The sequence below is a fragment of the Adiantum capillus-veneris genome, chromosome 22, assembly GCF_014529385.1.
Source record: "Adiantum capillus-veneris isolate H3 chromosome 22, ASM1452938v2, whole genome shotgun sequence".
Taxonomy (NCBI): domain Eukaryota; kingdom Viridiplantae; phylum Streptophyta; class Polypodiopsida; order Polypodiales; family Pteridaceae; genus Adiantum; species Adiantum capillus-veneris.
The window spans coordinates 98,064,128-98,136,216 of NC_140952.1; the positions used below are offsets into that span (position 1 = coordinate 98,064,128).

Below are 72,089 nucleotides of genomic sequence, written 5' to 3' on the forward strand. Positions count from 1 at the left end.
TGTGATTATAAGGGTGTGCTAGGGAGAATCCACATTGGCTCTTCTCTTCTTGAGAAAAGCAGAAGCCATAATAATTGTCTGCACCTTCATCTCCTCCATGCTGAGCATGAGGATATGGGGGGGGGGGGGAGAGAGAGAGAGAGAGAGAGAGAGAGAGAGAGAGAGAGAGAGAGAGAGGATGCTCCAAGCTCAGTATAGGACTTGTGAATCCAAAAACACTTGATAAGATATGGAAGTGATACTTCCCTCGAGACTGATGCCTTGCATTTACCTCCTACCATGGAAGACTATCCACTATGCAGGTGCGCCACCCCCTTCCACCATAGCAACATATGAAAGGCCCATGGTTCATGTCTCTCTCCCTTGGTCTCTCTCATGAGTCCCTCTTTTTTGGAAGCGTCTCACAACCAAGAATCTGCATGTGAGGCAAGGGGTTGCCCCACCACTCTCTCTCTCTCTCTCTCTCTCTCTCTCTCTCTCTCTCTCTCTCTCTCTCTCTCTCTCTCTCTGTGCATTGCCATTCTACCTAGTGAGAGAGGTCGTTCAACTTGTTTTCAAGGCAAGCTAGAATTATAATGGTGGGTGGAGTCTCATCGTGCACGAGGCCTTCGAAATCTCTCTAGCTGCTTGAAGAAGAAATCATTCAACATACAACGGTTGCAAGGGAGATCTTATAGTAATGTCCAATAATCAAAGCTCAAGAAAAACTCCCTCTATTGAATATATGTGTAACATTTAATGGCCTAGTAACTTGTGTGTAGCGGAAAATAGCATGAACATAGTGAGCATTTTCATTAGAATAGATTCCTAATGAGATTAACAAGAGTGCTTGGGTGGAGAGAGCAACAAAAAGCATAACACCTAGTTAGATAGCATGAACAATACTTCAAAAGAGAGAGAAATTAAGAAAATGACAACAATTGAGGACCGGATTTGCATGGAGCGGTCCCCCCTCCAAAAGGCTTTGTATTATGGTTTCTCCCATCAAGAGAGACATTTTACAATACAATTTCTTGTGTTCCTTCAATACTAGCTAGTGCAATGAAGATGGAAACTTCATGCACTACGCAAAACACTTATCAAACACAACATCAATTCCCTCACGGTATCAGACCCAAGACCTCACACACCTTCGAAGATGGTGAGAGCTAGCGGGGTATGAGAGTAGATTGAGAGGAAGAAGGAGTATTCTTACGAGAAAGATATACATCTCCTCACATAATCACTCATATTAGCATAGCTTAGCTTAGTAATTAGCATGGTAGAGGAGATGAGCATGCATTGAAGCTTGGCTCTTGGTTGGATTTGCATCACAAAGCCAAGAGTTTGTTGGAATTAGGGTTGCAGAGAGACACACACAGCTTGGAGAAGACAAAGGAAGCTCAAGGCACACAACTGAGAGTGTGTTACTTAGTGTGCAATGGAAAGATAGATAGATCTAGAGTGATGGGCGTATATACAATGCACGGGGGAAAAAACCTCCTAAAGAGGGGAAAAATACCCCAGCGGTCCTAGTGTGTTCACACACATCACTACCACATGTATATGGTAACAAATCCCCCCTAGAGTGATGCGGTGAACGAGAGCTAGCACATGAGTAAAGGGAAGTGTCATGCCTTGAGGACAGGATCAGTCCACATAGGGGAGTAAGCCCAAAGCTTTGCGGAAAGCTTCGAGCTTCTCACGAGACAATGCCTTTGTGAAAAGATCTGCAAGGTTGTCCTGTGTTGGCACATAAGCCAAGCTGATCTCTCCTGCTGAGAGCCTCTCCCTAACATAGTGGTAATGCACCTCAATGTGCTTTGTGCGAGCATGAAAAATTGGGTTCCTCGCAACTGCCAATGCGCTCTGACTCAGTGTAGATAGTGTTGGCAGTGTCCTGTCCAACACCCAAATCAGCCATAAGGTGTCTGAGCCATGCACACTAAACCGTAGCTGTGAAGACTGCCCTATACTCAGCCTCACAACTCGAAGTGGCCACAGTAGGTTGCTTCTTGCTCAACCATGATACACATGAACTGCCAAGCATGAAACAAAAACCACTTGTGGACACTCTCGTGTGAAAACAACAAGCCCAATCTGAGTCCGAAAAAGCATGTAAGTCTGGCGGCAATGATCCCCCCTTGGGATAAAACAAGCCAGGATGTAAAGTTCCACTAAGGTAGTGGAAAATCCTCTTGACAGCCTGCCAATGCTTAGACCCTGGGCTATGCATAAATCTACTGACCTGTGAGACTGCAAACTGAATATCTGGCCTCATGTTGCATACATAAATGAGGCAGCCAACAGCAGTTTGGTAAAGAGTGACATCAGTAGGATCGCCAACATCATGTAGACTCAACTTCAAACCTGTTTCCATGGGAGTGGCAATAGGTTTGCAATCCTCAAGTCCAAACTTACATACCAATGTCTCTATGTAACTTTTTTGACACAAGGCAATATCACCATCACACTGCTTAAACTGTATACCCGAGTAATGATGCAATAGCCCCAAATCTTTCATCTTGAAAGTAGTATTCAAGTCAGCCTTAAATTCAACAATATGGCTCTCATTTGGTCCACTGATCAGCAAATCATCAACATAAAGAACCACAATGAGAAGTACATCATCCTCACGCTTTACATACAATGTGCTTTCTGTTGGACTGTTACGAAAGCCTTGTTTGACCAAATGAGTGTCAGCTTTCTCATACCAAGCACGAGGAGATTGCTTTAACCCATACAAAGCCTTGTTACATTTGCACACTTTGTCCTCTTGTCCTTTTATGACAAAACCGCTAGGCTGCGTTACATAAACTTCCTCAAATATGTCACCATTCAAGAAAGCAGTAATAATCTCTGATTGATGTACATCCCAACCAAAATGAGCTGCCAATGCACATAGAAAACACACAGTAGTCATACGACAAGTGGGAGCAAAAGTCTCTTCATAATCTATGCCTTTTTGTTGTGCATAACCCTTTGCAACAAGTCGAGCCTTATGGCGATCAATCTCACCATCCAGCTTGTAAACCCACTTCGTACCAATGGCCTTTTTGCCAGGAGGCAAATCACATAAAGTCCATGTGTCGTTTTCTATAAGTGCATCATATTCTGATTGCATGGCAGCCATCCAATTTTTTGAATTCTATGCTTCATCAAAAGACAGAGGCTCCTCAACATCATGTAAACTAGACACAGCCAAAGCATAACAATCTGATGCATAAGATGCATGGCGAGAGCCTGAACGAGTACGACTAGACAAAGGTGCATCCAATTTACTGTCACGCAAAGTGTGCACCAACAATTTTGGCATACCTCTAGCCTGCTCATTTTGAGCCCTTTCCTCATCAAGTACATCATGTACATCTGCATCAGTAATAGGCTGATTTAAAACATTTTCAGAAACCCCCATAGGCTGTACATTTCCCTCATTGGAACTTACATTCGTATTTCCACCACTGAAAAGAGGCAACAAAGTGTCATAAATGTCCCGTGAGCTTACATCACTGTCTCTAGTACATGACAGCAAGGGCTGAACAGAATCTTCCACAAACACTACATCCCGAGAAACCAAAATACGTTTTGTTTGTAGATGATACAACCTGTAACCTTTGCTTTTCGCACTATAACCAACAAAAATACATTTGACGGCCTTATCATCCAATTTTTTGTGTTGCACTTGTGGCACCAAAGCATATGCCAAACAACCAAAAACACGCATGTGCTCAATAGAAGGCTTTCTATCATGCCATGCTTCATATGGAGTAATAGACTGCAAAGCTTTCATAGGACACCTGTTAAGTACATAAGTGGCACACATGATGGCCTCAAGCTAAAAAGAATGCGGCAAAGCTTGTTTTTTGACCATACATCGTGCCATTTCCGTCAGTGACCTATTTTTCCTCTCAGCAACACCATTTTACTGAGGTGTATAAGGCACTGTACATTGGTGTTTTATCCCACGACTAGCCAGAAATGCATTAAATTCATGAGACATATACTCCCCCCCTTGATCGGAACGGAGGGTGCCCATAGTACATTTCGAGACATTTTCAGCCATAGCCATAAATTGTTTGAAGCACATAAAAACTTCGGACTTCGCTTTAAGCGAAAATACCCATGCATGCTTGGAGTAATCATCAATGAAAGTCACGAAGTATAGGTAATTGCCCAAGGACGGAGTTTGCATGGGCCCACAAACATCACTATGCACAAGCTGCAACCTGCATGTGGCCCGAACTGAACTGTCCTTTGGAAATTTAGAATGCTGCATCTTACCCAAAATACAGCCTTCACAAACATGTTTGACAGGTGCTTCAAGGGCGGCAAAGAAGCAACCATATCAAATTTCTGCAAATGCAGCAAACTGGCAAAATTCAGATGACCAAAACGTGCATGCCAAAGTTTTGCATCTGAAATAGCCCTTGAATCTACAACAACATTTGCAAAATTTTGTCCACACTTGTCATACAAAGTGAGCTTATACAGCCCACGGCACAAAAGCCCAGATGCAACAATTTCATCACCAAAACTGAGATCATGAACTGTACATCTGTCATCCACAAATTTGACTACAAGTCCAAGTCTAGCAAGTGCGGATACAGACAAGAGATTCTTCTTGATCCCAGGTACATAAAGTGCATCAACAAGCGTGAAGGAACTGCCATTAGCAGCAGTGAGCACAATCTTTCCAACTCCTTGAACTGGATAAGAGGCATTGTTGGCACAAGTGACAGAATTCCCATGAGGGACAGACTCGAGAGAGGTAAACAATTCACGATGTGAGGTAATGTGCTTTGTAGCACCACTTTCGAAATACCACACATGTGAATCTACAGCAACTGACAAGCATGCATCATGGACAACAGGATTGTAAGTGCACTCTGCGCTAAAAGCCCATTTTGCATCAACATCAACAACACAGTCTCCTTTCACAGAAGACTCAACAATGGCTGCATTTGTAGTGGAACCACCCTCTTTCTTCTTAGCCTCTTTGGCCTTTAACTTAGGACACGACTTGATCAAGTGATCATTGGCTTTACAATAATGGCAACGCATCTTCTTTTTGCCCTTATCACCAGAATTTCCAAACGAATTGCTACCAGCAGAAGCATTAGGAACATAATTTTTGCCAATCGCAGCAGAACCATAAGAAGTGGCTGCATTGCTGCTACCACCCTTTCTTTGAGAAGCAATAAAAGCTTGTTCAACTACATGCTGTCTAGTCCTATTTTTTCTGGATAGTGACTCTTGCAACAACAATGTGCATAATGCATCAAACTTGACAACTTCTGGATTTCCTTGGGTCATAAGTCTCTAAGTACTAGCAAAAGTCTGGTAAGAATTTGGTAAGGCATCAAGAACAGTCTGCACAAGGGAATTGTCTGAAATGACTTCACCTGCAGAAATAAGTTGCTCATTGATATCCTTGACACTAGCAAGGAAAGTGTCCATATCATCTTCCTCCTGCATAATCTTCGACTCCAGCTCTTTACGCAGCAAAGCAATTTTAGCCTCATTGCGGCTTGCATAAAGACGTGCTAGAATATCCCAAGCCTGTTTTGCAGATTTTGCTGAACGGATGTGAGGAACAATGGTGCGCTTCACAGACAACGCAATCAATGCATGAGCCTGCGCATCCTTAACATCCCAACGAGCTTGTTATGCCATAGTCAAAACAACTCTAACAACTGCAATCCTTGCAGCAAGACATGCAACATCCTCAACATCGCCTACATCCTCGGAACCAGAACGTACATCAATGCCCTGCACAATGTTCCAGACACCCTTTGGCACAAGAACATGTTGCATCATATGAGCCCACATAGGGTAGTTGTCCCCATCCAACCTGTCCTCAGCAAACATCTTGAACACATCTGTGTTGTTGTTGTCAGCCATGGTAAATGCTGCACCTGATGTGAAAACTGCCCGCAAATAGTAGAAACGGAGCGGGAACAACATGTGCTATATAGCACAAACCGTAGAAGACTATAAGGCACCTGTTATGCAGAAAAGGGCATTGACAGAAATTCTGCACAAAATGACGAAACAACACGTGCAGTATTGTCTATAGTGTCGAAATGAGCCCAAATCAAAATTCTGAGCAGACCAAGCTCTTCGAGTTGACCCAAAATATTTGTCGACTTGCGAACGCTTGCCAAAGCTCACTGAAGTCGGAGAAAGTGAGCAGGCGTGTGCTGGAGCAGCTGGCGACTAAGCCCGGGAGGATGTGACCTGCTCTGATACCAATTGTTGGAATTAGGGTTGCAGAGAGACACACACAGCTTGGAGAAGACGAAGGAAGCTCAAGGCACACAACTGAGAGTGTGTTACTTAGTGTGCAATGGAAAGATAGATAGCCCTAGAGTGATGGGCGTATATACAATGCACGGGGGAAAAAACCTCCTAAAGAGGGAAAAAATGCCCCGGCGGTCCTAGTGTGTTCACACACATCACTACCACATGTATATGGTAACAGAGTTGTTGGTGTAGGCCTTCCTTCTCACAAGCTTGGAGTAGGTGATAAGGTGCTTTCCATGTGCCTTCGACAAGCAATTGTAGAACAACCAATTACTTTACGCATGCAAGGGGGTGCTTCGTAGCTAGCCAACTTCCCCGCTTAGCGTTCACCAAAACAATGGTTGCTCCCCCTCATGACTAACTATGGTGGGGTCTTAAGTAAAGAATGTCGCCATGGGATCTACATGCACAATCTCAAGATCCCTATTTGTCAGCGTCAAGATCCTGCAATGCACCTTCATCTCGATTCTCCACGATCCGCTTTCGCAAGGGGCATTAAGAATTCATGCCATAGGCCTAGTGTCCGAGGTGCTGGCCTTAATTGCATCTATCTTCTCCGTCTTTGTCGAGGAACTTCCCAAAGCCTTTCCCAAACAAGGAATTAAAGAAAGATGGATAATTAAGCTTTAGTTCTAAATTAACAAGAGCACATTTGGGGCCTGGGCTCGTGGCCATTTGAGTGGGTCACGTGTTCAATTGAGGGGGTCTCTTTCTCTCTCTTCCCTCCTCGCTATTCTGTGTGCGAGTGTGTGGTATGTACTATGCGGCCAGAAGAAGTTGCAAACAAATAATGCGTGTAGTAGGAGGTACACACGCGGAAGAAGCAATCTTGATTAGATAGGGCCTCTGCGCAGACACGCAGAAAGAGAGAGAGAGAGAGAGAGAGAGAGAGAGAATCTGCAAGAGTAATTGTGGGCATCTGCGCGGACGCAAAGAGAGAGAGAGAAAGAGAGAGAGAGAACCTCAGGGAAGTGAAGGAAGGAATCGCAATGATGGGATATCCTCGCTCATGATACAGACGAGGGGGAGGGGAAAGAGAGTTGTCTGTGTGTGTGTACGCGAGTTCAAGAGAGAGATTAGCGTAGTGGGTTCTCGCTGGTATTGAATGAGTATAGTATTTCACAATGCAGCTGACCAAGCCTTCTCTCATTATGTGATGAGCGAGAGAGAGAGAGAGAGAGGGCGATCATCAATCACAGAAGAGCGCTTTTAGAAAGAGAAACACAGACACAAAGAGAGAGCAGCCAGGTGGAAGGCGATCGTTCGCCTTCTGTGAGATCAACTCTGCAAATTGGAAGTTCGAACAATGCACAACCAGGCGAAGCTGGTGAAGGAGGAAAATGGAGTAGGTGCTCTTCTCTGATCTCAAAAAGAGAGAGAGAGAGAGACTGCGCTTTGTTACACCGTCCATCGCTCTTGTTCCTCACCATCATCGCCTTTGTGTGTCTATCACTCAGAGTCTTTCTTGCTTGTGCGACTTCATTCTTCTTTCTTCTTCTGTTTCGCTTCGCTCAAAGCTTTGCCATTCTAGTCTTCTTTTGTTTTGGCCCCCTCCTTTGATTCCCACCGCACCCACTGCATATTCGCTGTTTTACACTTCAGCTTTTGCGCGTTCACGCCCTTGCTCTGCCGTCCACTCTCTCTCTCTCTCTCACACACGCACACGCACACACACTCCCCTCCCCCTCTCCGACCTTTTCTTCCTTCTACTTTTCTACCTTTTAACCATCACCTTAACTGACCATCAGGCTTTTCCTCTTCCATCCTCACCCCTTGATTGCCTGCCCAAACAAGGATCTACATATCCAAAGCATACCTTTTTGATCATAAGCCAGTGTTTCCTCTCCCATTGCAGACAAATGTATAGCCCAAGGTGAAACAACCCGATCAGGTTGCAGAATAAGAGTGTGTGCAAGCGCAGGATCACTCCGGCGCTTGACCGCTCCAGCTGTAGCCCCATCCGTGCTTCTGGGGTTGCATATTTTTGTTTTGATTTGCAGATACAGAGAGGCTACACTCGAAGGGCTTCCTCATTCTTGCCACACAGCTATGGAACGATGGCGGGTGTATCTGGAGAAGTCGGGTTTTGACTTTTGGACAATTTGTGAGCGGGCCTTGACGCTTGCATACTTGGACCATCCAGAGGACTTTCCTTTGCGCAGAGATAAGCTTGCCCAGAAGCTTTTTGCACCGGAGAAGCTTGACCCAGATGTGTGTGAGGAGGAGGCACCCTTAATAACTGCAATTAAAGGAGGTGGGCCAGTTCATGGGCAAACTAAGATAAACTACAGCAGTGATGAAGAGGATCCTACCCTCCATTCACCCAGCAATGGCAACTATGATGAAGCAGAAGCTCTCACTGAAGAAATGGAGGAGGAAACCCTTTTGAAAAGGGATGTTTTTGAGATCAAAGACACTCTGTTGGATTCTTACAAGGTGCACTTATCATCTCTAGTAATGGTGAGTTTTCAGGAGTCTAGCAACTTGTTGATCAAGCTGCTTTTGCATTGTTGCAGTCTGAACGAGAGATTCTCGACTCGTTGCAAAGGCTGGTATTTATGCAGTTGTCATTTGATGTATTGAAGGTAAATGAACCATGCCCCGAGTTCAATTGTGGGATTGTGTTGATCAGATTTTGAGTCTCAAATTTCCGGTGTGTCTCTATTTGAGCTTAGGAAACCGAAATTGGGAAAACGGTAAACAGTTTGCGTAAGCATTCCTCTGAAAAAATCCGTGCTTTGGTCAAAAAGCTTGTGAGGTAAGCTGAGTTTTTGCAATGCTTGTAGACTTGTAGACACATTGCATGTGTAAATGTGCATATGAGTTTACTTATATGTATGTATGTGTCTGTGTAGTTTTTATCTCTTAGATATTCCCTCGTGATAGGGTGTTTAGTGCTTGCAACACTTTATATCTGCTTATGCACATGGTGCTGAACCTTGAGCTGTTGGAAATTGCAGCGAGTGGAAAGACACTGCGGACCACTGGTATAAGAGTGTAGAAGATGTAACTGCAGCTGCCAGGGCAGGTAGGGAAACTTTTAGGATCTAGCCATGTGCAGTTTGCAAGACTTTAGCCTTACAGTCATGGCTATTGAACTCCATATTCTTTCTACATAAAATTGTAAATGCATTCTGCAGTGCTTTTGGGCATGTCTTTATTTTGGCTTAGGCAAAATTTGATGTGTGCATGTCTAGAAGTCAAAAACCTCATCTATGTGACGTCATTTTTGAGCAGAGCAAGGACCTGACTCACCACTTGATGAAGAGGAAGATGGTTTGCCGTCACCTCCAATGGATGAAGGTGCTCTTCTGGCTGGAAGGACTGCCTCTATAGAGATGTCTCAGGTTTTACCAGTTTGAGCTTTCAAAGCGAGTTTAGTTGCTTAGTTTTTATTTCCAAGTCTAAATGGATGTTTGTATGTGGCTGATCTTACAGCTGTTTGACTTCATGGATGAAGATACATGTAAGTGGGTCCTTCCAATCCTGAAAATTTGGTTTGTAATTATTGCTGTTATCCTTCTTGTACATGCGTTTGCAATGAGGTGGGGATTCTGCTTGCATGCTCATCGCAACCTATTATTTTTTGTGTCTACCTTGGTCTATCTTGTTTACAGTTTGGGATCTCGCATTATACATAGAACATGCATCAAAATATTGGAGGTGAGGTGCATGATTATAAGTAAGCATCGTAGACTAAGAATTTTGGAGGCTAGCAAGACGAGTTGCATGTCAATGACTAAGTAGCTGTGTATGACATAAAGATTAAAGTTTGCTCAATTTTAGGAAAAGGAAATTGAAAGATCGAGGAGCTATATTGCTTTGTTATGTATGCTATGTAGTATGGATAGTATGGACTATATTTTTAATGTAGAAAGAAGAGTGATTAGGAGGAATCACCGAGTATGTTTGGACTTCGGCGTTGAGGGTCTTTGCTTGGAGTGTGCAACTGAAAATGCTCAACCAAGGTATGGAACAGTGCATGGTATTGAGGAGAAGGTTTACTTATCATTTATGGAATACCGTGTAATTTAGGAAGCTGAAGGCCGCTGGGTGTGAGGTAGTTTTCTCGTGTATAACAATGTCCATCCAGGGTTGCCCGCCTTAATTTTTGGTCTGCAGGGCCAGTATTTTTAGGGTTCAGATATTTGGGCCGGTTTATGATTTTTCTGTTCAAAACCTCCCTCAACCTCCAACCACACACACGTTCACAAGCTCTCACATTCACGTGCACGTATTGGAGGGTGGTACCCTTGTATGCTATCCGCCAGCAATTTGGTCTCTTCTTCTCATTTTCTTTCTACTTGCTTCCATCTCACAGATTTGCTGGCTGCTCATCCCCTATCCTCTCGTCTTTGACACGTGCATCTTGCCTCCTCTCTTCTTGTTGCTTGGTGAGGGCTTGGGCGTGGAAGTCGCTTGGCTTTGGATTCTAAACTAGAGAGAGATCACTTGTTAGTAGGGATTGCCTTTCCCAAAGTTTGCCACATATGTGCTTTTGTATGGACAATTGAGAGGGTATGGCTGATTGTGCCAAATTAGCTTGGAAACACTGTAGAGAGAGCAAGGACCCACGGACGTTGTAACTTTTGAAGCATAATAATAAACAAATACCGAGAAGGCAAGAAGTGAAGCACAACAAATGTAAGGCTAAGGAAAACAAGTCGAGTATCCCTCAGAACCAACAGAATGGTTCTAACGGTAATTCTGCATATTCTCAATCTTTCACTACATCTAGAGCACAGAACTCTTCATCTAACAGTGATAATAAAGGAAATGCTAAAAAGTCAAGAAATCTCTAAGTTGACTCCTGATGAAAATTTGCGAAAGGAATAGTAGGAGGTTGGTTAAGTCTTGAAGAACGAACCGGATAGCGAAAAGAAGGAAGATGTTTTCAGTGGCACATTGAAGGTCACATGAAAAGAGATTGTCCTAAGAAAGCACCCAAAGAATCCACAAAAGAACTCAGAGAACCCACATCTTTTGTAAATTTCATAAATGAGAAAACTAACAAGCCCCAAGGTTTTTAGTGATCATCTAGATGAGTCTCTCATGAAGTATTATGGTCACGAGAAATGGTTGGCACATTGTGATCTTATTTGATCTTGATAGTTGCATGATGTGATTAGTGATTCTCTTGTGAAGAGCGCACATTTAGAAGCTATTCCAATGGATCCCATTGTGGTCTCTAGATTTGCTCGTGGCATGCACTGCTCACGCACGAATGTCTTAAAAGTAACAGTCTCAGTTCAATTCAAAACGTAGGTTTTTGTCTTGAGTTTGTTGTTTCTCCTTGGTCTGGATGTGATGTGATATTTGGCATGAAGTGGTTTCGTGAGGTTAATCCACAAGTTAATTGGAAAGAAAACTCTCTCTCTCTCTCTCTCTCTCTCTCTCTCTCTCTCTCTCTCTCAAGTGTCTCTAGTGGTAATTCGTTGTGAGCAGAGCATTCCTTCCTTGGCGTTGATCTCTCATTCATCTTTTGAAAGAGGATAAAGTACGCAATCCAGTAGTATCTCTCACTACAAAATCACAGAGTTCAGAAAAGAATCAGTCATTGCATGAAAAAGAGTCTCTCCCTGTAGGTGATCGCCATGTGGATCTGCAAAAAACACAGGTGGAGAGGGGTCCTCCGCGACAGCATATTCCATCGCGTGCCTAGCTTTTGCAAAACGTTGGCAGATCTGCAGAAAAAATGATGGCTGATCTGATCTTCTTGGGAGGAGTACCTGATGCAGATGATGCGCCTTGGACTCAACTGACAATTGATACCATGTGAGTGCGCGTGTGCCGAAGAGAGAGAGAGAGAGAGAGAGAGAGAGAGAGAGAGCACAAACACAAAACACAAACACAAAACACTGATATGGGGAAGAGGGGGCGATCAACCTCTCACTGACTACAAGAGCAAAAGACCCGTACAACTGAGATATATGATAATGAAATGTGTATCCTCGTGGCCCCATATATATGAGTGCCCAAGGTGAGCGCCCAACTCAAGTGGGCGACCGGCCCCAAACTTGGGCGGCCGGACAAGGTACAACCTATGCTATGGGTGGCCAGCCCCGAGATACTAGCCGTACAACGAAGTGCCCTAAACCTGTGTGAAGCAACAGAGTGGTGTAAATTACTACTAAATCTATTAAGGGCTTCTTTGAGGCCGGCCTTGTGAGGTTTTTTTCCAGATTTCCACTCATTTAGAGCAGACCTTGCACATTGCGACGGGCCAATCAACGTGAGGTGGGAAAAAGCAACCTTGGTGTGAGCGCAAGGCCGCCAAGGGGTGCACCCGCAAAAAGGAGTTGAGCTTGGGTAGGAAAAGCCTTCTTAAACACAAATTACAAACAGTACCAAGCACAAAGAACGCAAGTATCCCAAGTACCCCCAAGAACCCTGAGTATCCAGGTACCCACGTACCACCAAGAACCCATGTACCCCAAGTACCCCAAGCATTGTTACCGGGGAACGCCCCCTAGTCCCCGTTCCGGGGGGCAGTTCCCTTCCCGAACGTTCCGAAACGTCTCGGAATGTCTGACGTTCCGGGTGGCCAATGCAAACCGGAACGGCCGTTCCGGAACGTTTCGAAACGCCCCCGGACTGTTCCGGAATGCCCCTGGAACGGCCAACGGCTACAAACAAATTTGGCAAAGATTGAAAAAATTGAAGTAAATGTTTGGGCTTCTTTTGAAAGTGTGCGAGGCCTCAAGGACTAATAAAATGCACCCCCCTCCCCCTTTCTCTTCACAAGCTAATCCTCAAGGCTCAAGCTCTCTCCCTCTCACTCTCAAGATCTCTCCCTCTCAAGACTCACTCTCTCAAGGCTCAAGGCTTCAAGCCTTCAAGCTCTCTTCCTCTCCCTCCCACTCTCTCAAATATCTTTCTCTCTCTCTCTCTCTCTCATCATCTAGTCATAGCAAGGTTGAATGGTCTTCAAAGCGAGTTTTTTGTGAGTATTAGAGTCAAAGCACTCTAATACTCCTTGTATTTAAACACAAGGAGCTAAAAATTGCACTATTTGGGTGTTTTTTATACCTCCCGTTCCGCGACGTTCCCGTTCCGAACCCCTAGCCGTTCCCCCGTTCCGCGGGGATCCCGTTGCCGTTCCCGTTCCCGTTCCGCGTTCCGGGTAACTATGACCCCAAGAACCCAAGTACCCCAAGAACCCAAGTACCGAAGTACTTAGTGCGTGGTCATCACCAAAAGCGAAATGGATACTTTGCATGAAGGTGATGAGAGTGGAATTGGAGAAGAAGAAGTCCCTACACCAGGAGGACCATTTCCATATTCTCCTCCGTCCCCATCTATGTTGCGGATCACACTAAATCCTATGGAGGCTTTGGTAAAGACTGTGATGGAGATGATGCTACAACAAGAAGCTCAACAGGCCGCCATGGAAAGGGAACGTGAAGAACGGAGGGCAACTATGGAGTTATAGTGTGAGCAGGCACGCGAAGCTCAACGCATAGCGGCTAAAAGAAAAGAGGGCAGCAAGGCCGCCAAGGGGTGCACCCGCAAAAAGGAGTCGAGCTTGGGTAGGAAAAGCCTTCTTAAACACAGATTACAAACATTACCAAGTACCAAGAACGCAAGTACCCCAAGTACCCCCAAGAACCCTGAGTATCCAGGTACCCACGTACCATCAAGAACCCATGTACCCCAAGTACCCCCAAGAACCCAAGTACCCAAGTACTTAGTGCATGGTCATCACCAAAAGCGAAATGGATACTTTGCATGAAGGTGATGAGAGTGGAATTGGAGAAGAAGAAGTCCCTACACTAGGAGGACCATTTCCATATTCTCCTCCGTCCCCATCTATGTTGCGGATCACACTAAATCCTATGGAGGCTTTGGTAAAGACTGTGATGGAGATGATGCTACAACAAGAAGCTCAACAGCCGCCATGGAAAGGGAACGTGAAGAACGGAGGGCAGCTATGGAGTTATAGTGTGAGCAAGCACGCGAAGCTCAACGCATAGCGGCTAAAAGAAAAGAGGACAGCTATGGCGCTAGAGCGTGAGGCACTACGAGACCAACGCATGCAAGACTTGATCATGCAAGTGCTCTCCTCAAAGAGGGATCCATTTAAGGAGGCCAACAAGTCATCACGTAGCCCAGGTAGACAACAACTTCAACAATCGAGTCACTGAAAAGTTGACTTTCGGTAAGTATGATGGTAAGATGGATGCTTCTGTGATTTATTCTAGGTTGCATCAATTTATTGCTTACTTTGCGACTATCAAGAAAACAGTAACAATAAAGTTTTGATTGCTGCCATATATCTGTCGGGTGATGCCATTAATTGGTATCAAGCCTAGCAAGAGGCACAATTGGTTGAGCATTTCCTGAGCATGCCACGGATGATGCACTTCTGTCTTATAGTTGGGCCGACTTTCAAGACAAGCTTAAGAATGAACTTATGTCACCGTAGTACCTTGATTGGTTGAAAGAGGATTGGAGAGGCCTCGAGCAAAATGGCACTCCCGTTATGTCTTTTCCTAACCATATTTTGTAGATAAGTGTTCAATTGCGTAAGTCAAATGAGGATCGCAAGGAGACTTTCCTTTTTGATTTGGACGAGTATATCAAATATGACGTGAAAGTCTTACGACCCACTGACTCAATGACCCGTCAAAATCGCTCTCGACCAATCTTTGGGACCATTACTTTTGGGCACGGAACTTCGCTATGCTGTGTCGTCTCTCTCTCTCTCTCTCTCACTTTTGTTCAATTCTTTTCGATTTTTCTTGCGTGTGTTGCATTCATAGTAACAGGAAATGGCCGTTTTCAGGTCTTTGTTCCCCGTTCCCATTCTAAGTTCTCGTTCTGAATCCCCGTTCCGTGTTTCAAACGTAAGTACCCGTAGACAGAGAATGGCATTTTGTGGCAGTTGCCGTTCCATGTTCCCCGTTTCGGTTTCCCGTTCCTGGTAACTATGGTTGCATTAGATCTTCGGCTTGGAGAGTCCAAGTCTATTATAGTGGTAACAGAGCTTAGACGATTCTTCTTCTACGGAGGATTTGATCCCTTCGTTTGTAGCACACATGGAGCCCGTCAATGAATCCAGTAAGAAGGAAACTATTGCACCTGACCACTTGGGTATGGGAGAAAACAACGAAGATTCGAACAGACATCGACCACCTTCCGACGACTCGGGACAAGAGTATGGTGCGTCTCCACCCATAGAATATGAAAGAATGGAGATACAGCGTCAACAGCAGATGCTTCAATACTCCAAGGATCCCCAGTATGGGAATTTTTTTGTGAAGCACCCACTTGACGAGATCCACTCTCGATGGCGTGCCGCCATCCGTTCGCCTCTTAAGTCGGCTTTGAAGAAGAAGTCTACACTGACGACACCAAGACAAAGGGTGTACTCTTGATGAAGCTGTAGAGCGACAAGTCTATAGACTCCTGCAGACTAAGAGGTAGTCGCAAGGTAACCGCAAAGCGTTCGAAGGCCGAAACGTTTCACCCTGAAACACAGCGTTTCACCACGAAAAGTTATAGTCCAAAAAAAGAGCACAATGAAACGGGAGACTGAAACGTGCGTTTAGCGACTTTGAAACTAAATCTATGGTAACTTGTTAGTGAAACGGCTTGTGTTTCACTTGGTGAGCGAAACATTTCAAGGCACGAAACGTTTCACATGTCCCGACCTGTCGAAACGCGTTTCATGATGACGCCGCCGTAGCCGTGGAAGAAGAGTCAGTCAGTAGACTATCCAGGTTACCTGGGTCGAAAATCTACCTTTGAGGTAGTACGCCAAAGAAATGAGGGTGTGATTTGAGGGTGTTTCCAATTCATCCTCATTCTCTTCTGATAGTTCGAAGAGTTCTTCCTCTAACTCCAATGATGAGGATAGAAAAGAACAAGAAGAAGAGTAAGACTTAAGAGACTTAACAAAGGCAAGTAGAAGGCAAAGGAGAGTAGATCCGGTAGAATATCAGAGGAGCGAGCAAATAAAGGAAAGAAAACCCCCCTCCATGGGCCCTCTCTCTATCACTAGAGAGGTATTTGCTTTAGATTGCACAAATGTTGATGTCATAGATGTTGAGATGCTGATGGGATCTTGCTGTAGGTGCTTGGATATGTGAGGCTAAAGGCTGAAAATGCAAAACGCTAGGGATTCTATTTGGGATCTGCAACTGCGATGAGGCTATGGGCTGATCTACTATCGACGGTGGCCACGATGGGCTGAAAACTGAAAAACGCTGGCTGATTTTGTGCAAAAACACGAGAGGTGTTGAGGTACTGCAGGTACTTGGTACTTCTAGTGCGGGTATTGACTTATATTGAGAAGTGACCCCTAGGGTCACTTCTATATGGATAAAATCTGGGTAGGCAATGCCACTTGAAAATCCCACGATTTCTAAAATGATGCAGAAATGTCACTTATCAATAAGTTGATGGACTATTAATAAGAGGTGATTCTCATGGAGATAAATACCTAGGCTGGCACTTATGCAAATCAGCGTCACCATGAAACTCGTTTTGACAGGTCGGGACAGGTGAAACGTTTCGGGCCATGAAACGTTTCGCTCACCAAGTGAAACACAAGCCGTCTCACTAACAACAAGTTACCATAGTTTTAGTTTCAAAGTCCCTAAACGCACGTTTCAATCTCATGTTTCACTGTACTCTAATTTTGAATTGAAACGTTTCGTGGTGAAACCTTGCGTTTCAAGGTGAAACGTTTTGGCCTTGAAATGTTTCGCGGTTACGTTGATGCAAATGTATTAGAGTAGCAGTCCCAAATGCCTACACGTAGCAGACACTAGCTATGCTCATGTGCAATCAGAGGATATGCAACTAATCTAAAGTGCTTGGACTAGAAATAGAAGTTAGCTTGTCCACATGCACATAGGGTTAGATGTGCATGTGACATCCACCCCTTTTCAAGCTAAGGTACTCATACCGAGTTGCATGGCTTCCTTGTAGTCCGCTCTCACAAACTACTGACCTGTCAAGACACTGAAGAACGAAGCAAACATGCAGATCCAAGTAGAGGAGCATAAACCCTAGAATCAGCAAAACAAGTTTCACCAACTTGTGGCACCCCGTCCGACGGGGCCCAAGTGACCTTAAGACATTAAAAGCAAGACCCACACACACAAGATTGCGTGGAGCATGATGATGTGGCAGTTGTACGGACACCCGCGTTTTGCGCAAGCAGTGCCACGCGGCAGACAATACCGATTTTCGCGTTTTGCACTGTTGACGTGGCAGTTGTATGGATTTGCATAATTTGAGTTGACAGCTTTTCATGCCAGTTTTTGGGACCCATATGCTTCGCAGTATGAAAGCTTTTCATATAACTGCTTTCCAGAGACCAAGGGCCTTTAAATATGTGCCATGGGCTCATTCTCTGGCACGCTGCGGCGTGGAGGTGCAGAGGATGGAGTACCGGCATTGCACCTTGATCAAGCAATATAAAGAAATACCGAAAGGGACGCCAAGGTTTGGGGTCAGTGCTCTCTCGGGGTGGAGCTCCATCACTCCTTGTCTTGTGTCGTGCATCTCTTTCCGTTCAATTGTTATTTGAAGTGCTTAAAGTTGTTCAGTCTGTTCTTTTCCGTTGGCACGTGGTGCCCGTCTCGTGATAGTCGTATCAAAGCTTTAAGCGTGTGCTTTTCTGAAAGCATACCGGTCCTACCAAAGAGCAAACGGAGCAAGATGGCGCTTCTATGTTTTACAGGGATTTTATTAAAATATCTTCATGGCTCGACCCCAGACTTATTAGGCACTCCACCCTTATTTCATCCCGCATTAGGCACACTTCCATCTTCATCGCTTCGTCTTACAGGACATAAGCCATAAAGATCACTTGCAACGGAAGTATCAAAGATTTTTCAAGCCGCTATTTTTCTCAGAGGTAGTGTCATGCAGTGGTGGATGTCTATAGCTACCAAGCCGTACACTCCAAGGACTTGGCAAGCTTTCAAGAAAAATTTTGTCATGTGACACATCCAACCCTATGTGTCCGTGGACAAGCTACAACATGAGCAGGGTTCAGTCAGTCCAGTCAATCTAGATTAGAAGTGATCTGGCACTTTTGTGAGTCTATTCGTAGACCGTGCATGCCCAGTCACTTAGTGTAGATGCATATCCTTTGGTTGCACACAACATGATCATAAGCATTCCCATCGAAATCCATCAGAATCCTTCAGGGAAATTTTCCAGTGCATTTAGCCTATTTTACCTATTTTTGACATTTTTCACTTATTATTTTTAAGTGACTTTTGTTGGAAAGTAGGTAGGGCAAATTGAGTAAGTTTGTATATAGGCAAACTAGAGCTAGCACTATTTGGCAAAAGAGGCAACAGGAGCCAAGCTCCGTAGGCAACTTCTCATCAAGACCTTGGTGGACTTCCCTCCAAGCAAGAAGCAAGATCCCCCCGCAAGATCCTCTCACGTCTAGCGTTTTTGGAAAGCCATTGCCTAGCGTTTTCTCCATCAGAAGGTCATCGCCAGCAAGTCCCCATCCTAGCGTTTTGCATCAGTTTGCCATCGCCAGAAGATCACAAGAGCTAGCGTTTTTGAAGAACCTCAGCCCAATGTTTTGATAGAAGCTTTCCCTAGCGTTTTTGGATCCCAGCACATGCAGCAATGCAGCATTTTTCATCAGTGAAGTACCTCCAAGATCAGCCCTGAAAGGTAGCAGATTCAGCCCGGTAAGAACCTCAGTTTTCAGCCTTAAGAAGTCTCTGTTTTTCAGCCCTAAACCTGCAGATTTTCAGCGACTAAGACCCACAAAAACAGCCCCCAAAATCAGCGTTTTATGACTAGCAGCAGATTTCAGCCCATAGTGTTTTTGGACAGCAGTAGAAAGATTGCAGATTTCAGCCCTAGTGTCTGCCTCGTCATCCCTGTCGTTCTCGTCAACATAGCCTAGTCTTGCATCAGTCTCATGCATACCATTTGTACCAAATTGTGCAATCATAAGTAGACCACTCTCGCCGACGAGAGTGGGGCCTTCGGAGGAGGGTTTTACGTCTCTGGTGTCATATCTCTCTTCTCTCTCTATCTGTCAGTTTCATACACTTGCACGCACAATGTCCATTCACTTTGTTTGTGATCATAGCATTCTCTCATTAAGGACCGAAGGCTCTCCCTACCATAAGAACAAAAGGAACCTTGAGCTCAGTTCGGAGCACTCATCTTGAGCAAAGCGCAAACATTTATTCCGCTGCACCTTACAAGTTTTGCCCGTAGTTACATGCCTTCAAACATCACTATTCGGATTGCAATTTCTGGCAGAGTGGGGTATCCTGAAAGGCTTGCCACAAAAACCCTAGCACATAAAAACTTGAAATTTCTAGACATCCCTCACCAAGTGTTCTTCTCGAGCTGATAACTTTGGAGGTTCAATGTGATTGCTATGTCTTAGGACTACCATCACCACCACACGAACACTATCTGTCGAGGCTTGTCAACTCTTCAAGAGCTTATGAACCATGTTGCGGTCGACTACAACCTTATATAAGAAATATAACCCTAATCGTGATGCAGGTTTCAATCGTCTTTTCGAGCTCGACTAATGTCGAGATTGTTTTTGAAGTTTGACTCTTAAGAGCTTGTTTGGCGATCTTGTTTGGAATTTATTTGAAATGGATGGTAATTGTTTTGAACCTATCTTGGTGCTGATTTGAATTGTTTGACTCTGGTTTAGATACTAGTTTCAATGATTGGTGATTTACTCCGGGATGGAGTAGTGAGAAATGATGTTTCAGAATGCTTGCACATACTCATGGCCCGGACCCTTGTGGTTATTTACGGGGGGAGTATTGAATGTTTGAAAAGTGTTGTTTTTACCCATGGCTCGGACCCTGTGGTTATTTACGGGGGGAGTATCAAGAAGTCTGAGCAGTGGTTACTCTCAGCACCTCAAAACGACACGTTGCGGTCTCGAGGCGCGTTTGGTTTTAAAAGTCCTCTATATCTTCCAGCCCATACCTTTTTAGGTTATGTGGGAGGAGTGATGAGGGAGTTGTTGAACAGCTCATGGCCGAGACCTGGATGGTTATTTGCAAGGGAAGTGTTCATCGACGGCTTTTTGTTTCTATATCTTGTAACATGCATATGTGAGCAGTTGTGTTGCATTGTGATGTGCCAACCATTGAATATTCCCTATTGGATGAGATACTTCTCGGAAACCAACGACCTACGATATGAAGAGCTCCAATCGGGAATGAGACTCCTTGTTGGATGAGATTTTTATGGGAAGCCAACAATGAGGATGTCAAGAGCTCCATTTTGGATTGAGAAAACTAATTGTCCTCGGATTGTCTCTCAGAATGTCTCTCGAAATGACCCTCAGAGATATTTGAGCTAACTTGAGTTGTTTTGCAGATAGACGATAATCGCGGACGATTACTTTCTTTCAAGAAGGGGGGATGTCACAAACTGCTAACGTGTCAAGCCACTGAAGAACCGAGCAAACTTGTAGATCCCGACTGAGGGGCCTAAACCCTAGAATCAGCAGAAGAAGTTTCACGAACTTGCGGCACCCCGTCCAAGTGATCTAAAGAGATTAATAGCGGGACCCACACACACAAGATTGCGTGGAGCATGATGATGTGACAGTTGTACGAACACCCACGTTTTGCGTTGGCAGTGCCACGTGGCAACAATACGGGTTTCTACGTTTTGCGTTGTTGACGCAACAATTGTACTAATTTGCGTTGGCAGTTTTTCATGCCAGTTTTTGGGACCATATGCCCTTCAATTTGAAAAATTTTGATGTAACTTTTTAGAGGCCAAGAGCCTTTAAATATGTGCCATGGACTCATTCTATAGAACTCGGCGTTGTACCTTGTTCAAGCAATATAAAGAAATACCGAAAGGGGCGCCAAGGTTTGGGGCCAGTGCTCTCTCGAGATGGAGCTCCGTCACTCCCCGTCTTTTGCCGTGCATCTCTTTTCCTCCAATTAATATTTGAAGTGCTTAAGGTTGTTCAATCTGTACTTTTCCGTTGGCACATGGTGCCCGTCTCGTGAAAGTCATATCAAAGCTTCAAGCGTATGCTTTTCTGAAAGCATACCGATCCTACCAAAAAGCAGACGGAGCAAGATGGCGCTTCCAAGTTTTACAAGGATTTTATTAAAATATCTTCATGGCTCGACCCTCGACTTATTAGGCACTCCCACCCTTACTTCATCGCGCATCGGGCACGCTCCTGTCTTAGTCGCTCTGTTTTACAAGGCATAAGCCATAAAGATCACTTATAAGAGAAGCATCAAAGATTTTTCAAGCCGCTATTTTTCTTAGAGACAGTGCCATACAGTGATGGATGTCTATAGCTCAAAAGCCGCACACTCCAAGGACTTGGCAAAGCTTTCAAGAAAATTTTTGCTCGAAGTTGCATGCCTTCAAACATCACTATTCGGATTGCAATTTATGGCATAGTGGGGTATCCTGAAAGGCTTGCCATAGAAACCCTAGCAAATTAAAACTTGAAATCTCTCGACATCCCTCACCAAGTCTCTTCTCGGGCTGATAATTTTGAAGGTCCAATGTGATTGCTATGTCTTGGGACTACCATCACCACCATACAAACACTGTCTGTCGAGGCTTGTTTCAATTGTTTAGGAGCTTATGAACCATGCTGCGGTCGACTACAACCTTAAATGAGAAATCTAACCCCAATTGCGATGCAGATTTCAAGATGAAAAGCCAATCATCTTTTTGAGCTCGACTAATGTCGAGACTGCTTTTTAAGTTTTTAGTTCTTAGAACTTATCTGGTGATCCTGTTTGGAATTTGTTTGAAATGGATGGTATCTCTTTTGAACCTATCTTGGTGCCAATATGAATTGTTTGACTCTGGTTTAAATATTGGTTTCAATAATTGGTGATTTACTCCCGGGTGGAGTAGTAAGAAATGATGTTTGAGAATGCTTGAACATAGTCATGGCCCATATCCTTTTGGTTATTTGCAGGAAAAGTATTGAATGTTTGAAAAGTGTTGTTTTTAATCATGGCCCGGATCCTTGTGGTTATTTACGGAGGGAGTATCAAGAAGTTTGAACAGTGGTTACTCATGGCCCGGACCTTTTTAGGTTATGTTGGAGGAGTGATGAGGGAGTATTTGAACAGCTCATGGGGCGGACCTAGATAGTTATTTGCAGGGGGAGTGTTCATCCGCGGCTTTATGTTTCTATGTCTTGTAACATGCATATATGAGCATTTGTGTTGCATTGTAATGTGCCAACCACTAAATATTCTTGATTGGATTAGATACTTCTGGGAAACCAACGACCTAGGATATCAAGAGCTCCAATTTGGAATGAGACTCCTTGTTGGATGAGATTTTTTTGGGAAGCCAACGACCCAGGATATCAAGAGCAAGAGCTCTATTCTGAATTGAGAAAATTGATTGTCCTTCAGATTGTCCCTCGGAATGACCCTCGGAGATATTCGAGCTAACTTGAGTTGTTTTGCAAATATATGATAATCGCGGACGATTACCTTCTTTCAAGAAGGGGGGATGCCACAAATTGCTGACGTGTCAAGCCACTGAAGAACGGAGCAAACTTGCAGATCCCGACCGAGGGGCCTAAACCCTAGAATCAGAGGAAGAAGTTTCACCAACTTGCAACGAGTTCCCACCAACTTGTGGGACGAGACCCAAGTGACCTAAAGAGATTAAAAGCACGACACACACACACACAAGATTGCGTGGAGCATGATGACATGACGACTCTACCGACGTCCGCAGACAATACAGATTTCTACGTTTTGTGTTGTTGACGTGGCAGTTGTATGGCTTTACGTGATTTATGTTGGCAGCTTTTCATACCAGTTTTTGGGACCATATGCTTTTCAGTTTGAAAGCTTTTCATGTTACTGCTTTTCAGAGGCCTAGGGCCTTTAAATATGTGTCATGGGCTCATTCTGTGGAACGCTCCCGCGCGGAGGTGCTGAGGATGGAGTACCGACGTTGTATCTTCTTCAAGCAATATAAAGAAATATCGAAAGGGGTGCCAAGGTTTGGGGCCAATGCTCTCTCGAGGTGGAACTTCGTCACTCTCCGTCTTTGTCATGCATCTCTTTCCGTTCAGTTGTTATTTGCGTTCAATTGTTATTTGAAGTGCTTAAAGTTGTTCAATCTATTCTTTTCTGTTGGCACGTTGGCTCATTCTCTGGCGTGCTCCCGCATGGAGGTGTAGGGGATGGAGTACCGACGTTCTACCTTGTTCAAGCAATATGAAAAATTATTGAAAGGGACGCCAAGGTTTTCGGCCAGTGCTCTCTCGGGGTGTAACTCCCTCACTCTCTGTCTTTTGTCGGGCATCTTTTTCTGTTCGGTTGTTATTTGAAGTGCTTAGAGTTGTTCAGTTTGTTCTTCTTCGTTTGTCACAAGACGGACACCACGTGTCGACAGAAAAGAGTAGACTGAACAGACTCTTAGCACTTCAATAACAACTGAACGCGACACAGAGTGGCAAAATTCCACCTCAGAGAGTATTGGCCCCAAACCTTGGCGTCCCTTTCGGTATTTCTTTATATTGCACAATCAAAGTACAAGCCGGAACTCCAGACTCTGCACCTTCTCTAGGAAGCATGCCAGAGAATGAGCCCTAACCTCATATTTAAAGGCCCTAGGCCCCAAAAGCAGTTTACAGTGAAAAGCCTTCAAACTCAAAAGCATCTGGTCCAAAAGCAAAGCCAAAAAGTTGTCAACGTAAATCACGGAAATCCGTACAACCTGCCACGTCATCAACCAACGCAAAACGCGAAAATCCGTACAGACTGCCACGTCATCATGCCAATGCAATTTTCAAAAATCTGCCACGTCATCAACTTTTTCGTGTGTGCGGGTCCTGCTTTATTTTAATCCTTTATGTCACTTGGGGCCCCATCGGACGGGGTCCCCATAAGTTGGTAGGACTTCTTCTTCTACTACTTGTTCTTCTTAGGGTTTAGGTCCCTCGGCCGGCATCTGTAAGTCCATTCTTTAGGCTTTGACACGTCAGCAGTTTGTTATATCTCCCCTTCTTGAAAGAGAGTAATTGTCCGCGATTACAGCATATCTGCAAAACAACTCAAGTTTGCTAAAAAATTTTCGAGGGTCATTCCAAGGGACATTTCGAGGGACAATCAATTTGCTCTTTTTATTAAGGAGTTAGCTTCTCCTTTCTGCTCTTTTGATCAAGGAGTTAGCTTCTCGTTTTGACTGTTTTGATCAAGGAGTTAGCTTCTCCTTTCGGCTGTTTTGATCAAGGAGTTAGCTTCTCCTTTCTGCTCTTTTGATCAAGGAGTTAGCTTCTCCTTTCGTCCAGATCGGAACTCTTGATATTCCGGCATAGTAAAATTAGCCATCACACCCAAGACCGTATTGATTTTCCACCGATGTCTTGATGCACTAAAATTACATACCCATGCAATCTCATCCAATTAGGAATATTCAATAATTGGCACAACATATATTACAAGAGACAAACAACGCCGTTGAGCACTCCCCGAGACAAACGGTCTGCGGTATGAAGCTACTTGACGACTACCTCGTCACTTCCCCCGCAAATAACCTAAAAAGATCTGGGCCATGAGCTCAGAGGACTGTACAACCAAACACTCCCCAGACCGCAGTCTGCGTCGCTTGGAGGTTCAAGCGTACAACCAAACGCTCCCCAGGCATCGGCCTGCATTGTTCCGAGGTTTTCAAACATACATCGAAACGCTCCCCAAGCATCGGCCTATGTCGTTCCGAGGCTCAAACAATACCCGGGAGTAAAATCACCAATCATTGAAACCGGTATCAAACCAGAGTCAGAACAATTTAAATCGGCACTAGAACAGGTTCAAAACAGATAACATCCATCTCAAACAAATTCCAAACAGGATCACCAAACAAGATCAAATAGAACTCAAACTAAAAAGCAATCTCGACATCAATCGAGCTTGAAAAGTCGATTGACTTTCCATCTTGAAACCTGCACAAAAATTAGGGTTAGGTTCCTTCCATGAGGTCGTAGCCGAGCACAGCATGGTCCATCAGCTCTTGGACAAACTGTTTCTTTGGTGGCGATGGTAGTCCCAAGAGATAGCAATCACACCGAACCTCCAAGGTCATCTGCTCGTGAAGAGACATCTACTGAGAGATGTCGAGAAATTTCAAGTTATAATCTGCTAGGGTTTCCATGGCAAGCATTTCACGATACCCCACTCTGCTAAAAGTTGCACTCTGAAGGAAGATGTCAGAAACAATATAGCTACGGACAAAAAATTTCTTGAAAGCTTGTCAAGTCCTTGGAAGTGTTCGGCTTGGTAGCTATAGACATTTGCATGGTACTGTCTTTGTGAAAAACAACAGCTCGAAACAAATCTTGGATCCTTCTCTTGCTGTGATCTTTAATGGCTTATGCCCTGTAAGACATGAGCGGTGAAGACAGGAGCGTGCGATGCGCGATGAAGTAAGGGTGGGAGTGGCTAATAAGTCCGGGTTGGAAGGCGAAGATACCTCAAATAAAAAGTTCCAATAGCTCTGTTTGCTCTTTTGTGGGACCGGTATGCTTTCAGAAAAGCACACGCCTGATGCTCTGATACCATTGTCACAAGACGGGCACCACGTGCCAATAGAAAAGAGTAGACTGAACAGACTTTTAGCACTTCAATTACAACTGAACTAAAAGAGAGACGACACTCACACGGAGTGGCAGAATTCCACCCCAGAGAGTATTGGCCCCAAACCTTGACGATTTCTTTATATTACATCATCAAAGTACAAGCTAGTACTCCAGACTTTGCACCTTCTCCAAGAAGCGTGCCAGAGAATGAGTCCTAATCTCATATTTAAAGGCCCTAGGTCCCAAAAGCAGTTTACAGTGAAAAGCCTTCAAACTCAAAAGCATTTGGTCCAAAAGCAAATCCAAAAAGCTGTCAACGTAAATCACGGAAATCCGTATAGCCTACCACGTCATCAACCAGTGCATAAAGCGGAAATCCATACAGTCTACCATGTCATCATACCAACGCAATGTTTGAAAATCTACCACGTCATCAGTTTTTGTGTGTGTGCGGGTCCTGCTTTATTTTAATCCTTTATGTCACTTGGGGCCCCATCAGACGGGGTCCCCACAAGTTGGTAGGACTTCTTTTCTATTACTTGTTCTTCTTAGGGTTTAGGCCCCTCGACCGGCATCTGTAAGTTGGTTCCATTCTCTAGGCTTTGACACGTCAGTAGTTTGTTACATTGTTGGCACGTGGTACCCGTCTCGAGACATCCGCTAACAACTCCGGAAAATCAGTGAAGAAATATTCGTCGACCCACTTTGTTGCGTGGATGTCGCGATATTTGAACTTCAAAAAGAATTGCAATGCTTGCTTCTTTGAGCTGCGCAAAAGCGATGCAGAATAATGTGCTTTGGGTCCATGTCTTCAACTGTGTCTACGATCTCGGGTTGATCCTCCTCAAGAATCTTCTCGAATCTCCTTGAAACATCTTCAACCACAATTTCATACACATCTTTTACTTTTTGGATGACTGTAAAAGGACTATGCTTTCTAAATGACTGTGGGTGGAACCCGGAATGCAAATGGAAAATGTGATGAAGTGCCAAACTTTTCAACGAGTACATGGCAAAAATGTGATTGAAACTTAACCTTTCTACCTAAAACTATCGCCACTGGCAAACCATAAAGGGATGACCAATGCTTGATAGACAATCCTGCTAATGCTTTTGGTGTGATTGTGTCGTGCCAAGGAATGAGCATGCAAAATCTATTGACATCATCTACAAGATGAAACATTGTGTATTCCTTGAATATGAACTTTTTATCTTTCCTAAAGTGATCTTCATGCTTCTCTGCTCAACCGTGAGTGAATCGTATGCATTGTGCAATATGGCTTTCCTATGAGAAGGTGACACACAAAGACGGTGACGAAAATACGAGACTATCACGAATGAGAGACTCGAAAAAGACATACTGCCTATTCATACAAACAAAAGTTACTTCCTAAATGGGTACTGTGAACCTCGACTCGAGAGTCTGTTGGAATTAGGGTTGCAGAGAAACACACACAGCTTGGAGAAGACGAAGGAAGCTCAAGGTACACAATAGAGAGTGTATTCCTTAGTGTGCAATGGAAAGATAGATAGCCCTAGAGTGATGGGCGTATATACAATGCACGGGGGAAAAAACCTCCTAAAGAGGGAAAAAATGCCCCGGCGGTCCTAGTGTGTTCACACACATCACTACCACATGTATATGGTAACAAATCCCCCCTGGAGTGATGCGGTGAACGAGAGCTGGCACATGAGTAAAGGGAAGTGCCATGCCCTGAGGACAGGATCAGTCCACAAAGGGGAGTAAGCCCAAAGCTTTGCGGAAAGCTTCAAGCTTCTCACGAGACAATGCCTTTGTGAAAAGATCTGCAAGGTTGTCCTGTGTTGGCACATAAGCCAAGCTGATCTCTCCTGCTGAGAGCCTCTCCCTGACATAGTGGTAATGCACCTCAATGTGCTTTGTGCGAGCATGAAAAACTGGGTTCCTCGCAACTGCCAATGCGCTCTGACTGTCAGTGTAGATAGTGTTGGCAGTGTCCTGTCCAACACCCAAGTCAGCCATAAGGCGTCTGAGCCATACACACTCAACCGTAGCTGTGAAGACTGCCCTGTACTCAGCCTCACAACTCGAAGTGGCCACAGTAGGTTGCTTCTTGCTCAACCATGATATACATGAACTGCCAAGCATGAAACAAAAACCACTTGTGGACACTCGCGTGTCAAAACAACCAGCCCAATCTGAGTCCGAAAAAGCATGTAAGTCTGGCGGCAATGATCCCCCCTTGGGATAAAACAAGCCAAGATGTAAAGTGCCACTAAGGTAGCGGAAAATCCTCTTGACAGCCTGCCAATGCTTAGACCCTGGGCTATGCATAAATCTGCTGACCTGCGAGACTGCAAACTGAATATCTGGCCTCGTGTTGCATACATAAATGAGGCAGCCAACAGCAGTTTGGTAAAGAGTGACATCAACAGGATCGCCAGCATCATGTAGACTCAACTTCAAACCTGTTTCCATGGGAGTGGCAATAGGTTTGCAATCCTCAAGTCCAAACTTACATAGCAATGTCTCTATGTAACTTTTCTGACACAAGGCAATACCACCATCACACTGCTTAAACTGTATACCCAAGTAATGATGCAACAGCCCCAAATCTTTCATCTTGAAAGTAGCATTCAAATCAGCCTTAAATTCAGCAATATGTCTCTCCTTTGGTCCAGTGATCAGCAAATCATCAACATAAAGAACCACAATGAGAAATACATCATCCTCACGCTTTACATACAATGTGCTTTCTGTTGGACTGTTACGAAAGCCTCGTTTAACCAAATGAGTGTCAGCTTTCTCATACCAAGCACGAGGAGATTGCTTCAACCCATACAAAGCCTTCTTACATTTGCACACTTTGTCCTCTTGTCCTTTTATGACAAAACCGCGAGGCTGCGTTACATAAACTTCCTCAAATATGTCACCATTCAAGAAAGCAGTAACAATGTCTGATTGATGTACATCCCAACCAAAATGAGCTGCCAATGCACATAGAAAACGCACAGTAGTCATACGACAAGTGGGAGCAAAAGTCTCTTCATAATCTATGCCTTTTTGTTGTGCATAACCCTTTGCAACAAGTCGAGCCTTATGGCGATCGATCTCACCATCCGGCTTGCGTTTCAACTTGTAAACCCACTTGGTACCAATGGCCTTTTTGCCAGGAGGCAAATCACATAAAGTCCATGTGTCATTCTCTATAAGTGCATCATATTCTGATTTCATGGCAGCAATCCAATTTTCTGAATTCTGTGCTTCATCAAAAGACAGAGGCTCCTCAAGATCATGTAAACTAGACACAGCCAAAGCATAACAATCTGATGCATAAGATGCATGGCGAGAGCCTGAACGAGTACGACTAGATAAAGGTGCATCCAATTTACTGTCACGCAAAGTGTGCACCAGCCATTTTGGCATACCTCTAGCCTGCTCATTTTCAGCCCTTTCCTCATCAAGTACATCATGTACATCTGCATCAGTAATAGGCTGTTCTAAAACATTTTCAGAAACCCCCATAGGCTGTACATTTGCCTCATTGGAACTTACATTCGTATTTCCACCACTGAAAAGAGGCAACAAAGTGTCATAAATGTCCTGTGAGCTTACATTACTGTCTCTAGTACATGACAGCAAGGGTTGAACAGAATCTTCCACAAACACTACATCCCGTGAAACCAAAATACGTTTTGTTTGCGGATGATACAACCTGTAACCTTTGCTTTCAGCACTATAACCAACAAAAATACATTTGACAGCCTTATCATCCAATTTTCTGCGCTGCACTTGTGGCACCAAAGCATATGCCAAACAGCCAAAAACACGCATGTGCTCAATAGAAGGTTTTCTATCATGCCATGCTTCATATGGAGTAATAGACTGCAAAGCTTTCGTAGGACACCTGTTAAGTACATAAGTGGCACACATGATGGCCTCAAGCCAAAAAGAATGCGGCAAAGCTTGACTTTTGACCATACATCGTGCCATTTCCGTTAGTGACCTGTTTTTCCTCTCAGCAACACCATTTTGCTGAGGTGTATAAGGCACTGTACATTGGTGTTTTATCCCACGACTAGCCAGAAATGCATTAAATTCATGAGACATATACTCCCCCCCTCGATCGGAACGGAGGGTGCCCATAGTACATTTTGAGACATTTTCAGCCATAGCCAAAAATTGTTTGAAGCACATAAAAACTTCGGACTTTGCTTTAAGCGGAAATACCCATGCATGCCTGGAGTAATCATCAATGAAAGTCACGAAGTACAGGTAATTGCCCAAGGACGGAGTTTGCATGGGCCCACAAACGTCACTATGCACAAGCTGCAACCTGCATGTGGCCCTAACTGAACCATCCTTTGGAAACTTAGAACGCTGCATTTTACCCAGAATACAGCCTTCACAAACATGTTTGATAGGTGCTTCAAGAGGCGGCAAAGAAGCAACCATATCAGATTTCTGCAAACGCAGCAAACTGGCAAAATTCAGATGACCAAAACGTGCATGCCAAAGTTTTGCATCTGAAATAGCCCTTGAATCTGCAACAGCATTTGCAAAATTTTGTCCACACTTGTCATACAAAGTGAGCTTATACAGCCCACGGCACAAAAGCCCAGATGCAACAATTTCATCACCAAAACTGAGATCATGAACTGTACATCTGTCATCCACAAATTTGACTACAAGTCCAAGTCTAGCAAGTGCGGATACAGACAAGAGATTCTTCTTGATCCCAGGTACATAAAGTGCATCAACAAGTGTGAAGGATCGCATTAGCAGCAGTGAGCACAATCTTTCCAACTCCCTGAACTGGATAAGAGGCGTTGTTGGCACAAGTGACTGAATTCCCATGAGGGACAGACTCGAGAGAGGTAAACAATTCACGATGTGAGGTAATGTGCTTTGTAGCACCACTGTCGAAATACCACACATGTGAATCTGCAGCAACTGACAAGCATGCATCATGGACAGCAGGATTGTAAGTGCACTCTGCGCTAAAAGCCCATTCTGCATCAACATCAGCATCACAATCTCCTTTCACAGAAGACTCAACAATGGCTGCATTTGTAGTGGAACCAGCATTTGCAGTGGAACCACCCTCTTTCTTCTTAGCCTCTTTGGCCTTCAACTTAGGACACGACTTGATCAAGTGATCATTGGCTTTACAATAATGGCAACGCATCTTCTTTTTGCCCTTATCACCAGAATTGCCAGACGAAGTGCTGCCAGCAGAAGCATTAGGAACAGAAATTTTGCCACTCGCAGCAGAACCATAAGAAGTGGCTGCATTACTGTTACCACCCTTTCTTTGAGAAGCAATAAAAGCCTGTTCAACTGCACGCTGCCTAGTCCTGTTTTTTCTAGAAAGTGACTCTTGCAACAGCAATGTGCATAATGCATCAAACTTGACAACTTCAGGATTTCCTTGGGTCATCAGTCTCCAAGTACTAGCAAAAGTCTGGTAGGAATCTGGTAAGGCATCAAGAACAGTCTGCACAAGGGAACTGTCAGAAATGACTTCACCTGCAGAAATGAGTTGCTCATTGATATCCTTGACACTAGCAAGGAAAGTGTCCATATCATCTTCCTCATGCATAATCTTCGACTCTAGCTCTTTACGCAGCAAAGCAATTTTAGCCTCATTGCGGCTTGCATAAAGACCTGCTAGAATATCCCAAGCCTGTTTTGCAGATTTTGCTGAACGGATGTGAGGAATAATGGTGCGCTTCACAGACAACGCAATCAATGCATGAGCCTGCGCATCCTTAACATCCCAACGAGCTTGTTCTGCTGTAGGCAAAACAACTCTAACAGCTGCAATCCTTGCAGCAAGACCTGCAACATCCTCAATATCGCCTACATCTTCAGAACCAGGACGTACATCAATGCCCTGCACAATGTTCCAGACACCTTTTGACACAAGAACGTGTTGCATCATATAAGTCCACATAGGGTAGTTGTCCCCATCCAACCTGTCCTCAGCAGCAAACATCTTGAACACATCTGTGTTGTTGTTGTCAGCCATGGTAAATGCTGCACCTGATGTGAAAACTGCCTGAAAATAGGAGAAATGGAGCGGGAACAACTTGTGCTATATAGCACAAACCGTAGAAGACTATAAGGAACCTGTTATGCAGAAAACGGCACTGACAGAAAATCTGCACAAAATGACGAAATAACCTGTGCAGTACTGCCCGTAGTGGAAACGGAGGCCGAAATGAGCCCAAATCAAAATTCTGAGCAGACCAGACTCTTCGAGCTCCCCCAAAAAATTTGTCGACCTGCGAACGCTTGCCAAAGCTCACTGAAATCGGAGAAAGTGAGCAGGCGTATGCTGGAGCAGCTGGCGACTAAGCCCGGGAGGACGTGACCTGCTCTGATACCAATTGTTGGAATTAGGGTTGCAGAGAAACACACACAGCTTGGAGAAGACGAAGGAAGCTCAAGGTACACAATAGAGAGTGTATTCCTTAGTGTGCAATGGAAAGATAGATAGCCCTAGAGTGATGGGCGTATATACAATGCACGGGGGAAAAAACCTCCTAAAGAGGGAAAAAATGCCCCGGCGGTCCTAGTGTGTTCACACACATCACTACCACATGTATATGGTAACAGAGTCAAGATTTGACCTTCGTGATTGATCGTATATGCAATTGGGTTAGCTTTACTAGGAACATCATCAATCAAACCACCAAATTGTTCACAAGATTGGAACCATCTAGCTTGATGGTCGCTCCAAAATACACTAGGCATGGTGGGTTGAAGCCAATTGAGAGGGCTTGATGACTAATATTGACATTGAAATTTCTACCATACACAAAATTCTTCTCATGCTTTAGAGAATGAATTGGCTGCAAGCGCTAGCCTTCTTAGGTTGTTTCCTCGTCGGAACAACCCGTCCCTCTACGTGCGTTTTCATCCAGCAGATCTGCCTTTTTTTGGACAGCAGCACCTGCGTTTTTGGGGCTAAATTGCCAGCATTTTCTGGACAGCAGGTTAGTGTTTTCAGAAGAGGGGGCCAGCGCTTGGCCTTGCCCATTGGATCTTGCTATTCCTACACGGCTCGGCATCCGGTGCCTTGCTGGCGAGATTCCTCTTCATCTGCTACAGATTTCAGCCATAAACACCTGCTGTTTAGCAGCGCTTTCATCACCTCGTAGTTGCGTTTTTGGATGGACAGCAGCCACATGGCTTGTGTTTTCCACAGAGGATGAAGTTACCTCCTACGAGGACACCATCCGGTGGTGGTCCGTGCGGTCTCTCAGTGACTGTTGCAGTATATGGTATCTTCGACATCAACTTGATGAGCTACGGGCGTATGATCTTTGGGAGATCCATTCATTCTTGCCATCATTTGGCGGTTGTGCACTTCAGAGGGGGTGGTGACTTGTGGTTTGTTTTGGACACACCTATGCACTCATGAGAGGAGTTCACCCGGGATATGCATGGCATTTGGGATTTCGACATTCCCAGAGAAGACACCACCATTTTGGGTGGACAGACACTTACCACTTGACCTCTACACGTCATATCACTTGCTTACACAGGAGCATCTACATCGACTCAGGGAGAGGATCTTGGATCTTTTCTTGGATAGGTTCATTGCTTGGATCTACAGATTGGAGCGGGACTTCAGTTCTTGACTCTCTTAGAGAGTTTACCCGCGAGATGCGGGAGAATAGCATCATCAGGCAACTACATCCGGAGTCACCTTGAGCTTGGTTTGGATGGTAGTGCACTTGTTCTTCTACACTCTTGATTATTTGGATTGCTACCTTCAGAGTTGCTTACACTCACCCTCGGTAACCTTACAGCAGACTTATCCCTTGACTTGGGCAGTAGGCCACTCCCAGCTCATTCACATTGAGAGCCACACCGAGTTGCAGTTTGGTGGTGGTGTTGGCGTGAATTCTGTTTTGGTTGACACCGGAGGATTGGAGGCAAGAGATACAGGCAAGTCGACGCAGACAAATTGGTTTGGCCTTCCCTCTTCTAAGCGCTTCTTCACAGCGCAGATTACTCAGTGTGGCTTCCCTTCTTTGTACATGATGATTATGGTGCAGACAGCTTAGTGTGACCACACCTCTTCTGAGAGGCCCTTCACAGCGCAAACTGTTGAGTCTAGCGTTCCCCTCATCTTGGATTACCCTACCTATTGACAAGACACTCTGGTGGTGGTCCGTGCGGTCTCTCGGTGACTGTTGTAGCTTACGGTAGCTTCTACAACGAAGATTGCTTAGTCTGTCTTTCTTTGATTCGAAGGACGTTTACGAGGTAGATTGCTACATCTGGCCTTCTTGGAGTTTTTCACAGCTTAGCCACCTAGTCACACTGGGTTACAAGTGTGAGTGCGCGTGTGCGGAAGCATGAGAGAGAAGAGAGAGAGAGAGACAAAAGATCACAAATGCAAGATATGTGTGGAAGAGAGTGTGATCACCACCCCCCCATGACTACCATGAGCAGAAGACCCAATACACAATAACCAAATCATAGAAGTGGGTACCTCCTTGGCCCCATAAATAGGTGCCCAAGGGGAGGTAGGGCAATGTCTGGAAAAATCCCCCACAACCCAACAAGAAATAAATAAAGTATGAGGGCGCCTGGACAAAGTGGGCGGTCGGACAATGCAGAGAAAATGCATATGCAAAGGGTGGCCAGCCCGGACGCACCCTAGCTGTACATGCATGCCCTAGACCTGTGAAGCAGCAAAGCGGTGTAAGTCTTAACACCCCCTCTCAGCACTAGATGTTGAACGAACCGCATGAAGCCGAAGATGTGAGGCAAAGGATGAAGATGTTTGCTGCAATGTCTGCAAGCAGACTTGGGTGTTCGAAACATCGAGAGATCTCTATGGTAAAGTGCCGTCACGAGCAGTGTAGTAAACTGTTGTACTCTGTCGATCCAGGGTGAAGATATGAAGGTCCCGAACTGTGTGTGAAACAACTCCTTGTCGTAAAAGAAGTGCCAATGGACCTGCAAGTGTCCTGCCCAATAGGATTTGTGGTGTCTGTAGTCAAAACGGTTGGAGAAAATGGAGAATCCCAGGAACCGTCGTGAGAATGACCGGAAGCTTGTCAATGCATGAACCTGTAAACCTGTGTGGCCAGGTGGCTAAGCTGTGTAAAACTCAAGAAGGGCCAGATGTAGCTCGAATTGAGTGTGAAACGACTCCTCCTCGTAAAAGAAGTGCCAATGGACCTGCAAGTGTCCTGCCCAATAGGATCTGTGGTGTCTGTAGTCAAAACGGCTGGAGAAAATGGAGAAGCCTAGGAACCGTCATGAGAATGACCGGAAGCTTGTCAATGCATGAACCTGTAACCCAGTGTGGCCAGGTGGCTAAGCTGTGTTAAACTCTAGAAGGGCCAAATGTAGTAATCTGCACCGTAAAGGTCCTCGGAAACAAGGAAAGCCTGACTAAACAGTCTGCACTGTAGAAGCTACTATAAGCTGTAGCAGTCATCGAGCGACCGCTCGGACCACCACCGGATGGTGTCCTGTCAGTAGGTAGGGTAATCCAAGATGAGGGGAAAGCCAAACTCTATAGTCTGTGCTGTGACGGGGCTCTGAGAAGAGGGGTGATCAGACCAAGCTTTCTTCACTGTAATCATCCTGTAGAAGTAGGGAAGCCAGACTGAGCAGTCTGCGCTATGAATATCTTGGAGTAGAGGAAAGGCCAGACCAATGTGTTTGCACTGTCTTGCTTGTATCTCCTGCATCCAATCCTCGGGTGTCAACCAAAACAAAATCCACACAACACAACCAAACCGCAACTCGTTGTGGCTCTCAATGTAAATGAGCTGGGAGAGACCTACTGCCCAGGTCGGGGGATAAGTCTGCTGTAAGATTACCGAGGGTGAGTGTAAGCAACTGTGAAGGTAGCAATTCAAATGATTAGGAGTGTAGAAGGGCAACTGCACTACGATCCAAGCCAAGCTCCGGGCGACTCCGGATGTAGTCGTTGCGGGATGACTGATCTCCCGCATCTCGCGGGTAAACTCTTCAAGAGACTCCAAAGCATTGAAGTCCCACTCCAGTCTGCAGATCCAAGCAATGAACCTGTCCAGATCCAAGATCCTCTCCCTAAGTCCATGTAGATGCTCGTGTGTAAGCAAGTGATCTGACGTGTCGAGGTCAAGTGATAAGTGTTTGTCCACCCAAGATGGTGGTGTCTTCTCTGGGAATGTCGGAATCCCATATGCCACGAGCATGGCCATATCTCATGGGAACTCCTCTGATGAGTGCATACGTGTGTCCATAGCAAACCACAAGTCACGGACCCCTCTAGAGTGTGCAACCGCCGAATGATGGCTGGAATGAATGGATCTCCCACGGATGATATGCCCGTATATGATCAAGCTGATGTCAAAGATACCGAGTACTACAGCAGTCACTGAGAGACTGCATGGAGCACCACCGGATGGTGTCGTGGTAGGAGGTAACTTCATCCTCTGTGAAAAATACAAACTGCAAAGTGATGAAAACGCTGCTGTCCAGCGATTTTCAGCGTGGTCGTACGCTCCCAGCAGGGTCTGGAGCGGTGCAGAGGGTCTGGGGAGGGTGGGGAATCAATGTCACAACCGCAGGTGGGCTGTAAACAGAGAAAACAGCAGGTGTTTATGGCTGAAATCTGATGATATGAAGAGGAATCTTGCCGGCAAGGCACCGGATGCCAAGCCAGGTAGGAGGGCAAGATCTGTAGAGGGCCAAGGCTAGCGCTGCCCCCCTCTGCTGAAAACGCTGCTGTGTGCCAAAAAACGCAAATCTGGCTGAAAACGCAGGTTGTAGGGAGGGGTTTTCTGGCAACGGAAATGCCCAAAAGGGCCAGTGCTGGCTGCCAAAAGGTGATCGCTAGGTGTCGGAGCAACAATGCAAGTGGAGGTGGGGTCCTCCGCGACAGAAAAACGCCAGATTCCATCGTGTGCCTGGTTTTTTGCAAAACACTGGCAGATCTGCAGAAAACGCTGGCTGATCTTATCTTCTTGGGAGGAGTACCTGATGCGGAGGGTGCATAGACCATGGAGAGCATGAGGTCTGATACCATGCGAGAGTGTGCATGTGCGGAAGCATGAGAGAGAGAGAGAGAGAGAGAGAGAGAGAGAGAGAGAGAGAGAGAGAGAGAGAGAGAGAGAGAGAGAGCTTTATTTTTGCTTCTAAATGCTGAAGTCTGCCTATGAGACAAATCAATGTACATCTAGTGGTAGTCAGGGTGTCCGGAAAAGAAAATACTGAAAATAAAATGCTGAAATGAAAGCTAACCGGGATGTGCAGTGTGGTGGTATGGGTATATATGGCTCTGGCACCGTAGATACTGACCATATGAATACATGGCTGTGGATGTAGCTCTGTCACAGCAGAAAATGACTACCTCATGCTGAGTGAACGTAAAAGTGTGAGGGCATATACCCGTATCAGAGCTGGCTAGTAGTGTGTAATGGGTGATGGGTATAAAAAGTGGTACATGGGGGGGAGAGGTTGAACAACCCGATGTAAGTGGGTGCTCCAATGTGTGGTGGAGCGGGCCCTCTCCAGCTGCTGCTCATGAAGTGTACGGATCCTCAATATATCCTGCTGGTATAGATAGGGCCGTCGGTATCCTGACTCTCGGGGTCGACGTCGTGCTCGCTGTGCCTCTGCCTGCTCGAGTGTCAGCCCAGTCGTTGTCGGCGGTGTGGGATCCCCTCAAATCATTCTCTGGAAAAACTGAGTGATCGTCTGCTGAACACCTCCAGTGTCATGTGGTCGTGGTCGTGTAGACTCCTCACGTATGTGGAGTGCTCCTGTGATGAAATGGCCCACATGAGTCTAGTCTCTCCTCCTCATGCATGTCTGGAGAGTGCCCTCAATCCCAAATCTCTGTCTAAGCTGTGAGTAAGCTGGGCATCGTAGCATGAAGTGCTCCTCCGTCTCCACCTCTGTCTGACACACTGGGCAAGTCCGGTTCTCTCGTGGTATGCCTCTGGCTCTGCCTCGCTCAATCTCAAGCTGGTGTGATGAGACTCGGAGCTGGCCGATTGCTACCCGTAGGTGATGTGGCATGTACTGCTGCATATACTGAGGGGTGTCTATGAAGCCCTGATCTGATATCTGGAGAAAATGCTCATGGTAGTGGAGCATTTTCGTCGGTAGTGGCTGCCTGGGGCTGATCCATGTCCTCTCAATGCAAATATGCGAAATCTCTTGCCCGATGATCCTATTCCTCTCCTCATGAGTGAGAGTATAAGTAGGTGCATGGATGTCATACTGAAGGGGTGGTAGTCGATCTATATCAAGCCCATGTCTAGTGAACCACTCGTTGGTCTGTGCATACCAAGAAGAGGCATCTCCCGCCAGTGCCATAGACTGTGATGCCTGTAGTGCTCGATAGGCAATGTGGTCCCTATCCATACTCTGTAGTCTATGTAACAAGCAAACCGTCTGAAACAGTGCCTCTACTAGCATGGGTGGGACTGCTAGCTCTGCTCTGACTATATCATGTGGAACGGACGGCTTGCTGCGGATCATCCTGGAGATCATCAGTACCTATGGGCGCTCTATCAAAGGCCAAATCGAGTCTGCCAAGCTAGGTCCCCATATGGCTGCCCCATACATAAGAGCCGGTGTAACCAAAGTTTCAAAAAACCACCCCTTCGTACGGGGCTCCTAAAAGTGTGCCTGGTGGCACTGTCTCTCCATCAGTGCGAGTGTGGAGTACCCCCTGGTCAGTCTGTCTCTGGCTGCCTGTGTAATGGAAAAGGCCCCTGATGCCGCGGTAAAAGTCACTCCCAAGTAGACATATGAGCCTACAACCTCGATACTGCCCCCTGCTGCTGTGAAAGAGCTCTCTCGTCTGATCCGTGCTGACGTATGAAAGATGAGAACCTTGGTTTTCCCAAGGTTCATTGAGAGCCCTCGCTGCGCACAAAAGTCATGGAGCCCAAGTAGATGCTGACGCAGCCCCTCTGCTGACTCTGATACGAGTACAATATCATCGGCATATAATAGTATATGGACTGTGGTGCCACCCATCTCCACCCCATCACCTCCTCTATGCTGAATAAAATCCACTATCTCATCAATGTAGAGCCCAAAGAGTGTAGGGGAGAGTGGACATCCTTGTTTCACACCAATGGTGCTAAACAAGGTCTCTGTAGTGCCTCCTGGACATCGTACTCGCCCACATACCTGCTCATAAAGTGTATATATGCCCCACATCATGTCCTCCTCAAGCCCAAGTGAGAGTAGTCGCCTGAAGAGTCGCTCACGTGGCACCGTATCAAATGCTTTGCGAAAGTCCACAAAGCAACAGTGAAGCCTCCTCTTCCTCACTTGTGCTTGGTCGATCAAGCAGCGTAGCGTGAAGATATGATCGATGGTAGAGTATGTGCGGCGGAACCCAGCCTGTCTTGCAGCTCGGATGCTTGCTGCCTCTGCTCTGGTGATAAGCTCCTTGTCACAAGACGGGCAGCACGTGCCAATAGAAAAGAACACAGACTGAACAGACTTTTAGCACTTCAATAACAACTGAACTGAAAGAGAGAGACGACACGCGACATGGAGTGGTGGAATTCCACCCCAAAGAGTATTGGCCCCAAACCTTGGCGCCCCTTTCGGTATTTCTTTATATTGCATCATCAAAGTACAAGCCGGTACTCCAGACTCTGCACCTTCTCCAGGAAGCATGCCAATGAATGAGCCCTAGCCTCATATTTCAAGGCCCTTGGCCTAAAAAGCAGTTACAGTAAAAAGCTTTTAAAACTCAAAAGCTTTTGGTCCAAAAGCAAATCCAAAAGCTGCCAGCGTAAATCACGGAAATCCATACAGCCTGCCACGTCATCAACCAGCGCAAAACACAGAAATCTGCCCGTAGGGTTAGGGTTAGGGTTTTTGGCAGCAGATTAGGGTTTGTAGGTTTTAGGGTTAGGGTTTCCAGAATTAGGGTTTCTGCAGTTTTAGGGTTTCTGGCAGCAGAATTAGGGTTTGCAGGTTTTAGGGTTAGGGTTTTCAGAATTAGGGTTTCAGCAGTTAGGGTTTTTGGCAGAAATTAGGGTTAGGGTTTCTGCTCTCGGGCAATCATGTAATCACTTTGTGACACTTCTTTTGTTACTTATTCTTCTTAGGGTTTAGGCCCGTCGGCCGGCATCTGTAAGTTGGCTCTTGTCTTTAGGCTTTGACATGTAAGCAGTTTGTTACACCTCCTCTAAAACCGTGCCATAGAGCTTGGCCAACATGTGGCCAATCATAATAGTCCTGTATGTGTTGGGATCCATGGTGTCTCGAGACTTGTGGATAGGTACAATGATGTGCTGTGTCCACGAGTCTGGAAATCCCTCCACTAGTGTGCGGTTAAAGAGATAGCTATGAAAGGTGCCAAGGTCTCTCTCCCATAAATCAGATGCTCGGCCTGTAGCTCAGTCTGGTCTCGAGCTCCACCATGCTGTAGATGCCGGATGGCTCGAGCTACCATCTCTGATGTGAAGAAGGACGAAGTGGTGGGGCGTCGTCCCTGTGACAGGGGTATCGGTGGTTGTCGTGGTATCTGGCAAAGGCCCTCTGCATAGCGGTACCATGTGTCCGGGTCCTCGATCGATGTCGGTGGCCTGCGCTCGCGGATGTGGCGCCATGCCTTTGCACTATCCCGGCTCATGAGCAAGTGATATAAGTCCCAGTACTGTTGCTCCTCCCATTTCTGCTTTTTACGGCGGGTGAGAGATTGCATCTGGCGTTGAGCCTGGCGGTGTGTGAGTACTCCACGGGCATCATGCTCTCTAAGCTGACGTCGTAATGCTCTGCAATCATTGTCATACCAGTTGTTCCGTGGCATGGAACTTGTGTGGGGTGCATGTGCGTGTGTGGTGAGAGAAGCTCTGAATGGCAGATGTGTGAATCATGGATGTAAGATCGGATGTGAGTGATTCTAGGGGGGCATGTGGGTCGAGAGATAGGAGATGTATGCGGAGATGGTGTGCATAGACATGAGAGAGCTCGTGTGTAAAATGAATAGTGGTATGTGGCTGTGTGAGTGGGGTGGGTGGGTGTGACTAATGGGAGGTGAGTGTGAAAGTGAGGAAAGTGTGGTCTGTGCCGATAGGACGTCTCCCGACACTGAAAGATCGGAGAAGCTGGGCCCCCAAAAGACTCCCAAGAATGTAGTCGACAGTACTCCCCCCCCCCGTGAGGGAAGCAAGTGAGCCCGCTCGAATCTGGCCACCTCTGCATCCCGTTATAAATAACGAGATGATGTCAGCTACCAAGCTCCAATAGGTGATTGCCGTACCAGGTGGTGTCCTGCCTTGAGTCTGCTGACAGTCTGCTAATCCCCATCTCCTCTGGGTCTAAACTGCTCATAATCTTTGGGTGGTCCATATCATAGAGCTCGCACTGCCTGGTCTGGGTGCGCCCGTTGAAGTCTCCCATAAGGAAGACCTCTCCAAGTGTTGAGTAGCGGAGTATGTCATCTGAGAGTGGTGTATAAGGGGAACCCCCCTCCCGTGTGTGCCCATCAGTGCTCGCATATGAGGAGCCTCGTGGTGGAAAGTAGCAAATGGCGATATAGACCCAATGCTCGTGGTCTATCTCCAGGCGTACCCATAGAAAACGCGCCTCCTCATCTCGGCTCACAATCTGTATATGACTGTTGATGGAATGGCGAAATAATATGGCCACTCTACCGGATCCTCGTGAAGTGCTGCGGCGGGTGGTAGCTCGAAAGACTGACTCCCATCTGAAGCCTGTAGTATGGCTGGTAGCCCGCTTTCAGGCTTTCATGGGTCTCAGTGATGCAAATGAAGTCGTGGTCCTCTATAAGCTCCTCCAGTCTGTCGAGGTGAGTCCACAATGACCCATTGCAGTTCCACACTGCTCCTCTGAGAAGTATCTCCGGTCACATCGGCGTCCCATAGGCCGCGTGTCCCTATTTCATGGGGCGCCAATCCACAAAAATACGACCATCTCTGTAGAAGGCCTTTCGGCCCTCTCTCCTCGCCTGTAATATCTGAGGCATGCAAGCAGATCAGGACTCGCTTTCGAAAGAGAGCGACTCTCTCCTGCGGGGACTGCATCTGCAGCACCAAAGCCCGTGCTCTCGAGGAGTCCCGTCCCGCTCTCCATGCACGGGTGAAGGGCATGGTCTCTCCAAAGCCGAGCCGTTTGCACAGCTCCTCGGCATGAGAGAGAGAGAGAGAGAAGAGAGAAGACCACAAACGCAAGATATGTGTGGAAGAGGGGGCGATCAGCCCCCCATGACTACCATGTGCAGAAGACCCAATACACAATAACCAGATGATGGAAGTGGCTACCCTCTTGGCCCCATAAATAGGTGCCCAAGGGGAGGTAGGACAATGCCTGGAAAATTCCCCCACGACCCAACAAGAAATAAATGAACTATGAGGGCGCCTGGACAAAGTGGGCGGCGGCCCAAAAGTGGGTGGCCGGACAATGCAGAGGAAATGCATATGCAAAAGGTGACCAACGACTGGAGGCACACTAGCCGTACATGCATGCCCTAGACCTGTCACCTGTGAAGCAGCAGAGTGGTACGAGTCTAACAACAGGTTGATGCATTGAAAGGCTTCCAGTCATTCTTACGACGATTCCTAGGCTTCCCTATTTTCTCCAGACGGTTTGACTACAATTACCACAAATCCTATTGGCAGGACACTTGCAGGTCTATTGACACTTTTTTTACGACAAGGAGTTGTTTTCACACTCAGTTCAAGACCTTCACGCAACATCTTCACCTTGTATCGGTGGAGTACAGCAGTTTGCTACCCTGCTCGTGACGGCATCTTACCATGGAGATCTCTCGGAGGTTGGGATACCCCAGACTGCTGCTACACTTGCGGAGTTCACCGGAGTATTGTCCTTTAGCAGACATCGCAACAAACATCTTCATCATTTGCCTCACATCTTCGGCTTCATGGGGTTTGTTCAGCATCGGGTGCTGAGAGGGAGTGTTAGATGTCACAAACTGCTGACGTGTCAAGTCACTAAAGAGCTGAGCCAACCTTCAGATCATGGCCGAGGGGCCTAAACCCTAAGAAGAACAAGCAACAACAGAAGAAGTCCTACCAACTTATGGGACCCCGTCTGATGGAGCTCAAGTGACATAAAGGAATTAAAATAAAGCTGGACCCTCACACACACACACACACACACACAAATAGACAACGTAGAAACTGATGACGTGGCAATTGTACGGACAACTCGGAAATTGCACTGACATGTTGACGTGGTAGCCTGTACGGATTTTCGAGATTTGTGCTATTGACGTGGTAGTTGTACGGATATCCGTAAATCACGCTGGCAGCTTTTGGGCATCGCTTTTGGACCATATGCTTTTGAGTTTGAAGTCTTTTCATGTGAATTGCTTTTGGGCCTAGGGCCTTTAAATATGAGGCCATGGGCTCATTCTCGGGGATGCTTCTGGACGAAGGTGCAAAGGTGGAGTACCGGCTTGTACTTTGATGATGCAATATAAAGAAATACTGAAAGGGGCGCCAAGGTTTGGGGCCAATACTCTCTGGGGTGGAATTCCGCCACTCCGTGTCGCTAGTGCTCTCTCTCTTTCAGTTTCAGTTGTTATTGAAGTGCTAAAAGTCTGTTCTATTTGTTCTTTTCTATTGGCACGTGGTGCCCGTCTTTTGACATTAGATTTACACCACTCTACTGCTTCACACAGGTCTAGGGCACTTCCTTGTACGGCTAGTATCTTCGGGCTGGCCACCCATAGCATAGGTTGTACCTTGTCCAGCCGCTCGAGTTTGGGGCTGGCCGCCCACTTGAGTTGGGCGCCCACCTTGGGCACCCATATATATGTGGGGCCAGGGGGTACACATTTCAATATCATATATCTCAGTTGTGCGGGTCTTTTGCTCTGGTAGTCAGTGGGGGCCCGGGGGCTGATCGCTTCCTCTTCCCCATATCAGCGTTTTGTGTTTGTGCTCTCTCTCTCTCTCTCTCTCTCTCTCTCTCTCTCTCATGCTTCTGCACACGAGGACTCTACAGCCCTCACTCACAAGACCTAGAAGGGAAGCCAGGCCAAAACTCTTAACATTAGTAAGGCCTAATGTAGGCTAAAAATTTTGCGGATAGTGCATATGCAGGGCGGAAGTGGCCGGATCACCAAAACCTTGTCATGAGCGCCAAATTGGTGTCCAGCCAACATACTAAAAAGGATAGCTGAAGTAAGGTTTTCGGTACACTTTGGGCATTGCTGTTACCTTATTTTGGGCCTCTTATTATGGGCAGCCTTAATTAGATCCTGTCCTGGATTTAGGCCATTTCTTTGTGCTCCTCTCTTTTCTCCTTCACATGCATACATGTAAGACTTGAGTAAAGCACATCATTTACATTGGCATCAACTGGTTTTATCTTTAAGATTGCTAAAGTCTGAGAGTTGTACCCTAACCTTGACAAATTTGTTGAGTCTGTATTAATGTTGGTCATTCTTTGATTCATAGTAACCGCATAATGAATATGTGTACCTAGTGTCCGCATGATGAATTCAACCTAACGTAACACATCTATCGTACTTAACTAGCTGACCAGGTGTAGCCACGTATTGGGGTAATTTGTATGCAATCTAGGGATGATCTGGAGTCGTATATTGGCTAATATGGAGGGCTCTACAGCTGTGACAGGCCTGCAAAAATGAAAGGCTCAAAGGCTGATCTTGATGCTACTTAACACAAGCACAAAGCTGGTGCAAGCACTGATAGATGGCAGCAAAGCTGGACTTGCTGGCTCAAAAAGTAAATTTAGAGTTGATCTGGTCCTGGGGCTGTGGCAGCAATATGTCAAGTTAAGGGCTGCAAAAATGCAAGGGCGAGAGGGGCAGAAGGCGTCGTTCTGGCCTGCACTAGGCTCCTGAGATGGCAGTGACAAGTAGGGCTTTGAAACTGCAGGAAAAGACCAAACTGGCTTTTGAGGTCATCTTGTATTTTGAATTCTCTTTTCCTTCTAGTGTATTTTTGGTTTTGATCATATCTTCGGTCACTCCATGTTGTTGCTCTGTAGGCTCGTCGCTTGCTAATGGCTAAACGTGTTATTTCTTGTCTTTCTGTGAAATTGCAAATTAAAGTTTATGTTTTTTTAATACCATTAGTAGGGTATTTTTAGATCGGTCAGTTGTATGTTATCAAGAGTCCAGTTCATGAAGGTGGTTACGTGTGTGGTGAACAGCTGCAGGCTCTGGAAAGTGTATGTTATCAGTTGTAAGTGAATGTTGTCAAGAGTCCAGTTCATGAAGGTGGTTATGTGTATATGGTGAACAGCTGCAGGCTCTGGAAACCCAAATAGGCGAATGGATGCTTGTGAATCAACCCCGTCAAAGAGGGCTAATGGCCATGCGGATAGCATACATGAGTCTAGCAAGCATAAAGATCGTCAAGAACATCTAATAAAGAAGAAAGAGTCTGATGTGAGGAAAAAGGATAGGGATTCTATCACAAGCTCCAATGGTTACAGCAAGCGGGACAGAGATGATAATCTAACAAATGGGCATGATAGTAGGCGATCATCAATTGAGAAGGTGGAGAGAAAAGTGCAACGGCACGAGGGAATCGAGAGAGAGAGTCACACAGTGGGCAATCACAAAGTGACAGCTTCTAAACCTCAACTAGTAAGCTCTCACCTGGCTTTCTTTGTAGATTATGATTGTGATATTCCTCTTTTTGGTTAGATTTCTCTAGAACATTCTCTGCGAAGATCCTTAAAATCAAATGCATACAAGCTCAACACCTTCACATTGCAGAGAGTGTGTGGGCTTTGTGCACTTGCACATCATATGCTAGATGTCTTTGATGCTGATAGTCCTCTTCTTTGCTAAAGGATTCTCCGGAGTTGGATCAAAGACTACTGGCAGCTAAAAGGAAACTACAGGAGAATTATCAACAAGCTGAGATAGGTGAGAATTCACGTGGTTGCACTTGTGATCCATTGGAAGTGGGTTCCTGTGAATTTTAAGAAAAATTCATACAAGGTCATGGCTTTGTTTTTTTCAGCAAAACGGCAGCGGACAATTCAGGTGATGGAGCTTGAGGATCTTCCGAAGGGAGGGCCCAAGCGCGCTAAAGCTCCTCAAATGGTTCGTGGGAAGCCACTTTCACAGCATCGGCCACACGCATTTGGTCGCCGATAAGTTGCCAGACTTCAGGCTGTCAATTTTCTATTTGAGTTGTCCAAAGGGATAGTTCAAAGTTGCAAACGACAAGGTTCCATCGATCGAGAGGCGGAGAGTGACTGTGAATGTAATCTTTTGACTGGGGTTCATACCTGCTGGCTTTGATGAGATAGGTGTCGAAGCATTTTTCCATGATATGGTTCCCCGACCCACGGCATCTCTCCTCCAATGCAAAAAGAGTGCTGTCCACACCACAACTTTGTGTTCAATCCTGTGGTTTGATCAAGGGTCAGAGTGATTTTTACAGGGCTATTTAACCAAGTGTCATATCCTTCTCTTTATAATTTTATGCTACAAGAGAGAAGCATTTAACTTCCTTCCAAGGAGTTCAGTACTGGTATTTTGTCAGACAAGTAACTGCTACAGCATCTTGGAAGCCTGAGTTGTAAGAGTCAAGCCCCGTAGTTAACACGAGAGGCCACTAAGAAAAGTTTACCCTGTTGAGTAAGAAAGGAAAGAATTGTATAGAGTCCCAATCAACAGATCTCCTTTACAATCAAAATTCATGCAATCAGATGTGTAAAGGCTTTTGCGTTGAGCTGTGGTGGTTGCTTCATTAGGGGGGTCTCTGTTCCAAGTACGGTTTCCGTCGTCCTGCTTTTATGTATTTTGTGGCGTGCTCATATTTGGCATTTTTTAGTGTCAGAGTTCGAAGCATACCATTATTTCTGGGTAAATCTCTGGAGGTGTCATTTAGCACCCTGGAAACAATGGGTCATGATTTTGTGCATGCTTCGTGTCAGGTGATGGTTTGAAGGTTTCGCTTGGGTGCTCGATCTTGCAGCGTGGAGCTGGTGTATTGCAGAGCCAGAGGGTACTAATGATCAGGAATTTCAGAAAGATCATCATTTTGGTCGTGTAGAGTTGCTCTCACTGTGATGAAAAAGCTCTGGTTAAAGTTAAAGACATGAATTTGAGTGAGTTGTGGGTTGTACACATTTGTGTGAACGGAAATTTTGGTCAACAAACTTGTTGGTCTTGCCTTGGCCTGCCTTGTATATAAATTGGCCTTATAAAATGGTCTTAGAGGCGCTTACATTTTAATGCATAATGTATAATGTATGTTTTGTTCATATATTTAATGGCTTCATGTGAAGCTATGCGAAGTTTCACAATTATATTTTACTGTTTTTTTTGTTGTCCCATCTTGAATGGTTTCATCTGAAGCTCTTCAAAGGTTCATATTTTGGAAGTCCCATGATCCTTCTGAGTACAAACTTTGGTTTCTGTTTTGAGTTGTCGACAAAGTATCGCTTTCCACTGCTGATAATCTCTATTGTTTTATCCTTGAGAGGAAGTTCTTTGAGCTTTCCTGGTCATTTTAATTTAAAGGTGGTATGACATGCCTCCAAGCATACAGGAACCATTGAAGAATCTCGTCCCTACTAATTTCATAGGCTATGAGCACATGCAAAAGTTCTGTCAAGGTTGGGAGTCGGGCGTGCAGGCCATCCTGGTTGTCCATCCCTCCCCCATCACTGATTAGTGTGCAGGGCTGTTGGATGCATGCCACCTCAGCATTCAAAATCTCAGAGGCAGTTACATCGTCGCCCGTCTCGTCCGATAATTGTACACCAAGTAAGTGCACATAATTTTCCTCGCCTGCCTCTCCTCCAATAGCTGTGGACCAAGTCAGCGCCCATAATTCTCTACCTTGGCATGTCTGCTCTGACATTGCCGGCTGTACCCGTGTGCCGTACACTGTTTGCAGGCTGTACCTGGTCACTCATACATGGTGCTGGCCCCCCTCCCCCCCATACCTTGACGGCCGGGAAAGGTCACCAAGTGACCCTTACCTGCAATACTGCTCCCGCATGGCTCCGGGCTTCTATCCCGTCAAAGTCCAGAGGAGGGGGGATTGCAGATTGTGTCCGTCCGTTTACTGTCGATTCCATGGTGGAATATGGGTCTGCAGCCATTGGATGGGCAACACGTCAGCATGGAGAATCATCACCAAGCTTTGCAAATGATTTAATTGCACGTCAGCAGTCAGAATCTTCACGAGCATTTGCCAAGTCAGCATGCAGAAAAATGACTCCCTGCAGCCAATCATTACCTCTGATCAACTGTGTCGTCTGCGCAAGCTGAGCAACTATGTCGTCTGTGCAAGCTGCATGGCCCCCCTCCCATAGACATTTGATGGCTGGGAATGGCCCTGCAGTGGCCATTCCTTGAAATAATGCGCTCATGGCTCCCGGCCTCCACCGATCGCCATGAGGTTGCCCATTATTTCAGGGAATGGCCCCTGCAGGGGCCATTCCCTACACCGTCAAGGTGGTTGGTCGTGAGGCTGCATATCTCAACCGTGCATCTATTGCCGGTTCCTTTGCAGAATGCAGCTCTGCAGCCATGGAATGCATGCCACCTTACCAGAGAAAATCCCATGCTTACTTGGATGAACCAGTGAGGGGCACGTAAGCACTTGGAATTTATTCAGGGAGTGACATATCAGCATGCGGAATGGTGTCTGCTTTTGTGCATTGATTGAACACCCAACTCAGCAACCAAGAATAATGTGTGCACGTATCAACTGTGCAATTGTAGGGTATAGTCCTCACGCACAGGAAGTTTGTTTGGCCCACTCCCACTGACACTTGACGGTCGAGAATGGTTTGCCAATGACAATCAAGGCTCCCAGCATTGGCTCTCGGCTCCCGGCCCGTCTTTTAATTCTATGGAATGGTAACTGGGGGCCCATGAGCCACATACCAATCTGTGGCGTTTCAATACTTTGGTCACAAACTCTCTCTCTCTCTTTTTGGTAGAACACTTACGAATTACTAGTGGGAAACCTTAAAATGAGGAAAACCCACAGTATATCATACACAAGAAAAATCCAAGTTCATAGTGAACAAAACACATCTAAGAAAAGGGCATACAGTGATGGGTTAATCTCTTGTAGAGATGGACAACATGCAAAGATTGTTTGAAAAAGAATTGGCGACTCACCAAAAACAAAGCGATTTCTTGAATGCCAAATCATCCACATGGCGGAGTGCTGGAGCCAATCAAAGAAAGGTCTATACTATTTGAGAGCAAGAGCAAAAATGCCAAACAACTAAAAATGTTTTCCAAAAGACATAAAAGGGAATGAGCTCGAAGAAGCTTTGCTATATGATAAAATTGTGAGAGGCAATACAATTCCATAATAGGAGAAGAACCGTTCAAAATAGACACCACAAATCCTCCCCCCCTCTGTTGCGTTGCTTGCACTAAGGTGTCTATACCCACCTGCACTAAACCCTAAACCATCATAACCTCCACTAAGACGGTCGCATTTGCTTCACGCTTAGTGTAGTACACTGGCAGATCGTGCTGATACAGTGAACGTGGCATTTAAACCTGTCCCGTCCTTTCACGGTTTTGCAGCTCTTTCCCCCTCCCCCCCGTCCCTACTGCTGCATGCCCCGTGCTCTGGCAACCTTGCGCACCTGAGCTAAATTTTACTCTACCACTCTCCCTTTCAACCCCCCACTATACAAGGGAGGGGAGCCGTATTGGCTTTCTGGAAACTTGCACCTACTGAGTACATGGATCATGGGTGATTTTTCCGCTTTGAGCAAATCTAAAGGACCGAACCCTGCAACAATACTATATAAGAGGTGAGGGTGCTCTAGCCCCTCATTTAGCCTTAGCCTTGGGTGCATTTCTTTGTGTGTGTATGTGAAAGAGAGGAGTGAGTGCGTAGCTGCTTACTGTGCAGTTATGGAGTCGTCTGAACAACCTTCTCATCTCAGTTAGGTAAAACCACTGCATAAAACGTGGCACGTGCATTACTAAAAGTGTGGTGAATGGTTTCAGTAATTGAGGATTGGTTTGCTTTGCATTAGTCTGCACAATGGAAATGTTGCCGCTTGGCTTGGTTGAGCATGACTTAGGCACTCTGTAAACTGTTAAGAGTTCCTTGCTCTGAACACATGCTGATCAAATTTTGAAACTTATGTCGTGTGGATTGTCCACTATATTCCGATGAGGTTCGCATCCCGTGTACCTAAAATGTGGCAGCCACTCGGTTGATTTTAATACATAGCCTAAACTCTGTATTGATCGTTGTTGGTATAATGGTTTTTATATACATTCGCTATCAATCAGGATTTTTTTGAAGAACGAGCTGATTGGTGATGATATTTAAGTTGAATTATTTTAGCATGAAAGGATGGGTTACGGTTTATCAAAAAAGAGAATGGAGTTATGGTTACTCGCTCACATGTTTTGAGTGGTTATTGGTTTGATGTATTACAAGCAATGTTTTATGGCTTAAAGCAGAAATAAAGCAGGACACACACACACACACACACACACACACACACACACACACACAAAGATTTGCGTGCAGCTGATGATGTGGCAGCAACAATACAAATTTTTAGATTTCGCGTTGACATTGCTGACGTGGCAACAACAATACAGATTTTCGCAATTCGTGCTGACAATGTTGACGTGGTAGTTGTAGGGATTTTCGTAAATCACACTGGGGGAGTTTGAAGGCTTTCCTACTTTTCATAGGCCAAGGGCCTTAAATAAGTGCCTCATTCTTTGGCATGCTCCGCGAGAGGTGTAGAGAATGGAGTACCGGCATTGTATTGGGTTCAAGTAATATAAAGAAATACCGAAAGGGGCGCCAAGGTTTGGGGCCAATGCTCTTTGGCGTGGAATTTCACCACTCCGTGTTGTGTGCTCTCTCTCTCTCTCTCTCTCTCTCTCTCTCTCTCTTTTAGTTTCAGTTGTTATTGAAGTGTTGTTCTTTTCCGTTGGCACGTGATGCCCGTCTTGCGACAAGGAGACACCGCCCCCCCATACCCATTGTTGCACAAAACCATTATATTTGACAAAAACTACTCATTCAACTAACTTTCCAAGCACACACAACTTGTATCCAAAACTAAGTGACCTTTGGTTAAGTAGGCAACCCGCTAGTGGAGTTAAACCACAGCTGCTTCGAGATGAGCGCAACAGGTAGCATCACCATGATGAATCAAAGTCGTCCTTGATAAGTGCTCACGCATCCACGTAGGCTTCAGGGGAGCACAACTAAGCAATCTTTGAGAGGCAGCCCATCAGGCCAAGCGAAAAGTCGACATTGGGAGGAAGGCGGAGAGAGGAAAGGAGAGTAAAAAGACATGATGCTTAGTATATTGCTCGTGTAGAACGAAAATTGAGGGGATTGGCCTTGACGTAGTGCACAATCATAAACCCTCAAGGGTTTGGTAAAAGAAAGAAAGAAAAAAAAAACATGCCACCTTAACCAAGGCCAGTTTCCCATCCAAACCACCTTAAGATCCTACCATTGAAACCAAAGCAGGGGTGAAATGTGTGTGAATCCAGGATGAAGCAGCCAAGGCAAAGTAAAGTGACCAAGTGTGTGCGTATGTGTGTGTGTGTGTAGATGTTTTATTTTAATAGATAAACACAAATGAACATACAAGTTCAAAAGACAGTTGGCTTTAGACAAGCGACCAGAGGTACCACAAAACCAACTGAGTCTTATAATTATTTTTGTACATTGCTATAAGAATGAGGTCTCATTCTAGTGTATAAGTACAAAGGAAGATCTGTGTTATTTGTTTCATAAAGTGGTAAGAGTCTGGTACATCAAGGACGGACAACAGATAAGACAAAAAAATTCCAAGAAAGGATAGATTCCTCACCTACATCCATTTAAACAAGATGGGCTCTATCGAATGGGGTCCCAAAAGTTGGTGGGAACTCTTCTTTAAAAATAGGCGACTTTGACTTTGTAAGTTGGTAAAACTTCTTTTTGTTCTGCTGCTTCTGCTTCTTAGGGTTTAGGCCCCTTAGTCGGGATCTGCAGGTTGGCTCCGTTCTTCAGTGGCTTGACACGTCAGTAGTTTGTGACATCCCCCCTTCTTGAAAGAAAGTAATATCTGCAAAACAACTCAAGTTAGCTAAAAAATTTCCGAGGCTCATTCTGAGGAACAATTCGTTTGCTTCTTTTTTTTTGTATGTAAAGGATGTTTTATATGGAGCCTAATTTACCCCTTGTAATTTTCAGTATTAAAAACGCACATATGTATGGCCCCGGTTATGAGGAGAAGCCATCGTGTGTGAAGAAATATCACTCGCTGGAAAACCAAAATTTCTCCTTCTTGATATTTCGACGTAGTAAAATTAGCCATCACACCCAGACCGCATTGATCTTCCATGGGTGTCTTGATGCACTAAAATTACATAACCATGCAATCTCATCCAATTAGGAATATTCAGTGGTTGGCACATCACAATGCAACACAAATGCTCACATATGCATGTTACAAGACACAACGAACAACGCCACTCCCTCAAGACGAACGGTCTGTAGTATGAAGCTACTCAACGACTACCTCGTCAGTCCCCTCGCAAATAACCTAAAAAGGTCTGGGCCATGAGCTCAGAGGACTGTACAACCAAACCCTCCCCTGACTGCAGTCTGCATCGCTTGTAGGTTCAAGCATACAACCAAATGCTCCCCATACATCGGCCTGCGTCATTCGAAGGTTTTCTAGCATACAACGGAACTCTCCCTCGACATCGGCCCACGTCATTCCGAGGTTTTCAAACATACAACAAAATGGTCCCCAGACATTGACATGCGTTGTTCTGAGCTTCGAACAATACCAAAACAGTATTTCTCACCTCTCCACCTAAGAGTAAATCACCAATCATTGAAACTAGTATTAAAACCAGAGTACACCATGACATAAAAGATGAATCCAAAAACACATGAAATCTTTGTAAAACCCAAGTTTGGCTTAAGGGGGTGATGTTTAGGGTAATCCCAACCCATGGCACCATATGGGAAAGCCATCTAGCCACCTAGGAATAGATAAATGATGAGCCTTTCGAGAAAATGATATGGATTACATTGAAACTTTAGACTCGGGCAAGGTGTGGTCGGCTAGGAGGGTGCCCATCAGCTGCATCTGCTAATCACTCTCTCCTTCCTAGCCATTGCACGTCCTCGTGCAAGCCTTTGCTTTTTCTCTTTAGTAGTCAAACTGCCGCTTTGCCAATGTCTTTGTTATCCGAGTGAACTTGGTAGCTTGAGCAACTATGTCAGGTTGGAGTGATAGACCTTTAAATGGGTTGTTCATTGATGCACTTTGGTAGGCTATGTGTTGTGCCAATAGATCTTTGGTCAAGGGATTGAAGGTGGTGGAGCCCATCTCAAAGAACCCTGTCATGAAGGCCTCCTTCAATGTTTGAATATAATGTGAGGGGAGGAACATGAGCCTTGCATACATCCCCATGAGAATATTCTTGTTGGGGGCTTCTATTTCCAAGTTCTAGGCAATGCCATATGTGCCTTCAATAACACTTGCCAATGGCGTTCTCCTGCATCAATGTCTTAAAATGCTTGTAGGCAAGTGATGATCATCTTGGATATCTTTGGAAGCATCTAGCATGTTAGATCAGATACATCTCTCAATGACAACTTTCATGGTGTGGACCATGTATGATTCTGCTAGTTTGTAGTTGTTGATTGGCTTTGAGAGTACTAGGTAGTTTAAAACAAAGGACCTCTCGCTCCTCCATGTGAAGTATGTTTCTCAAGATTGTCGTCGAAGGATTGGACAATAGGTTGGGTTGATCCTAAGGTGTTGAGGGGCATTCCGATAAGTGGTATCTATCAAAGTCGATGATGTGGAAGCGTAGAGACCAAGGAGAGAGAGAGAGAGAGAGAGAGAGAGAGAGAGAGAGAGAGAGAGAGAGAGAGAGAGAGAGAGAGAGAGAACCAACCAACCTTGGCAATGAATAACTGATGTATAATACAATGGGGACTGAGGGTTGCTTATATACCAACCTCACTAAAGTGCCCTACCCAGAATTTGACAAATAAGTAAAACAAATACCTAAAAGCCAAACTAAATAATGGGATCACATTGGGTAGTTCACTTGAGATGCCAAAACTCTAACACCCTCTCTGCAGCTCATAGTGGACTTAAATAGTGAGACCAAGTCGATGAAGAAGCTACCATGGACACCCTAGCAGAGGATCCTTTCTATTGGATACACCTCAGTTATGCTACTCTTAACTTTGTTCCTTAGAAGAAGAATGCCATCTTGAGCATCGGTTGCCTTGTAGAAAATTGAATTGTAGACCACACTACATCCAAGAATCCCCATTCATGAACTGTGAACACATCACGTCTGAAAATAATACTCCAAGATAATGAACTATGGAACACACCTTGTCCATGATCTGACCAACAATAATGGATTGGTGCACTCATCCATAGCGTTTTTAGATACATCTGATTGGTTTTGTGCTAGATACATGTGTGTTGCACTCCAACCCATGGGTTCAAACACCAATACCTTGAACTCCAATACAAGGGTCCAATTAACTATACGGAGCATTGTTTGCCCCTCTCTACCACTCACAAGCCTCTCTTTGGTTGAAGCTAGTGGCGGCAACTGCCTCTTGACTAGAAATCTGGTGTTGTGGCCACTGTGGTCACCATCATGAGTGCCATGATGATCTCCTTTGTCAAATCTTTATTACCGTTATGTCTGTCTAGCTTGCCTTTGTATTTGTCTTCCTGAGTTCTTGCTTTTGTATTTATCTTCAAACTCCCGAGCCAAACAAAAGCGTCATGTCACATTTATAACAACTGACCTCGTGGGTATTGAGGCAACTAACTGAGTACTGGTACTACCATCCTTGTCAAGCTTGCCTTTGCCTTTGTCCTCTAGAAAACTTGTCCATTTGCTTTTGGCTTCACAATCTTGAGCCAAACAATTTGTCGGCTTCCTTGAGAACTGTGTCGGTGCATAGGTTGCTAACTGGATGGGGGTTGATTATTTTTCTATAGCCATTTGTCGGTGTTGGTCTTAGTTTATTCGTTCAATTTTTCAGTGGTGCTAAGGCAAGGGGGATTCCATCACAAGGTTACAGTCCTCAAAAGGGCCTTTTGCACTCCTATCAGCTTCAACGCTAGTCCCCAAGTCGCACCAAACACAAGTCTCCTTAGCCTTCCCAAAAGAGGACTTTAAGTGCCCAAGGTCACTTTATAGGCCCCTTTCCATGATCTTGCTACCTCACTAGCAAAGGCACTACAACGTTTTAAAACGCTGATAACAAATGGTGAGAAAGATGTTGTCAAAACGGGGCATCTCAAGATGTCATTTCCAAGAGCATCAGTGAATTGCTCCCCTTCCAAAGCGGCTGCCGACTACTGGCTCTTGTAGCAGTGCGTTTCAAAATGCTTTTGTGTTGAATATACCAAGATGGCCCAGCTCGCTTGCGTTTCAAAAAGCTCTTGCATTGAGAGACCAAGATGGCCCGGTTGACCACGTTTTGGAATGCGCCTAGGGATGACCAATGGATGCCGATTTGGCTTGCATTTCAGGATGCTGCAAAAAGTGCAAGGGAGGGAAGCCTAGATAATGATCCTCCTCTCTAATTTCTCTTCTTCACATCGTTTCTCTCTCGCGATCAAAGAGCACGCAACTCTGATACCATGTCAAAGTCGACGATGATGTGAAAGCCTAGACACCAAGGGGGTGTTAGGAAATATGACGTAGCTAAGTAGATAATTGAGTAGATTACTTAATGGAGAGAGATAATTTCCACACACAAGAGATTAGAGAGAGAGAGAGAGAGAGAGAGAGAGAGAGAGAGAGTACACACGATATACGTGGTTCACCCAATGTGGGCTACGTCCACGGGAAAGCAATTACTCAATGGCTTTAGTACTTCAAAACAAGAAGTAGGTTACAAAGGGATTATACATTTTTGGAGCTCCCACCTTGCTTCACTCTCACCACCTCACACCCACCTTGTTGCATCAACTTCACACTGTGAAATGTGTGTAGAAATGGCCTCCTTTTATAGGCCAAAAGTGCTGCCCTCTCTCATGAGAGGCAGCCATGTGTAGCCGCCCTTGTGTAGATAAGTCCGAATCGGACCCTCCAATCTACCCATGTGTGGCTGCCCTTGAGAAGACAAGTCCGCTTTTGAATTCGGCCACCGGCCAACCGACCAACCGACCAACCGATCGGTCGTTTTCCGACCACTTTTCGGCTGCCGTCCCCGGCCATAGTATTCTGGCGAAACATATTATTCAAGACTGGCCGTGAAATTTTTGATTTGTGACAATGATTTATTTTTCGGCGAGTTATTTTTTTTCACGCACAATGGCTTCTTACATTTGCACACCTTATCCTCTTGTCCTTTCTTGACAAAACCTCGAGGTTGTGTTACATAAACTTCCTCAAATATGTCACCATTCAAGAAAGCAGTAACAATGTCTGACTGATGTACATCCCAACCAAAATGAGCTGCCAATGCACATAGAGAATGCAGCATAGTCATATGACAAGTGGGAGCAAAAAGTCTCTTCATAATCTATGCCTTTTTGTTGTGCATAACCCTTTGCAACAAGTCGAGCCTTATAGCGAGCAATCTCACCATCCGGCTTGCGTTTCAACATGTAAACCCACTTTGTACCAATGGTCTTTTTTCCAAGAGGCAAATCACATAAAGTCCATGTGTCATTTTCTAGAAGTGCATCATATTTTGATTGCATGGCAGCCATCCAATTTTCTGAATTTTGTGCTTCATGAAAAGACAGAGGTTCCTCGACATCATGTAAGCTAGACATAACCAAAGCATAACAATTTGATACGTAAGATGCATGGCAAGAACCTGGACGAGTACGACTAGACATAAGTGCATCCAATTTACTGTCACATAAAGTATGCACCAGCCATTTAGGCATACCTCTAGCATGCTCATTCTCAACCCTTTTCTCATCAAGCACATCATGTACATATGCATCAGTAATAGGCTGATCTGTAACATTTTCAAAAACCCCCATAGGCTGTACATTTGCCTCATTGGAATTTACGTTCTAACTTCCACCACTGAAAAGAGGCAACAAAGTGTCATATATGTCCTGTGAGCTTACATTACTATCTCTAGTACATGACACCAAGGGCTGAACATAATCTTCCACAAACACAACATCCTGTGAAACCAGAATATGCTTTGTTTGTGAATAATGCAACCTGTAACCTTTGCTTTCAACACTATAACCAACAAAAATACATTTGACAGCCTTATCATCCAATTTTCTGCGCTATGTTTGTGGCACCAAAGCATTTTCCAAACAATCAAAAACACCCATGTGCTTAATAGAAGGCTTTCTATCATGCCATGCTTCATATGGTGTAATAGAATGCAAAGCTTTTGTGGGACACCTGTTCAATACATAAGTGGCACACAAGGAACGTGGCAAAGCTTGACTTTTGACCATACATTGTGCCATTTTTGTAAGTGACCTGTTTTTCCTCTCAGGAACACCATTTTATTGAGGCGTATATGCACTATACATTGGTGTTTTATCCCACGACCAGCCAGAAATGCGTTAAATTCATGAGACATATACTCCCCCCCTCGATGAGAACGGAGGGTGCCCATAGTACATTTCGAGACATTTTCAGCCATAGTCAAAAATTGTTTGAAGCACATAAATACTTTCAACTTCGCTTTAAGTGGAAATACCCATGCATGCCTGGAGTAATCATCAGTGAAAGTCATGAAGTAAAGGTAATTTTTCAAGGAGGGAGTTCCCACAAACATCACTATGGTGACAAGCTGCAACTTGCATGTGGCCCTAACTGAACCATCCTTTGGAAACTTAGAACGCTGCATGTTACCCAAAATACAGCCTTCACAAACATGTTTGATAGGTGCTTCAAGAAGTGGCAAATAAGGAACCGTATCAGATTTTTGCAAAGGCAGCAAACTGGAAAAATTCAGATGACCAAAACGTACAACTGCATTTGAAAAATTCTACGCACACTTGTCATACAAAGTGAGCTTATATAGCCCACGACATAAAATTCCAGACCCAACAATTTTATCACCAAAATTGAGATCATGTACTGTAGATCTATCATCCACAAATTTAGCTACAAGACCAAGTCTAGCAAGTGAAGATACAGACGAAAGATTCTTCTTGATCCCAGGTACATAAAGTGCATCTACAAGTGTGAAAGAGCTTCCATTTATAGTAGTAAGCACAATCTTTATGACTCCTTGAACTAGATAAGAGGCATTGTTGGCACAAGTAACTGAGTTCCCATGAGGGACATACTCAAGTGAGGTGAACAAATCACGATGTGAGGTAATGTGCTTTGTAGCACCACTGTCAAAATACCACACAAGTGAATCTACAACAACTGACATGCATGCATCATGGAAATCAACATTATAGGTACACTCATAGAAGACTCAACAATAGCTGCATTTGTAGTGGAACCAGCATTTGCAGTGGAACCACTCTCTTTCTTCTTAGCCTCTTTGGCCTTCAACTTAGGACACTGCTTGATCAAGTGATCATTAGCTTTACAATAATGGCATCGCATCCAGCAGAAGCATTAGAAACATGTGATTTTCTAATTGCAGAAGAACCATAAGAAGTGGCTGCATTGCTTTTACCACCCTTTCTTTGAGCAACAATAAAAGTCCGTTCAATTGCACGCTGTGTAGTCCTGTTTTTCTTTTTTGAAAGTGACTCTTGCAATAGCAATATGCACAATGTATCAAACTTGAAACTTCGAGATTTCCTTGGGTCATGAGTCTCCAAGTACTAGTAAAAGTCTGTAAGAATCTTGCAAGGCATCAAGAACAATCTACACAAGGGAACTGTATGAAATGACTTCACTTGTAGAAATAAGTTGCTCATTGATATCCTTGACACCAGTAAGGAAAGTGTCCTTATCATCTTCCTCATGCATAATCTTCGACTCCAACTCTTTATGGAGCAATGCAATTTTTGCCTCATTCAGACTTGCATAAAGACCAACCAGAATTTCCCAAGCCTGTTTTGCAGATTTAGTTGAACGAATGTGAAGAGTAATGGTGCGCTTCATAGACAATGCAATCAATGCATGAGATCACGCATCTTTTACATCCCAACAAGCTTGTTCTGCCGTAGGAAAAACAACTCTAACACGAACAATCCTTGCAGCAAGACCCGCAACATCCTCAACATTGCCTGTATCCTCAGAACTAGGACGTACATCAATGCCCTACACAATGCCCCCAAACACCCTTCGACACAAGAACATGTTGCAAATAAGCCCACATAGGGTAATTCTGCCCATCCAATCTATCGTCAACAACAAACATCTTGAACACATGTGTGTTGTTGTTAGCCATGATAAATGCTGCACCTGATGTGAAAATTACCCAAAAGAGGAGAAGGAGAGCGGGAACAACACATGCTATATAGCACAAACCGTAGAAGACCGTAAGGGACCTGTTATGCAAAAAACGGTACTGACAATTTTTTTGCACAAAATGACGAAATAGCTTGTGCAGGCCTGTAGTGGAGACGGAGGCCGAAATGAGCCCGAATCAAAAACCTGCGAACGCTCACCAAAGCTCACAAAAATTGGAGAAAGTGAGCAGGCGTGTGCTGGAGCTGCTGGCGACTAAGCCCGGGAGGATGCAACCTGCATTGATACCAATTGTTGGAATTAGGGTTGCAAGAAAACACACAAAGCTTGGAGAAGACGAAGGAAGCTCAAGACACGCAACAGAGAGTGTTTTTCTTAGTGTGCAATGGAAAGATAGATAGCCCTAGAATGATGTGTGTATATACAATGCATGGGGGAAAAGACCTCTTAGTGAGGGGAAAAATGCCTTGGCAGTCCTAAGTGTGTTCACACATATCACTACCACATGTATATGGTAACATCTTTATCTTCTTGCAGGTAGTCAATCTGCTGTCGAAGCCGCTGAATTTCTTTGATCGCTCCATTAGCTTTAGCTTTGGCATCCTTTGCATCGAACTTTTCCAAATTTGATACTGTTCTTTGGTATCTAAATTGCAATCTAATCATTTCAAAATTATCTTCTAGATCAAAATCCCTGAGGAGCTTGTCTGCTACCTCAACCTATGCTCCTGAGAGAGGTGATACCACTTGTCATCCTTGGGTTGTCTATTGCCACGAGATCTCTGGCACTTGTTCTCTTTTTAGTTGATCCTTCTTAGGCTAGTCTTTGGGTTGCCTCCGCTCCTCTTCTTCCTTGCTTTAATCTTGTTTTACTATTTCAGCGGAATGACAAAAGAATACTTACCTTGCTTGCCTTGATTTCTCATAGTATATCACCTACAGCTCAGACGGTTCATTATTTGGCTGCTCAATTGCTAATTGCCCTTGGTTTTGCAATTTTGATCCGTTGTAAGTTGGCCCAAGATTTGATTTGTGTCAAATTCTTCCAAACTAGACATGTTTGAAGCTCTTGCTCTGTTGATTTGGATTTTGCTTTCAAAACTTGATTCCGACTTTCAGGCTCACTTTATTAACTGTTTATTCTTATTACATAAAAATGAAAGAAAACTAATGAAATTTATTATTATTTGGCCAAAATGAGCAAAAAGTATTCCATACACTCATATATACATACTCTCACTCTCACTTTAGGCATCATGTCTGTCAAAAATTGTCGATACGACTCATTATTATGCCTGATAAGAGGTAAATCTTGATAAAAAGCAACTCAAAAGTAAAAATTAAAAAGAACAACATACTTTGTACACTATATTCATAAATTCTCAACATCTTGCAGCTTAAGATCTTGCAATAGGCTACCAAAGCTACTACTACTCCCCCTTCCTATTCAGACTTGTCTCGGATGAAGGTTTGTGCTATGAGCATGGGCACGATTAACATGTATATGCAAGGCCCTAGAATGTGGCCCTATTATGCGAATGAAAGAGATACATGAGGTAACAATATGCTATGTAAGATGCGAGTACTGAACATATTTTTTAGTGGCTTTCGATGTCAAGGCTCCATCTAGACTATGTGGTTCAAATAAAATATTTTGAAGATGGCATGATCTATCCTTCATTGTTGGATTGATGTCTGTGGTTCTTTGTTTGCTTTGGTACCCACTTGCACTTGGGTTCCAGAGATAGATGAGGTGTTTTTTGTGCCTTTTTCTTTGATCTCCATTGCCAATTTGGTTTGGGATTTTGGGGTTTGTTCTTGGATTTGCACTTGGGGATCCACTTATACTTGGGTTGTCTTGGTATAATTTTGGTTTTCTATTTGGGCTGGCACTACCAAGTATAACTTCTTTGAGAGTATTGAGATTTTGATGTTAGTTGTTTTGTTGAGATGGGAGGCTTTTGTGGAGCTTTTGGCTTTGGTAACCATATTTGCTTTGGGTTGTCTACCATAATTGACTTCTTCAGCCATAGATGCCTAATTGGTTGTCCATTGTATTGCTGAATAGGTTTAGACTACAATTCATGCGGTTGTTTGGGTTGAATGGGCTGTTTGTCCCAAATATGATCAGTTTGTGCAAAGGGAGTGACATAAGAGGTACCGTTAAGGTTGAAATTTAAGGTTTCCTCTTGCCAACGTGGAACTGCTTTATACGCACGCATCCATGAGACACCTAGAATGATTGCCGCATTAAGATCAATATATGTCAATACATGGAATTGATGTGGGCATTGATGGCCATGTTTGGCTTGACGTAAAATGACCATTGTCCATTTGTTTGATTAGTCGTCAATTGTACATTTGACATTTTTAGGTATGTTAAATATTTCATGGCATTTACTCGCGCTCCAATATCAACAAGTGCTCGCTCATTTGATCCATTTGCGAGCTATATATGGATGCATACACCCATACCTCCATGCCAATTTGGCTTTGTCTGAATCACTTTGATAGAAGGAGGTGGTGTTGCAAGTTGTTGAATTGGGACTGTGTTTTGTCATTCTTTGTGCTTTAAAATTTACAAGTTCACTTCCTTGTGAGCCCGTTATTGAATGGCTTGAGTATTTTGCTTCCATTTTGTTGCTTTATAAATCTTTTCCAGCATTTTCAAAGGTTAGTGGTATATGATATTTCTTCAATCTGCAACCACTAATCGAGTTGGTGGGCATCTCTTCTCCCTCTAATGTTGCATGTTTTATGATGCCACTGGACGATATGTCACTAATCGAGTTGGGCATCTCTTCTCCCTCTAATATTGCAAGTTTTATGATGCCACTGGACTATATGTCACTAATCACAAATAATCCATTACCTAAGGTGTAGACTAATATGTAGTCACCCCTTTTAAAACTCCTTACTAATCACATGTTGATCATGGAATTCCTTCATGAACCGTTTTTATGGGTAGATGGCAGCGATAGCTCGTACACGTAGTTCACCTATGTTTTCTAGCTTGTTATCCTTTCATGTTCTGTCCACTCTAATTTCTTGGGTACTCAAAGTATAGGAATCAAGAAGTTTATGGGTAATTTTTCATTAAGCCCAAACACCATATTGAAAGGTGTTGTACCTATTGCTGTTTTTTGTAAGCAACTCGATACGCCCAAAAAGCTGAATGGAACTTTTGTTCTCAATCTGCTCTTGATTCGTTCACTATTTTTGTGAGCACTATGCACATAATTTTGTTTGTGCTATGTGCTTGTCCATTTGCTTGAGGGTGATGTGGCATTGATTTACGATGAATTACCATGAACTCTTTCAACAAGAATTTAATCATTTCCTTTATGAAGTGAGTCCCTCTGCTGCTCACTATTTTGCCCATATATCGTAAAAACATTTTCATACAAGAACTCTGTTGTCGTTCTTGCACCATTTCTTTGTGTTGTCGCTTTAGCTTCTACCCATTTGGTTAGATAGTCTATGGCCACAATCATATATTGAGCATGTGTTCTATATGCGGGAGGTGTGATAGGTCCAACAAAGCAATTCCCCATTTGGCAAAAGCCCTTTCCCCCATCATAGGTTGTAATGGCACTTTACCTTACCTCATCGACGCTTTGGTATGCTAGAATTCATCACAACTCTTCAAAAATATTTTAATATCCATGAACAAGGTCGGCCACCAAATTCCTGCAACAAGGTTTGCTTTCGTAGTATTATCTGTAGAAAAATGTCCTGCTTATTCGGCATGAGCTTGCTCAAGAATTGTTATATATTCACTATTTGTGGCACACATTAGAAATTGGTTATTCTTTCCTTGCTTGTAGGTGATTCTCCACTATTGAGTAGCTTTCTGCTCGACTTGAATGTATCTCCTCCTAGATTTACTCAACCCCAGTAAGACACCTTTGGTTAGGTAATCCAAAATGTACAAACTTCACTTGGATGCAACTGCTACTCTAAATAGTGTTGCATGTTCTACCGGTGCGTGATCTTTGCAAATGTCACATGAACTAATATAGTCATAAAGACTTTGTTTCATATTAGGCCAATACACATCAAGTCTCACCAATCGCTGAAATGTTTGTACTTTTCCACTGTGAATTCTCATTATTTGCACATGAGCTTGGCTCAAGTACACATTCCTTTTTGTTGGCTCTATACATAGCCTCAATAGTCAATCATTCCCTTGCTTATATAGCCTTTCAACTATTAGCACAAGTGTTTGTGTCTGCTCAATATTTGATGGTTGTCTCTCAACTTGAAGTGAACCAATGGTGAGCAATGGTATGACATGTTCACTCCACCTTGGTACCATATCGATATTAAATAGATAAGAGTCAGACATGTCATCATCAACCCCCCTTGGTGCTTCCCCAGGAGTCAATCTAGAAAAATGGTCAGCTCTTTTATGTGTAGTCCCCTTTTTGACTACTATGATGAAATCAAGCTCAAGCAATATGATAAATCATCGAACAATATGCCATGTATTGCATGGTTTGTTCACCAAGTACAATAGTGCTTGATGATCCACAATGAACAAATTCATTCATGAGAAGGTAGTGTTTAAACGTTTTTACCGCATAGACCATTCCTAACCCTTCTCTTTCCATGGTTGTGTAATTACTATTGAGTTGTCTCTTGGAGTAACAGATGGAGAAATCCATATTGTTCTCTCCAGGCTGTGCTAGGATGCATCCGATAGCATATGTTGCCATATTTATTTGTAGCAATGGTCACTTCGGCCTTGATATCCAATCTAGCTATGGTTTTCACTTCCTTATGCTCTAACAGCAAGGTGGTGTTTTCTTCTTATCCTTTACAGTAGTCACCCACCTTGTTTACATGCACAGGTTTCGCCTTTGGTTTCTTTGGTAAAGATTTACCCATGTGTTCATCTATGTGAATGTATTCTTGAGGGATTTTTAGTCCCAACTTCTCCAAATTTTGTGCCTACTTTGCCCCATAGATACGATCTAATCTATAAAAGCTTTGAAAGAGTTATTGTATAACGTATATGAGTCGACATTAATTCATGGAAGCTCTTGGTGTCCATCATCTTTGGAAGTGGCTACCATTGATAGGGCACAATCGTGACCTCTGATTTCATTTTGTGCTTTCTTATAAAAGACGGTAGTGTCTAATGTTTTACGCTTACTCTTTGCAAATACTTCAGTTCCTGCATCATCCTATAACAATTGTATATTTCCAAGATAAAACTCATGATCAATATTGATCTCCTTGATAGGTGCAAACTTAAAAGTTGCACTACCATCTTTGCGGTTCCTGATCATTTCCCACAAGGCTTGTGGCCATGGCTCCTCCACTTTTGGAATGGGCATTATTCCTTGTGACTTGGCATCATCAATGGTGTTTGTCACTACCTTTGCATCCAATGGTGCTTTGATTTTATGTTTCATTTGTCTAATCACTTTGTTTCCCTTGTGCTTGCTTTCCCTTTCCTTTTGGTGTAGTATCATCACTTCCTAGCTAGGGATGTTTGATTTTTTAGGCTGCATTAGCGCTTGAGCGATCTCTATGAGCCATTTGCACATTTCCAATTCTTGTGTTTCGAATTCAGAATGTAGGTATGTCAACCATCTTTGCTCTAAAGTCTGGTTGGTCTTTAGTCTAGCCTCGTACGCTTGCAATAGAGTCTGCAAGGGTTCTAGTACTTTGTCCACTAAGACTGAACCACCTGATGATATTTTTGGAAGACACCGCTTCTTCCACCCTTTCCTTGTTTTCTTTTTTGCGTTTAAGCTGCTCCTTAGTTTGTTACAACTCTGTTTCCAAGGCAGTCTTTTCTTTCAACCTTTTAGCTTTCATTTGCCTCTTTTTTCTTTCCAAGGTTTTCTCTAAGTCCATACCGTTAGGCTCTCAAATTTAGTTTGATCTGGTACTCATCCTCAATTGGCATGTTCCTTGCAACTTCTTGAGCTTGAGATCTACTTATCACATTGATAGGAATTATTGGCTCTATTTGAGATCCACTCAAACAAGGCAAAACTCCAATGAAATTCATTGTCGCTTTTCCTTTGTTTTTAGGATTTTTGGGGGTAGTTTGGAAGTAAATGATCGATAGAACAACCATCACCAAAACCCAAAAATCTTTGCGCGCTCATCCTTTTGTGGAAAAACTTGTGCCCGATGATTACCTCCACAATTACAGCAAGGACCTTTTGATTGAGCGGCTTGTTGTGTACCCATTGGTTTTCTTGTCCTAAGAGGATATCCTCTAGGCTTGTAGTTTTGATTCACTATGAACATGAGCATGTTATCATCCATTGTATAATGATTCTTTGTTGGATGAGTAATGTATGAAGGTTTTGCAGTCTCATTGGAGTTTACCCAAGAAGGATAACTCTCGTCAGCATATGCAATGTCTTTAGGATCTCTTTCGTAGGTCTCAAATGGCTCTTCATAATATAAAATGGGTGGCAACATTTGTTGACTTGTAAGTGCTTCTATATGGTGCATATATCGAACAATTGCCCTATTGTCTTGAGGTAAAGGAGATTGTTGGCCCAACACAGGTTGAGGCTTATCTGCCCCTTATCTGATTCATATGACCTTTCCCTCACGTAATTTTGTTGTAAAAACACTCATTGGTCTCATGATTGGTACACTTCTACTAAATTTTGTACCACTTCAAGGCTCGTGGTACATTCATTATTGCAGGTGATTGCTAAGTTGCATTGCACGTTAAATGATGCACATATAATACGCTTTAAATGGACGTATTATATGACACCTATTTTTATTCGGCTGTATTGTACGGTGCCACATCAGGAAAACCACCGTATCATATAATTTCTTGGAATTTTGATCGAATAACATTTTGATCGAAGTAATGTTTTAATCGAAATGTTATTCGATCGAAAGATTAGTTTGATTGAAATAAAGTTCCTTATATACCGTGAAAACGGACTATTTTCCTCAATCCATTGAGCTCTCTCTCTTCCCCTGTTCTCATCTATAGGTGAGCATCAACAACAAGAAAAAAAAACAAGTTTAAATTAGTTATAAAATTTTTAATAGAAATTTAGAGCTTTGGAGTTTAGAGCTTTGAAGTTTAGAGGTTTTTTCTAGGTTTTGGAGTTTTAGGTTTAGTCTTTATCTGCTCTTTGTGAAGTATATCTTACACTGAGAGGTAAATTAAGTAAGGTAGTTAATGATTACTTGCATTGTGTAGAGGAAACTCACACTTGGAAGTGATTCAATAGAGTTAAAGCTAGCAGTTTTTTGCTTTGTGTTAAACTATGCTCACACTTATAAGTAACTTAAGAGTTAGCTAGTTAAAGTTAGGAGTTACTTGTTGTGTGTTGAACTATGTTCACACCTGGAAGTAACTTGGGTTAGATTTATCTAATGATTGCCTGTCATGTGTAGAGTAGTACTCACACTACAGATAATCTAGGTAGATTAAATAATAATCTCTCTCTTTGTGTAGAGGTATTCTCACACCTAGACGAGAATTATAGAAGTAGTGAGTTTTGATTGCTTACCATGTATAGAGTTACACTCACACTTGGAGATAATTTAGATAGGTTTTTAAAAAATATCTTGCTATGTGTAGAGTTTACTCACACTTGAAAGTTATTGAGATAGATTAAGAGATTTATTTATCATGATTCAGATGTAAAGTGAGAGCTCGCACTTGAAAAAAAATCTATTTTTGGTATTTATTAATTGAAGAGGTTGAAAACGTTGACAAATAAAGTAATGTAAATGGTATTAGAGTTTGGTTTTAAATGTGTATTTAGTAATTAGTTCTATTTGAGTTTGCAGATCTTAAGAAGATGGTGAAAGGATACGAGTCAAACTACGTACATGAATTGGCCAGTGGAAAGACTACATCAAAGTTGAAGTGTAAGACCTGCGGTCATAATTTTAGCGAAAATGCTCACAGGATAAAAGAACATGTGTTCAAAATTCCTGGAAACGTTTTAGCTTACAAATACCCCCCAAAAGGTATTGAAGAAAAATTTTCCCGAGTGGGCGCTCAGAGCAAAGAGAGTACATCTTGATGGCAAAAAAAAAGGAGGTCCCAAAATGATGGCTCCATCTATGGCTAGGGACATCGAGACGGCACTCGAGAATGATCAAAACCCTCCCTCGATCCTTGTTTCAAGTCAAGGAGGGTGTCATTCATCCTTTGCTGGGGATTGTAGCCCTAATCCTACCGGAAGCTCTGCTAACATAAGCCGAAGTGAAGCATGGTCTGGAGGAGAACATGCACCAAGTGGCCCTACTTTGCATCATGCATTTGATAAACAATGGCTGCTTGAAATCCATCTTAAGTGGATGCAAGCATTTGTTGCATGTGGAATTCCTTTTAATGTCATTCAAAATCCTATATTCAGAGATGCTTTAATGAGCATGACGAAGAAAGGTTTTGTGGTACTTGATTATAATAAGATGCGTACAGAATACTTAGATAAAGTGAAAACTACATTCAAAGATATTTTAAAGCGCATAACTCTTGATTATGTGCCATAGTATGGATGCAAAATTTCTCTAGATGGTTGGACAAATTGTCAGAAGAAACCATTGATTAATGTGATGTTGATGTGTCCAAGAGGTTCCATCTTTCTTGAGGCGATCGATACATCCTTGAAAGAGAAAACTAGTGGATATCTTGCTGGTGTATATGAGCGTTCAATCAGAAGAGCGGGAGGACCTAAAATTGTGATAGCCATTGTCACAGATAATGCATCTAACTGCAAAGCAGCTGGAAAAGCAATTGAAACAAAGTATCCAGAGATAACATGGGTTCCATGTGCTGCTCACATTTTGAATATGCTCTTGAAGGACTTTGGAAAAGTTCCTTCTTGGTGAAGTTTATAAGAGAGAATTCATTTTCTTATGCTTTGTTCAGAACAAAGTCCCCAACAAAAAAGTTACAGATTTTTTGTGTGATCCATTTTGTGACAGCAAATTACGTTCTGTCTACACTGCAGCAGGTTAAAGCAGCCCTTGTTGAAACAATGGCAGATAGAAAATGGGATATGTGGCTTGATAAATTTCCAAATATGAACCTGTTGCTTCCGAAATTCTATCAGCTTGTAAACTCTCCTATTTTTTTGGAGAAATGTAGACAAAAATGTTACTGTCACAGAACACTTCACTCATCTGATACGATTAGTGGATAAAGAAGCCTCTATCTTTAGACGGGTTTATTGGTACATACAAGCCACTCGCAAGTTAAAAGACCATGCATCTTATGCAGGAAAAGAGAAAGCCATGACGATGTCTTTAATCAAAAGACGATGGGAGCAGCTGCATACTCCATTACATGGAGCAGGTTTTTTCTTAGATCCTAAGTTCCAGATGCACGAGCAATCTTCAAACAATGAAGTGATCAGTGATTTCATTGAAGTGTGTGATCAACTATTAGGCAATGTGGATGGACAGTTGGCATATACACAAAAGACGGCATATACTAGCAGGGAAGGAATGTTTGGGGATCCTTGGCATATAGATGCTATCAAGACGATGAGCGCACCAGTTTGGTGGAAAGAGTACGATGGAGAAAAAGTGGAGCTTCAACATGTGGCTGTGAGAGTATTGTCTTTTGCTGCCTCTCAAGTGGTAGATGTGAAAGAAATTGGTCTTTGTTTGCTTTCGTGCATACTAAAAAACAAAATCGATTAAGTCCTAAACGAGCTGTGGACTTGGTATGTATTTTGTAATATGCAACTTATGCATAAGCCAGCAAAGTTAGCCACACATGCCATAGAAGAAAGCTTTGGTTGCTTTCAAACACACAAAGCAATTGCAAATGAGCTCAACTCCAATGATGAATGGAATGGAACCCAAAAGATATTGATCTAAAATGTTCAGATGTTGAAGAAATTGATGACATGGTGCCTGTGATTGAGGGGAGGGATGAGATATAAAGTTTGTACTGTAGACTCTATTAATTTTGCAATGCGAAAGTTATGTAGAGTTTAGATTCACAATCTCTCTCTCTCTCTCTCTCTCTCTCACACACACACACACACACACACACACACACACACACACACACACACACACACACACTCTCTCTCTCTCTCTCTCTCTCTCTCTCTCTCTCTCTCTCTCTCTCTTCCTCTTTCATTGTCTCCCTTTCTCTCCATTCGCTCCATATCATTGTCAAAAAGAGAGAGGGAGGAGAATAGAACTTACATAATTGCAACAACATCCGACATGTTCATTTGTTGCAATAAATAGATATTTACATACCAAAAAGAGGTTTTAGTTACAAATCTTGAGATTTAAGATACAAAAAGAGCTTAGTATTGTGAGGGACATTCAATTTAAACCATGGGCTACATCTCCTAAAAGATCAGATACATGAAATTTTGATTGGTCAATTGAATCGCTTGCACCCACATTCCCTATCTCTTCTTCAATAACATGCCCATACTTTGCCTCGTGCCATGCCAACTTTCTTTCTAGTAGTGTTATACGAGCACGCAGGCATGGCTAGGGTCTCTCCTTGACTTGCCAAATCCACGCCTTAGGTTGCAAGCTGCGCAATGACTGCGGTTTCTTCAGGCAAGTATGTATATCCTCTCTTGCGAGGAGGGTCTTCTTGATTAGCTTCCCGTGCATGAATCTTCTTAGCTGGGTGCTCTTTGCCAACACCTCTTGTAGTGGGATGATCATTCCAATCAAATTTGGACGGCAATACATAGTAGCAATAGCATTGTTGCACAAAGCAAATTGCCACTTGATTATTATTTGGTGGTGATCTGTACACTTGGATGAATCTTACAAGGATATTTCTTGCGAGGAAAGTGTGTTGCAAATATGAAACCTTCAAGCGAGCAATAGCCTTAGCATTTCCACTAACTCAAAATGTGTTGCGTACGAAGTGATTCGGGCATATCTGTCTGCATTGCTTGTAATTCAGTGGCTCCCCTTGAAGTTCTGATTCGTCTTGTTGGGTTGCAGCCAAAGTGCCGAGATCTCCTTGAGCCACCCGAATCTCTTCCTCTTTGTAAATTTATCGAGCCAGTGCATGATTAAGCAAAGGATCATTAGGCTGTTGTGCATTCTGGTCGAGAGTAATATCTTCCATAACTGACATGCGAAATAATAAACTTTAGTGAGACAGGTCTTAGCACTTGAAAAAGAGAGATGTTTTAGAGAATTGAGCAATCCAACTTGAAATACTTTAAAACCTCAACTTGAAGAACTTTAAAGACGTAACTGAAAAATACGAGTAAAGACATAGTTTGAAATATCACCACACATTGCACACCATTAATGCCAAAAAAGTTGATTACTGGTTTAATCATCAATAGGCCTCAAGCCAGATTCGTTTACAATATGATAGCCAACATTATTTTCTCCATTCAAACAAAGGCTTAAATCCCATATCTTAGGTCTATCTAAGGGTTTGGGGGATTTTCCACTAGCAAGATGTTTTTTTACATTTCGCAAAAAATTTCTCTTGAGAACCTCAATGGGCTCTGGAATACACGCAAGCAAGCGTATAAGAATATATGAGCAAGCGTATAAGAATATATGAGAGACTATATATATCATATGCCTTGGATGGAGGAGGATTGGTGCTGATATTTTCAGGGGCAGTCCATGGATAATCGCACTCAAATTGAGCTCTACATTGAGGGGTGAGATTTGGCAGCTTGGGAAATGTTGCCAAATCGTTGATGGTGTACTTTGTCCCCAGTCTGCAATGCTAGCATACACTCCTCGCTCGCCAAAATGGAGTAGAATATTTATAGTGTGTAGATCATTGTGAATAAATTTGTGACTATGCACGAATTTAATCATCTGCAGAAGAGCGTTGAAGATTGGCAAAATGTTGTCAGTGAACTACTGTACAGTTCTAGACATGTGTTGGAACTCTCTGATGATTGCAAGCTTGCTTCCATCATGATGACATGCTTGAATCCACTGCTCAAGATGACCTCCATTTTAAATCTTGAAGATCAACACAGGTCTTTTGCTATACCGAACAAGAGCACAAAGCAATATCATGCCATAATGCTGAACAATTGTAGCAGTTGTCTCCTCTAGCACGATCTATAATGTTGGCTTGCTTCCTATTTGGTCTTTGTATATCTTCGCCGCATAGACAGGATCTTTGAAGAGAGGATGAGCTACTGATACTTGTTTCACATTTTCAAAACGTCCCCCTAATTGGGGTGCTTGCAAGTGAAAGATGGAATGCTCCCCAAGTAAGTGTAGGACAAGAGGACACATTGTATTATTTTGCTCTTCAATTCTGAATGTGGCTGTGTTACAAGCTGCATTCACTCTTTGATTCTAGGTTTGGTTTTGATTTTTGGATGAACCGTACTTTCAAAACTTCTAGTGACCTGGCCTAATAATTGCTTTACTGTGTTATGCATCACTCCTTTAGTGCGCAGAGCTGGGTCAAACAAAACTGGGAATGCACTGCATAGCTTCAACCAACACTGTTCCACAAGTTCAATCACAAAATCATCGAACTTTGCTTTCAGTGGATCAAATGCTCGTCACAAATGATCGCCTGAAGCTCCATAGAGAGACAAAACTAGAGCATCACTAATGATTTTGCGATGCTGACGCTTTAACTTTGTCTCTACCATGACTGCCTAAAAATACATGAAGTAAATATAAGTAAGGTAAATCTAGAATATATAACAATTTGACACATATGATTGTAAATAATTCTAAACAAAAACATTTTATGGGCAATAATAACATTCAATAATGAAAGATCTAAACATTTCATGCACCATAATAACAACAGTAATGAAAGACGCGATGGTCAAAGCATTCAGGATTGAAGAATGTAAAATATATATCTCCTCCTGTTAACCCTCACACACATTCCTATCACGAAGGATGCTGTATTATTTATTTGGTAGAGTTAGGTACCGGGCTTGTTAGTCCAATAGGAAAAGGGTAAG

At 43.9% G+C, this 72,089-nt stretch overlaps 1 protein-coding gene across 1 annotated transcript; it reads left to right on the forward strand.

The window, feature by feature from the left end:
• The first annotated feature begins 7,080 nt into the window (after positions 1–7,080).
• LOC147429876 (putative mediator of RNA polymerase II transcription subunit 26b) lies at positions 7,081–46,525 on the forward strand. Its single transcript, XM_086496068.1, has 9 exons — positions 7,081–8,718; positions 8,799–8,867; positions 8,958–9,040; positions 9,243–9,310; positions 9,520–9,629; positions 9,721–9,748; positions 45,080–45,426; positions 45,636–45,711; positions 45,809–46,525. Exons 1-9 carry the CDS (start codon positions 8,332–8,334, stop codon positions 45,943–45,945), a joined length of 1,305 nt encoding a protein of 434 aa, XP_086352194.1. The 5' UTR covers positions 7,081–8,331; the 3' UTR covers positions 45,946–46,525.
• Positions 46,526–72,089: the final 25,564 nt, after the last annotated feature.

What these genes read in the sequence shown, in the direction of transcription:
- LOC147429876 (XM_086496068.1), top strand. Translation starts at nt 8,332, where the DNA reads ATGGAACGATGGCGGGTGTATCTGGAGAAGTCGGGTTTTGACTTTTGG. An exon ending in TTGGTCAAAAAGCTTGTGAG is followed by an intron (nt 9,041 to 9,242) that starts GTAAGCTGAGTT and finishes TGGAAATTGCAG; the next exon opens with CGAGTGGAAAGACACTGCGG. An exon ending in CCTCTATAGAGATGTCTCAG is followed by an intron (nt 9,630 to 9,720) that starts GTTTTACCAGTT and finishes CTGATCTTACAG; the next exon opens with CTGTTTGACTTCATGGATGA.